At 36.4% G+C, this 72,089-nt stretch overlaps 2 protein-coding genes and 1 pseudogene across 2 annotated transcripts; 1 reads left to right on the top strand and 2 right to left on the bottom strand.

Annotated features, from left to right (window-relative positions):
• Window positions 1-33,984: 33,984 nt before the first annotated feature.
• Window positions 33,985-35,156, top strand: LOC114544232. The gene is made up of 4 exons (XM_028562922.1): window positions 33,985-34,006; window positions 34,209-34,345; window positions 34,553-34,727; window positions 34,885-35,156. The coding sequence occupies exons 3-4, from the start codon at window positions 34,559-34,561 to the stop codon at window positions 35,154-35,156; spliced, it is 441 nt and encodes a 146-aa protein (XP_028418723.1). The 5' UTR covers window positions 33,985-34,006; window positions 34,209-34,345; window positions 34,553-34,558.
• A 12,638-nt stretch (window positions 35,157-47,794) lies between these two features.
• LOC114544220 (eukaryotic elongation factor 2 kinase-like) lies at window positions 47,795-48,250 on the bottom strand. Its single transcript, XM_028562913.1, has one exon. The coding sequence runs from the start codon at window positions 48,248-48,250 to the stop codon at window positions 47,795-47,797; it is 456 nt and encodes a 151-aa protein (XP_028418714.1).
• A 4,420-nt stretch (window positions 48,251-52,670) lies between these two features.
• LOC114544211 lies at window positions 52,671-54,722 on the bottom strand (annotated as a pseudogene).
• Window positions 54,723-72,089: the final 17,367 nt, after the last annotated feature.

Here is a 72,089-nt window from a genome sequence, read left to right as displayed (position 1 = left end):
AGGTTCGGGCGTATTTGCACTGCTGGGAATTGTATTTCCCTTTACTTCCTCGAGGATAGTGTTGGCGTCTAATAATTGTTCATATTCAACTATTTCTCCGGAATCTTCTACAGGACTCGCTTTCTCTTCTGACTTTATAAGATCCGCAACGTTCTTTGAAAAATAATATTCACTTGAAAATAAGCAACTTTGCAGCTATTGACACTGACACAAAGCAATTTTGAATTTTCCAACATGAACATTAAAATAACGTACCTTTTTTCGTTGTCTTCTTACAGTGAAATCCCTTGTCCTACTACTAGTCATGGCTGGATTTTCTAACGCTTTATGTAATGTTGGTAACGCATCCTTTTTCAAGCGGACTATAAATTTTTCTTTGTACCCCAATCGTTCAAGAAACTGCGGCAAATTTCCCGGTTCATATGTGTCTTCTGCGAAATGCAGAGAACATATTCTAGTGCACGACGATGGTTTAAATGCCTTTCGTTTACAAAACTCTATCCATAATTTTCTTCTATGCTGTTGGTCTGCCGATTTTCCAGATGGAAAGGAGAAGAAATGCGTTGCTGGACTTGTAACTTTTTGGCTGTCGCTATTGCAACAATACATGTTTCGAAAGCGCGCTATCACTGTATCACAGATACGAAGTAACCTACTCAAAACGTTAAAAACTGATGCAACCTGAAAGTTTGGCAACTTTTATGCGAAAAACACCGGAATACAAAAAACGCTAGAACGTAGCATTTCACGCAAAGGATATAGCGTCATGACCACACTCGCAGCAATTTGCGCATTTACTGCTAAGACGTGCTAAGTGTAGATGTAGAATAATTAAACGATTTACGCATTTTGTGGGAACCTTTACCTATCAGCGGAAAATAACAACTTTTTTGTTCCGCATTTAACCACAAAATAATTCAACCCAACTAACTCAAGCTCTATCAACTAACATTGTCATCTGATCTTGGTCGATCGAGTTAAAAATGTTGACATTTTTATTGCTCGTTGTGCTATTGTTCCTGTTTATCTTGGTTAAATTTTGGACTTTAAATACCCTAGCTAAATAAATAAGCGTTTGGTGTATAGTAAAGTAAACAAACATTGTTTGTCAGTGTGATCGCCGAGTTCAGATTATAAATAAATATACAAATAGCCGACCACAATATTAATCGCCATAAATACCAGCCGTAATGAACACTTTCACAGTTTTACTGCCACGAAATCGATGCGTTTATTTTAAATATATAATCAAAATGAACAGAAGGAATGTGTTGCTTAGTTTTCTACCCTATTATAAGAAAAAGTGGGTTTATATGTTGTTTCTGGTCAAAATCGTCTAAGAATGCGCTTAGACGCAGACTATTATAATATCTGTTCCCCTGCACTTGACGTCACAAATTTATTTTCGCATAAATTAGCATACGAGTCTTTTTTCAAGATGGCGGACGACTATGAAAAGTTTTCCAAAATATCTAAGGAACTAAACGCGATGGTCAAGTAAAAATAGGAAATTAAGTATTCCATAGATATGTTTAATTGATAGCAAGAATAAAAAAATTTATTGCCAATGTCCTTTAAAAAACATATTGTTAGAACAGTTATATGAGTCTTATGCCTCATCATGTACCTTATCCAAGAATAGTAGTTCACAAAACTTGTTGCATTTGTGTTGTTCAAAAAAGGTATCTATTGCAGCTACTGAAAGATTCCCTGCACAGAAATAGATTCCATCACTTTCATCATACAACTTGTTGCTTGCTATTTCTGGGTCACAAAGTGTAAATCCCACTCCTAGAAGATCCACAATTATGAGCTGCCTTCCAGACTTCACAAAAGAATAATGGATGAAGGTTTCCGCTTTCATAGCAAGCTCACTGCCATCTTTTAGAATGATGTCGCTTGTGTTGTTTACATATTTACTGAAATTTCCTTCTATATAGGGCTCAACTGTAATAAACTATTCTTTCAGCTTTGCATAGTACAGTTTGGTGTACAAAAATGTATCACCAAATTCTAGAGGTGCACAATCACGCAACATAAATGAAAAGTGCCTTGCAAGGGCATGCATCTGTACCACTTTTCTTGTGTGTGCATCAAGGGAGTGAAAATACTGTATTAGCTCTGTAACCCGATCAGATCTATACTGTTTAACAACAAACTTTCCATTGATTCCTTTGAGACCTGTAGCCAAATATGCATCACGGCATGCACCACTTGCAAATTTGTCAATGCTAATTGACAAAACTACTTCAACTGGATCTTTCCAGGTTCTGCTCTCAACATCAAATGCTTCTAATTGTAATGTGATAATGTCCTTTTTTGGTGGGAGCAACTTTCCAATCTTAATGAGTTGACTTAGAGGGACTGACTGGGGGAATGTCGATGAAGGTGCCATACTGACTATGGTGTGACTAGGCACATTGACATTTGATACTGGTACAGACAAATGAGGCAGGTGGCCTGTTCTTCTAGTAGTCACAGAAGATGTACTGGACTGCATATGTTCCTTCGTTTTGGATCTTTTGCTTTTCTTCAGCTCGGGCTCGTTTTCCACAAACCTGATGTGAATTAGTTTCCAGTTTTTAATTTGGTTTACATTTGTGTATGATGGCCCTCGTTCTCCTGCAAGAATGTCGCATTGATATCCTTCATCAATCCCGAAATGGTGCTTGCATGCTTCTCTGATATTTTCCACTGTCTTCTCTTCATGTGAGAACGGTACCATTGTCAAGGGGCCAATTCTGGTATATTTCTGTGCCTTTCCTTCGACCGACTCTTATAGTTGCTGTACAGTCAAGTACTCAGTGCTATCTTTTCCTTCCTTTTTTCCCATCCTTTTTCGAGACATTTTGTTTTTAAATTCATCCCACTGCTCTCATTTTGGCATTTTCTTCATTAAAAATGACAATGATGCAGACACATGCTTGTGCCGCGGCACCACATAGTGTGATCGGTAACTGCGGTCTGTTTTGGTCAGCGGATGCAATAATCAAAGAACCCTTCCCCCCCGGTATGGCACGCCTGGGCCACATTTCTTTTTTATTTTATTTTTTCAAAAAAATAAAATGAAAAGAATCAAATCTAAATTGAATTGAAATCAAAATTAAATGATACTTCCATTGAAGTTGAAATTGAAATTGAACTGAAACTAAATAAAAATATTTCATAAGTGAATTTCGTTTTTAAACAAAAAACGTACATGGCACACCTGGGCCACCATAGAGCAGCCCAGCCCCCGAACGTAGATACAATGTTTCCCAAATTCGTACAAGACATACTGTGGAGAGGATGTTCGGGGTTTGGAAAAGGTTATTATCCCCCTGTCTCTCTCCATGTCCATTAGAACAAAACTGTCCACTACCCTTACCATCATTGTATCAACAGAAGTCCTGTACAATTTTATAAGAAGAGAACCATGAAAATCTTGATGAAAATCCTTTACCTGCTATGACTGACCAGACCCCATCTCTGGGAAACGCAACACGTTGTGCTCTCATAATGCAGCAATTTACATGAATTTTTCAATTAACTGCAACACATTGTATTTTTATATCATTATAAAATAAACATAATGAAGCAATTTACATTAATTTTTTTAGTAACTGCAACAAATTTTTATATTATTATAAAATAAATATGCAAGCTATGCGCTTGGTCCATTAACAATTGTTTTTATTTCTTTGGCATGTAATGCGCTGACTGATAGATAGAATAAACCATAGGAGGAGCTTAATTAAATTATGGTGCCACTGATGATGTGTTTCAGCTTTGGAATGTGACATATAGTGAGGTTACAATGGATTTGTTATTCATCCTTTAATACATTCACATGTAAAGATGAAGAGCCCAATGAATGTATGTACAGCATCTTTCAACAATATACTGCACATATGGACAGGAATGTGATGGAGTGTGCAAAATGTGCATTTGTCACATCATGAGTAAAGTTGTGTAGAGAAAAAAAAAACTTGCTGCATGATTCATGATTTGTTGAATGATGACATGTGAGCAGAGCTTTATTTCCTTTGTTTACACCTTCTAGCAAAAATTGGGCTCTAAGGTTTTAGTGTTTTCCCTTTATGATCCACAAACTAAATCAGTTAACTGGCAACTGATTTCTTAAAATAAACCAGTTTTTTGCAGTATTGTGGGCACTCTTTTAGTCTTCAGTAATTAAGCCATGAAACATTAACTGTGCACATGAACTGTGCACATTAACTATCGCTTAAACCAGATCAAACTAGTTTACATAAAAAAAATGCAAGAAAGAAAAGGAAAATAAGGCTCTGCTAACAGGGTGTATAAATAAATTTAGAAACACACCCTAATTTTCTCTGGCTTGCCTATAAAATTTTATTTTCTTAACAGGTATAAAGCAATTATGAATTTCTACCAAAGGCTCACACCTGTACTAACAACATGGTCTTATCCATAGGATCAATGCCACTGAGTTACCAAGTGAAGAAGAGCTTTTTAAGGTTTTTGCTTTTGCGAATGCTCACATTGGAAATGCGTAAGTGAACTTACACTACTACCCAAAGTCATTGTTGTTTCATATTATTTGATCGTACCTCATTAACGATTTATCAATACTGTGGCAATCATTAGAAGTTAGACTATGCGGATGGACATGGCAGTTGCATTTCCTGGGGTGGGGTGCATCTTCCCTGTAATTGAGAAAATGCTTTGGCATAAATTTTACCCTCACCCTACTGGGCAAAACAATGTTGATACATATGTTGATACTAAAGTTAAATTAGCCCTGTCTACACTACACTCGATTTCTTGGCATGGCACGGCACGGCAAAAAAGGGTACCCGTGCCCATTTCATTTGTGCTAGGCCTTTGTCATGTATTTTGTTTAATTAATTTCCCTCTTCCCCCATTGACAAATGCTGAGAGTGATATTTTCGGCAGATCAAATGGCTTGGTATCATCGAAACAACATTGTTTTGTGGGGATAAGGGGTAGATACTAGGTGTAATGACCTGGTCTCAATAATTTTTGCAAATGATTGTCTTTATGCAAATTTAAAGCTAACTGTGTGTCAGCTGATTATTGCCGAAAGAAAATATAATCATATCCTTTTCGTTGTAACTAGTGGAGTTAGCATTTATTTTTGTGAAATTTCAAGAAAAAAGTAAACTTTATTAAACTTCATTATGGGTAGAGGTTCATTACTGGAAAGTGCAACTCTGCACTCAACAAGTGTTCTATCACTCTCAATGAAGTTACACTTGCCCTTGGACCATTCACAAACGGCACTCACTCTCGAAATAGAGGTTGAGTTTGAGTGGGGTATGAGTGTAAGTCATACCTCCCTTGAACAACACTCACACCAAGTTGTGATAAACAACAATTGGAATCTTTAGAAATTACCATTAGAAATTACCAAATTGGAATAGAAATTACCATTTTAACTATGAAATTTATGGTGAAGAACAATTTAGAAGCAGATTTAGATATGGTTTTCAGAAGATGTTTGGCATTTATGAGGCAGATATATGTGCTCATAACGAATGAGGAAATCCAATTTCATCAGAAATTAAGCTTTTATTGACTTTATGTTACATTAAGCTTTTATTGACTTTACGTGACATTTCGCAACTGTCTGCAAGTCGTATCATTAAGCACGTATCTGAGGCCATTGCTTGGCTGAAAGTTCATTATGAAATTTCCTGTTGTTGAAATGCTAGGGCAAACCAAACTTGAATTCTGGAAAATATGCTTGTTTCCTAATGTTGTTGGGGCGATTGATTGCACCCATATAAAAATTCCATGCCCAGGGGGCGAAAACACTGAATTGTTCAGAAAATGGAAGGGGTTTTTTTCACTTAATGTCCAAGCAGTTTTTGGGCCAAATCTAGAAATACAGAACGTTGTTGAGCGGTGGACAGGCAGTGTGCAACTCTAGAATATTTTATAACAGTCACTTATGCACAGAGTTTGAGTGTGGTGACATCCAAGGCATGCTTCTTGGTGTTATGGCTATCCTTGTCAACCTGTGATAATGGCTATCCTTGTCAACCTAACTTCAGACACCCCTAGCAGACCCACAGACACCCCCCCCCCCAATGTAGATACAATGTTTCCCAAATTTGTACAAGAAATACTGTGGAGAGGATGTTCGTGGTTTGGAAAGGGTTATCCCCCTGTCTCTTTCTGTGTTCATTAGAACAAATCGCATGTGAGAATAGAGAGACGACCTTTTAAAATAATTGTCACACAAATGAAACAGGGTTGACTGAAAGCAAGCGTGATAATAGTTACAAAGCAGAAATACGTATGCTAATTTGTTCAAGACTTGAAAATGCCTTGTGTGCGAGCAATGGATTTGACAATATCTTAAAAGAAGCGCAAACAACAAGTTGATGAATATTTCCTGTAAAGATATACCATCCGTGTTAAGAAATAGAGCCTACACAGGATTGAGTGACCTAACTGGATGACCAAGGTTGTAAATGAAATCTCGACGCTATGCCCTATGGTGGCAAGAATACTGTCAAGTTTATTTGATTGTTCTTGTTTGGACGCAGGAAATAAATTGTCACTAATTTGTATTGTTTATAGGATTATGTTCACGAGATATCCTGACTTGAGCAGAGTTCAGCGAATCAACACCATTCTTCTGACAGAAATGCTACTAAAAATGTATGTTCCTTCTTTTGTCATAAAATTTAAATTTATAATTGCTTTTAATATCAGCATATATTTATCAACCTAGAGCACATATTCCACCAATTACTTCTGAATCTGCCCCTTTAAAAGATGTCAAAATTCTATGTTTTGGAGATGAGTAAGGTTTGCTGGTGCACGGGATCTTCGTTCAGGATTCCATACTCCTAAACAGCGATTGGATCATTTGTACCTGTATAGAATTGTTGGATGGCACACTACAAGAAGCTTCCTTAAGGTAAATTTTATAGTTTATGGACTGCATGCATGTAATGAGGAGCATGTGTGCCTGCCCCAAATTTTGTTTCTTCACCTTGTAGCTTTGACATTTAACCACACACAAAAGCTAGTGCCCCTGGAAGCATGTGCCCCCCCCTAAAGTTGATATGCTTCCTATTTCCATGCATATAATTTAATGTCCAATTTATTTTTTGTAGGTCAATTTATTATGTACAAGTTTCCTTGCAAAATCAAAGTTGTCCGCCATTATGCAATGGACTTCACGCCATGGACGGTCTTTTACGTTATGCGCATGTACCAGTGTGAACTACTAAGCTCTTGAACGGTCGAGACAAAAATTTGTATTTTCAAACATCAATGAATAACTGTCATTTCACAAAATTTTGATGAAATTTATATAAATTTATGTTTTCATAAATATGGAATATATGTATCTTTAATTAAATTAGAGAGGGAAACTCAAATGTGGTCAAGACTTTCACGGTTTAACAAATAACAAGACCAAATTTTCGACCAAATTAACCATGTATAATGAGTTGGAAGATTTTACACTTGATAATATTTACAATATATACAGCTTTAAAAAGTAATTCTTTTGTGGTGAACACAACTTTTATATTCTCTAATATAACACTCTCTATATTTATAAATCTGAATGTGTTATGTGATAAAGGACATTATATATTTCATTTTTAAACTCAGTTTTCATAACGAAAAAAGAAAATCACTATAAAACTTTGGAAGTTGTATGAGACGTCTGATGTTATATTTCATGGTATTTAATAATTAAAATAATTTACAATAACACTTACTGTAGATGAGTAACTTAACTTCCAGAAAAAGGTAACAGTCTTGTCGTATTTCTGCCATTTTTTTCACAAAAATATGAGCCGGTAAACTTTGATTCTTTAAAAATATATGGCTGTTGCAAGTTGCTATGACTACAGTGTTTCCTTGTGGAGAAAAATATTTCCATTCTTTCCTAAATTTCTACTTCTCACATACTATGTACCCTCCAAAACCCCCAACCCACATAAATTTTCTAAAAATCATTTACATAAATTTTCTAAAAATCATTTAACTAATTTAGTTTGACCGAGGTGAGGGGTTGCTGCATGCATGTATTTCTAGTAATATTTTTTAATTTATGTGGTGTAACTACAAGCAAATTTATTTATATTGTGATTCACCATGCAAAGCTACAAGAATATTACTGATAAATTAATTGCTTTTTGATACTATTGCAATGGCGCAACTTAAAGTATCCCAGTTTAAAGATTGTGATCCAAATTTATTGCATGCATCGTCATACTTGAAACACACATGATTGGTGTAAATCATATCAGCCAAGCAAGTGTCATGCATACTAATTGTACTTCTTTCAATCTATTCTCGGGAATTGGCATGGATCCTTCTCGGTAATATTGATTGCATCCCAAAACAAAATCGAACTGTTTATAAGCAAAGCCACACCACTTTAATGGAATGTAAATAAGGGTCAAAGGATAAGATAACAGTTGATTTAGCAAGGCTTCAGCTATATGAGTGAGGATAGCTGTGAGGGAGTCTTAATCTGATAATTTACCATATCCAGTTGGTAAAACAGCAAGAATATCTAACTTCAGAAATAACATTTCTAAACAAATCACCTGTTTTGGTTTTGAAATTATATTAGTTCACAAGCTATTTTGTGTTGCAAATTTCAAACATGAAAGAAAAGCCCACACTGCGAGTTTTTCAACATGGAGTTTTTTATCACCATATAGCCCTGACCTTGGATTTGTCAAATAATATGTAAAATTTTGTAAATGACACAAACCATGACGAAAACAGACTGCGGGTTTTCCCCGTCAAATGGCTTCATTGTGGGTAGGAGCTGCTCGTGTAGAAACTATGAAGAGGAGCGTGCATTAAATTTTTCTTTGGGATTTTTCATGAGGCGGATGCAAATGAATATCTTATTAAGTGGAAAGGATGGCCATTCCATAGTTGCTCATGGGAGCCATCAGAAAATTTAACCCCGGCGCTTCTAAGGTATTATAGAGACAATGTAACATATTTTACATTTTATTTGGCCTTGCCGTTCTAGACATGTGGCTGAGAATCAAAACTGTACGTATTTTTTGTTTAGGAGTTATGATCATCCATACAAACCTGCCGAACCTAGGCTAGAAAGAGCTTGCCGGGATTTTGTACACACAGTGCAGTCACGCCTAAAGTCAAAGTCCTATGCACAAATTTATGTCCATATGGAGTTAGATGTGTGGAGGTACATAACCCACAACAAGGGTAAAGAATGCGACCACAAAGGCTACAAATTATACGAGAAAAATGAATTTAGGCATTTCGTAGGCTTACCAAACGACTGGTTTTATACCCTTAATGCACATGGTGAAGGCATGGCGATAGAATTTCCCATTAAGGTCAAACAAGTTTTGTCATGGACACCATCAAAGTTTGTTGTCAGAAATGGGAAGTTAGAAAAAGGACAAAGAATTCCTATTGAAAAAATTGTAATCATGTTTGTAAAGAGAGCCTGTAATATTAATAATGTGCTTGGTTAACAATATTTACCATAAAAGTTATTGTTATAAAGCAATACGATACATGTCAAGCAGTTGTGTAACATTTTTTACTTTTGTTTTGATGCCAAGATCTTTCAGTCGTGAACGTAATTCTCCTGCGGTAAGAGTTGAGAGAATGTCCTGATTTTGGCTAATTTTGTTAGACAATTGAGGGCGCTTGCTACGACTTTCCTGTATCCCTTTCGCCCAGTAACCTTCTGATTTCTTCTTATATCTCCTTGGTGTTCTACGTACATCACTTAAATATCCTAGCCTTTTTTCAGCCAGCAACACATCTTTGCATGCATCCCATTTGTTTGACTTCTGTAAATCAACGCGCTGCAGTCATCATTTAGTTTTTCAACACCTGCAATAATACCCAAATGGTGACTTGTATGTCTATTGACTAAAAGTATGGCTATTACATATTATATGTATTGTAAATACAGTTATTACCTTGCCCAGAAAAGTTGCGTATTCCTTTATAGATTCTCATAAAGCGAGGCACATGATACACCATGGCATGCATATATGGTGTTATATTTGCTTTGCCATAGCCTGTTAAAGCTGATTCGCCTGGAGATCGGAACAAAGATATCCAAGCTGTAACCTACAATGGAATTACAAAGAAATTACACACATATAAAGTGGGAGTATTCCAGAAGACACCTACACTTTTGCAGAGGAAATTGGAAGTCTGTCCCTTAAACATCCAAATACATCTCACTATTACAGCATCATGAGTACAATATATCCCCCTCCCTCTGGATGGCAAAAACTTTTTATACAAAGGAGTGTGAATCTTTACTAGAATAACCAAGTATTAGCATACCCTAATGTTTCAGGACCTAATATACAATACATTACTATTGTGTTTTGTCACTGCTGTGTCTATTGTGCCAGATTTGTAGTATATCCCAATACTGTACCTTGCTGAAATATGCATCAACTTCAGCCTCTGAAAGAATTTCTTTCTGGATATATTCATTATAAATATGGTTGAAATCCTGTTTAAAAATCAATTGAAATAGCCCTTGTCCCCGAGCCGGTGCACCGTGCGAGGGTACTAATTCCGCTCGGATATTTATACCCACGATATGCAAATGCGAAATCAAAGTCGTCCGCCATTATGCAATGGACCCCACGCCATGGACGGTCTTCCACGTTTTACACGTGCGCCAGAGTGAACTACTAAGCTCTTGATTGGTCGAGACAAAAATTTGTATTTTCAAACGTCAATGAATAACTGTCATTTAGCAAAATTTTGATGAAATTTACAATTTTATATTTTTATATATATGAAATATATGTATTTTTACTAAATTAGAGGGAAACGCTAATTTAAACTCTAAAAAACAGAACTTTTCACGATTTAACAAATAACAAGATCAAATTTTCGACCAAATTCACCGTGTATAATGAACTCGGCAGACCGGCACAGCTTTAAAAAGTAATTCTTTTATGGCAAACACAACTTTAATATACTCAAATGTTTTTCACTATAAATCTGAATGTGTTATGTGATAAACGACATTATAATTTTATTTATAAACTTCGTTTTCATAATGACAAAAAGAAAACAAAATCAAAACATTCCCGTACAAAAACCAGTCGAAGCGTTGTATGAGACGTCTGATGTTATATTTCATGGCATTTAATAATTAAAATAATTTACCATAACACTGATAATAGATGAATAACTTAAGGTAAACTTTTATTCTATAAAAATATACGGCCGTTGCGAGTTGCTATGACTACAGTGTTTCCACGTGCAGAAAAATATTTCCATACATATTTTCTCAATTTCTATTTCTCACATACCATCAGATACCATGTACCCTCCAAAACCCCCAAACCACATAAAATTTCTAAAAATCATTAACTAATTTCGTTTAACCAAGGCGAGGGGTTGCTGCATGCATGTATTTCTAGTTATACAATTAATATACCCACTTATTGCATATTTCACAGTAACATAATTAATGTGTTATGCTTGCACAACTTATGTGTTATGCTTGCACAGAAGCCTTTTTTACATAACTTAGGCAATGTTCTGTAGACAAAGAAATGCTTTATTTAAATTTATTTAAATCAAATTGTTTCAGAATATCTGACATAATTTGCAAATTCAAATTATAGCGCTCAGTGGCGCCTTTGGTGGTGCGTAACTAGATAAACAAAAGAACAAACGTGTATATAGGGGGAGGTTTAAAGCGAATTTCCTCTAATCCTTAACTATCCAAAAACCTGGTTTCTAAGCTTTGTATTGACAGAATAGAATTATTTATTTAGCATACAATGCATGCACAGACAGTTAATAAATGATGACTTTAATATCAAAATGATTGGTTGACCATGCAAATTGATATCAGATCGGCCTGGTAGCAAAGGTTGTGTGGTTGTGTGCTGTATGTAAAATCTATATGTAATATATATTTTCATTTCATTAAGAGGTTGGCAAATTATACAAAAATTACAACAAAGATCGAAATTTTGATTATATTAATTTCTCTAATGCGACTCTATAGTGGCCTATCCTTTCCGTTCAAAATTCCCATTAAATACCCAATAAAAATTAAATAAAAAACAAAATGAAATGAAAGAAATATGAAATGAAATGAAAGAAATAGCAGGCGAATTAATATATAACTGAGTGGTATAAAGCTATGCAAATTGGTGAAGAGACCAGTAAAGGTAGGTTTGCAATACACAGAAGTTGTAAACTTCCAGTTAGAGCGTAATATCTCAACATCAGGAAAGGGAAGCTTGCCATTGCGTTTGTTGTCAGATGTGAAGGATATATTGAGATGTTGTCAGTTAAGATAATCAAGGAAGAGAGGTACCTGATCCAGAGTTTGGAAGAGAAGGAAGCAATCATCTAAATAGCGACGATAGAGTACTAGTAATTGTTTCATCAACAGGGGATGTTGGTGAACAAAGAGGCCACATTAAAACTAGCTATGACAACATTGTTGAAGGAGAACAAATCCTTTATAATAAAGGAGCTTGATATGATAGGAGTTGGAAGGGGTATGAAAAATTTTCCAACATTGTACGAATAATAATTAACACATGACAAAATCGGTCTGAGAGGAATTGTGGACTTATGAATCTTAGGAAGACCATTTTGTTAATTGATTGAATGAGAGGCCTTTAATTTCTTCAGCAGTGATTTCAATTTGCCTTCACATTGTAGCGTAACTTTAACGAGATCTTCATCAAGCAACTGAAATTTTGAGCTGTTCGATAGTATTTTATCCATTTTGTTGGTATAGTCTTGGTTGAGAATAACTATGTCATTGCCTTTGTCACGTTTCATAATGACAATGTTGTTGTTGTTCTTCAGGTCGTCAAGGGTGTTTATTTCATCTTCGGAAAACAGGAAGTTAGGATGTAATATATTTCTTCACTGCAGCATCTTAAACACAATGAAAAACTACCTAAATATGTTAAAGGGGAAGTCAAGTCCGTTCTGCGCATCATTTCTGCGCACTGTTTACAATTGCGTTTTTGTTTTGGTACAATGCAACTGTGTTACATGAAGTCTTTCGCCTATTCACTCCTGTTCAAGCAGATGGATTTGTAATAAAATTTTTCAGGTGTCATAGCTTTGTGTGCGGCCCGTTTATAATAAATATCTTCCTTCCTGATTAACGGCAAGTAAGTGGAAAGAAAAATGAAATGCCACCTGGTCAACATGCAAGGATATTTGAAAAAGACATGCCGCATTTCATTGCCGAAACTATATCGCAATGGATGAAAGTCTCAGCACAGCAGATGAAGATCTGAGTTTCCTAGAGGAAATTTCTACAGTTCCCAATGCGGATAAAAACATGACGATCTGTTCATGTAGAGGGATGTGTTTGCGACCGAAAGGAAGAAATGCTTGTCCGTGCAAGCAAATGGAGCAATATTGCTCATCTATTTGCCACCCAGAAGGGACGTCTTGTTTGAATAAACGCCATATTCAAGAAAGCGAGACAGATTCGAGTGAAGCAGATGAAAGCAAGTCAGAAGTAAGTCAGAATTTATGTTTCTACGTGTTGCTGAATGTAAATTTCTGAAAAATACTTGTAATTTTAGGAAGACAGCGAACACGACAGTGATGATTCTTCCGATAGCGCTGGGCCTAGTGCAAAGCGCGCAAAAGGAACCAGAAGAGGACGTGGAAGTGGTAGAGGTCGTGGAAGTGGTAGAGGACGTGGAAGTGGTAGAGGTCGTGGAAGTGGTAGAAATCGTGGAAGTGGTAGAGGACGTGGAAGTGGTAGAGGACGTGGAAGTGGTAGAGGACGTGGAACTAGGGGGATTCGAGGAACTGGAAGAGGACGTGGTCATGGGCAATTACAACCAGAAGAAGACGCTGCACAGCGTGTTGTGGACCATGACCAACAGCTGCAGGTACATTAGCATGATATCTAGCCTTTTAGTTACCTTTATTGTCAATTCATGATTATGAGGTAACCACCAAAAGTAGGATCATGTGTTGTGTCAGATATCATCAGATTGTCAGTGTCAGTGTTATGATTGGTTAAGGTTGGAATGTAACAATTGTATGTAAACAATATTGGCAGCCCACAACAAGTACTATTGTGATATTTGACTGATACACAGTTGTCAATTAAAGTTACAGATGTCATCACTGATACTAAATAAAAAAGGGTACTATATTGTTCTAGGTAAAGTTATGCTTGTAATAAAATTGTACAACTTTTTTGCTAGAATTTAGTTGCCAATATGGATGCAGATGCTTTGAGGAGGTTAGCATTGGAATTGCTACGGAGACAACCAGCTGCATTTGCTGACCTAGTGAATGGTGAGCTACCAATGAGTCAAGGTCCTGCTGAACCTGTTGACCCCTCACAAGGTGAGCCAGATCCCCTACCACCAGGTGACCCAGACCCCCCACCAAATGGAAGTCCTCCATGGTGTTTTTGTGGCAGATGTGCACCAATGCCAACACAAGATGAGAACAAATGTTGTTCAAGAAGAGCCATGTCATGTGTGACAGCAGACCCTCTATTTGCCCAGCTTGTGCTTGACGCAAATGTGTTGGATATTGCAATGAGGTTTAGAGAAGATATCTTGGTATTGGATCATCCCAGGAATAATGAGAACTTTCGGCATGCTGCATACAGACAGTATGTCTTGTGGCAGCATGGGCGCTTGGGCAGAGGCAACAGAGTGGTTGTACCAAGTTGTTGTGTTCTGGCAATAAGGGCAAGATACCCTTCAGCAAATGGATTTTACACAGGTTTTAGGCCTGCTAGACTGTAGTGCTATATTCACTGTTTGCTTTATACATAAATATATTATTTACAAATTTATAAATAAAATCAGGGGCCGGTTGTTCGAAAGGTGTTTAGCTTAAACGGTGGTTATCTTGTAAATGATTGAACCTACATCTTATGCATTAAAATAAATATGTACTTTCATTGACAATTAAACTATTTACATCGAAATACTTCGGCTCAGTTGTTCAATAAATGAATAATTTTGTTTTTCATTTTGAACTTATCCGCTGTTTAAGCTAAACGCCTTTCGAACAACCGGCCCCAGAATAAAATCTTACATATTTTCTTGTTATGAACTTGTCGCATGTATATGCAGGAAATATATAGTTCAATGAAATTTATTCCAAGTATATTACATCACATTATTAGCTTGAAAATCGTGATTGACGTCTCGCCAAAAGCTCTTCTTTTGATGGTTTGGGTTGTAGTGCAATGTTTGTTGCAATTCTTCTTGGATCGTCCAGAGCAAGTTTCAACCTCTGTGTAACATGTCCAGGTGTTGCTTTTCTTTTTTGAAAGATAGATACAAGCAATTCTGGAATATACTTGTATTCTTTTGGTTCAAGTACAGGTACTACAGAATAGACCTTGGTCCTTTTGCTGTAATGGAGTTTGTACCTTTTAAAGAAAGCAATAAAACTTATGTACTGTATAAATATTATGCTTGGGTACACCCAGAATTATGGAAAGAACAAGCCACTTTGAATGGATATTATCATTGCCAAAATGGTTTTTGATGTTGGGCAACATGTTGACAACATACCATTTATAACTCACCGAGATGTCCCATCTGCAGTTTTAGCGATTTTACGGTCTCTGTGCTTATTGAAATCAATTGCAGCTAATTGATTTCTTAGTTTGTATCCAACAATCCTAAAATAAAAACAATAACCATTTTTGGAAATGCTACAGTGAATGTGTGCAATGGCTATTAAATTAGGAATCCACATTTTCTACTTACGTGTACGATAGGCGTTTGGGACAGTACATCAGCAAGTGATTGTGAAAGGACTCCAAGAATCCAGTGTGTCTACACAAAATTGTGAATACTGTATAACAGATATGTTCAACTGTTCTGTCCTATTTCTTCCAGTAATTTACACTTACCTAAAGTTTGTGTAATAATGCAATTCATTTAGCAATCGCTTATTTAGGATTATTTTCCTTAGTGCCTTGTGTGCAGATGAGTCTTTCACTAGCCAAGGTTTTGACCTTTCTTGCTCTGTCAATGCACTGTGGTCACAATGTCCCTGTCCAATGCCATCATTTAGTACCCACTGATGTTCATCGATAACATGATGGAGCAAACCAATCCACAAGTCCTATAAATTATAATATAAAGTCTGCAATGCAAAATTGCCATATAGGGGAGCAATGTACATGTACAATTCATGACCACTGTATGTAGTACTAGCTGAAGTATGTACTGCATTTAAAATCACTTTATCTCACCTTGAAGTCCAATGTACTGCCACCACATTTTCTACTGCAGTACCAAAAATGGTTTCTGATGGAAGCAATCCAATTTGTTAGATCTTCGTGACCCTTTTCATTAGCAGCCTAAAAATGTATAATAGGTCCATAAAGAAATTAGTTTGTTACTATATGAGAAAAATACCATATAACTACAGGCCAATAAGTATTATATATGCCACAGGTAATATTTCTAGCCAACAATAGAAATACTACAAGTATACAAACAAAACGTTCGCCACTGTGTGGTGGTCTTTAGGCCATATAGTTCAAGATATGAATAAACATACTGTAATAACTTTCTTCGCAATATTTTTTGCTCCATGCCAAATGTCCCGTTGATGCAACACATCTTTATACTTTGGTGCATTTTCTGAAAAAAATTTACATATTTAGGTGCCAAAACTTTCTTTGCATCAATAGTACAATTATTACCATTACATGGAACAAAGCACTGAAGTTGATATATTATATAACTAACACCACCCAATTTATTATTTTGGCACTGGAAGTGGGATAGCTTTTATCTCTTTAAGACACACTACCCTCATTTCAGATGAAAACAACATATACAATGTGAACTAACAAACATGTGCTGTTACTTGTTAACTGTATAATATAGCCAAATCCACTCACTCATCAAAGCACCGATTTCCAAATGCCCATCTGTGACCACCTCTTTAATTATCATCTTTGATTCCATCAACCTATCCAGACCTCTCTCAAAACCAACTCTTTCCATTTTGGGGCTCTTTCTCTCTGCTACTTCCCTCACATCAACAATGTTGAGTTCCAAAATACATTTTGTCTCCATCTCAGCAAAAGTATAGGTGCAATATTGGGCAGAATGACCTGGTGAATCATTTCTTCCATCAGAACTGACAATGATTTCTTTATCCTCTCTTTCTTTCCATGCAGCATCCTTCATTTTATCCCAATAATCGTTTACTGCAGGTCCAATATATAGACTCTGGTATTGATTATAAAGGTTTTTGGAGAAGAAATGCAAATTCATCACTTTACACAGAAATCCTATTTTTGTGTATGAATTGCCAGATAATGGTATAGCTGATGCCAGCATAAGGTTTCCAGCACGGATGCCTTCACATTGAGGTTGTGCAGCCCATCTTCCACCAAAATGACCAGCACTGCATGACCAATGGACTGTGAGGCATGTTCCAACAAAACTGGTCTCAAAATCAACTTCTCTGTTACAATATTCTCTTTTACACATTGGCCCATGTAATGTGTGCAAAAGATCCAAAATTGCTGAAGTTGAAGATAAACAGAACTGTATTTTGGGTATGTCAATTGGTACAATTCTGACAACTTGACTTTGATATGAACCCATACTGCCATCATCCTTATTTCCTCCATCTCTTTGACCATTATCATCATTGTCATCGTCATCATCACCATGACCTTCAATTGAGGTATCATAGACCTCCTCGTCCAGTGTCATGTTTTCAAGATCATGAAAACTACCATCAAATCTTGAAAGAAAGAAAAAATATATACTAGGGTCTAGGTCTATATATATATATATATAGGTCTTGGCTGAACATAGTAGCAAAAAATGGTAACAATACACAGTCTTGTATTAGGTCTTAGGACATAATCTTTGTTCAGGGGTTCTTAATGACAATACACTGACAAGCCCTTGCTTGACATTCAGGGACAGGCATGAGCATCAATGCAATTTTAAATAGGTTTTTGCCCAAGCAACCAGCACAATGTCAATTTCTAATTTTGATAATAAAAGGCCTATGTGTGCTAAAAACTACTTACCCAGTTGCATCTGGGTGAATGTCAGGCTGTTCAAGATCCTCATCTTCTAATTCACTAGCAGTCAGGGTATCATCGATGATATAACTAGGTGGTTGTGGTCTAGATAATATTATGAAAACTATTAAAACTAGAGTGATGAAAATAGATTCACTTACATAAAAAAGTACACAGCACCACTTTTATATCTCTCTGAAGAATGTGTCATTAGGTTACTATGATCAAATTGTTCCGAACATTTAAACCAATTTTACATGCACATTGTAAAACCATCTAACCTTATAAACCTGATGGATATATCTGAGGAAGCAAAATAACTTTTGAGAGTAAAATATTTCAAGCGTTACAAATGAGAAAATTTAGGTGAAAATTATGTTGTTGGTGCTGGGAAAATGTTTCCATATAATGTTTACACTAACTCATGAGAAACAAGAATTTCTCATAGATTGCAAAAGCCATTTCTAAGGGTTACATGTGTTAGAAGCTGTCATAACATAGCTAAATATGATATACAACATATTAAAAAGCTGTGACATCCTTTCTGTTTCACAAGTGAGAAGTCCCATTGTGTGTGGTAATAAACAATGAATAAACTGTCACATAATTATATAAAAACTGTATCAGATGTCAGAAGATCAATACTGGTATATTTTTATATCAAGTCCCCTCGGAAATCTTATTCAATAACAACACAAATCTAAAATACAGTGTAAGGTATAAAACTCGGTGACTAGTCTCAATTCCCAAGCAATTTCCAATAAAACCAGATAATTCAAACTACCTAATTGTCAAAGATCCAGCGGATGTGTCATGTTCATGTGTGTCCAATGACAATCGTCTGCGCTTTACCGCATCAGGACGTTTATGTGACTGGGTTTCTTCCCGTGGCGTTGATGTTAAAACTGTAAAAACACAAATAAAATGCAATCATTACATGAAGCTAGTCCTGAATATTTCAGAACAAAAAACATCACAAAAATTTACCAGGGGATTCAAACGGATGGCCCATTGCCATTGGCATTGTGGCATCGATGTCTGTTTGTGTTTCCGCCTCACTATAAGATATATACAAGCGGATAAATTTTCTTACATCTCAATGTTACAAACAATAACCAAAAATCATAAAAACAACAATCTACATTCCCCACCTCGTTAACACATTTTGCTTCGTGTTAAAGTAATTGTCGAGAAGTAAAGTCGCCAATTCCTTGTCTGTTTTGATATTTAAATCACCTCTCAGTTGTCGCCAGCGTTTAAACTGATCATCATATAAATATATTTTTGTTGCATCCCTTTTAGAAAGATATTCCTTTCGCTTCGCTTTACTTTCATCCGTAGAAAGAACCCTAAAGCCTTCAATTTCGCCGCTAACAACGCTTCGCGATGAGCCCTCGCCTTCCTCCATGTTGTTTATAGAAGACTTCCAAATTTGAATAATTAATCATATTGGAATTGAACTAACTGCGCATACTCTATCAATTAAAATTCCAATGTGAGGACCTCTTACAATATGCGCGGAAGTGATGCGCAGAACGGACTTGACTTCCCCTTTAAGTAATAACATACCTTAATTTCGAGATGCCAACTTCAGTGCGATCAAGGAAGAATTGATTTTATTTTTGCTGTAAAATAGCTGTGAACCTCAAACCCCAGGGTGAAATCCATGGTACTCTCACGCCGGTTATACGCCATAGCATTAACAATCACACGCCCAGGTTGTCCGTGAATTATTTGTCTTCGCCACTGTTTGCGCGGATAGAAAACGGCTGAAAAAATGCACGGCATGAAAACACAAGTGCAGATTGCTATTAAATTTTGTCATCATTTTCTTACACTACTCTTTTAGTCCTTTTTGTAATTTTGATTGCAGTATTGCAAAATTATCTTTCTTCTACCTCTGTACAAGGTTGCTATTGAAACTTTACTCAACATTTAGTTGGGCGATATAAACATCATTGAATAGGCAGTGTTGGCCTGTGGTGAGATATCGCAAAATAAGTTAAAATTAAAGATTGTATCAATATTCCATTTTTTACTTTTTTTCTTTAAAACCAAATTGCCTACATGATTTCTGCCAGGATTGTAGGTCAACATTTACTACACTTTTGTTATCACATAACACAACAGTAATCTGAACAAGGCCTGTCCTTACAAAATGTAATAAGATCAATCAAGCTGTAACTAACATGCAACTCTGCCAGTAAAATACCAAATATCACTGAAACATATATGTACAATCTTTCTTTCTTCACATTGTTAATTCTAGAAATTAAGAAAATGTTGCTTCTATGCCTCTTAAACTGGTCGTCACCTGTGTGATAAAACTTTATGCTCTCCGCAATTAGGTTGTCGCACTGTTTTAAGGAGGGAAGACACCAACTGAGTTTTGTTATTCCAGCCAGTGTTTCATTTGTTTGTCCACCAGTTTGTTGTTGAAATCTCATAGTGCTATAGTAGCTTTCGACAATCGATTCTGGCCCCCCTTTAGCGAAAACCATATCAAGGATGATGCACTGGTTTTGCGATGGAGTAGATTTCTTTGTTTGAATCGAATGATGTGTATAAGTTTGGTTGATGTAAGCAAACTTTTCCTGTTGCTGAATACCATCTCGAATATCGCATCAAACAGTCTATTCCATTCAGCTGGTGTGAACTCCTCGAGTAATCCATTGCTAGGCTGTGATACCAGTCTGTTTTTGTCATCAACAAACCACCTTGGGCAAATGCCTTTATAAACCCCTGCCAAAACTGCTTCCCTAGACAACACATACACCTGTTTGCCGCAATCTGGGCGACGAATGTTATTATTAAAACATAAAAATGACCAACCTTCCTCCTTTCTCATTCAGGCTTGGGACCGGCAATCGCGGAGTTAAGGATCTGCTTCTCACCATTAAACAGCACCACAATGCAATGTCTTATAGTTATATTAATTGATGTTCTTTAAAATCTTGAAAAGGAAGGGAAAATGTTCGAATGTACTCTCCATGAAACAGCACCACAATGCAATGTATTTAGAAAATGTGCGTTTAGAAAAGTACGTAACCATATCAAATTCGTGATTAATAAGTCAAAATGGAGTTTTATTTCAAAATCTCTTTCTTCTAAACGTCTGAAAGGGAGGTGTGGAGAGTAATTCATCGTATACTTAATACTAGTCAAAAACGATTCAAACAGACCCTGACAAACCTAATCATTTTTTCTTAACAACTACTGAAAGAACCTTGGGAAATAAACGCGACACCGCATGTGACTTCATGAAACTGGTTCATTCCCTTCCAGAATATAACATCCCAGGACATGCCTTTCATTTAAGGCAACCTCCATGGAGGAGGTTTAACGTGAAATAAATCGACTGCGCACTGGCACTACAACTGGCGTAGATCAGATCCGGGTGAAGTTTGTAAAATTAGGGAGACGACATAGCAGGTCCTCTAAAGCATATCATTAATACATATCATTAGTGATGTTAAGCATTTTTTGCCCATTGTGCTTTTTATGAACGTTTTAAGTCGCCGTAGTGTCAAAATAGATCTGTCCCAGCTGCATGTCGTAACAGGAATCGTCCCAAATATGCGCATCGCCGTGAGAATATTTGAAAAGAAACTGCATCGATTTCAGGCAAAAGTTGCTCAAACAATGATGGAAGGGTTTCTTGGTTAGAAAACTTGCGCCACATGCGTAACTCACAATCAAGAAAATCGGCATCTGGTAGATCATCTTCGTATTTTTTCAAAAATCGCCAGAAATTCTCTTTCCAGTTCGGATCCTAAATGACTGAGGTTGGCATGCCGTACATCATATCCAGAGTATCCAAATTTCCTTCAGAGAACCGCGCCTGAACTTGACCAAGAAGTTGATCTAAAAAAGGAATAGTGACTGCTCGTTTAAAATAGTCAGATGTTGTATCTGCAGGGACATTAACACGATGCACTTGTTGATTCACGGTCCTCTTCTTAGTTGGAATGATTTTCACTTTTTTCGCCAAATAGACAGCCATCTGATAAAAGCTATGATGTGTTTGCTCGATTTCGGTGCGAAACTCATCTATAATAGTAAGCTATGAAAGGGACACTTTCTTGCGGGCTTTACCAGCATCAAGTAAGACAGATTGGTGTTGCAGGGTCAATGGTTTCGTACACTTCAGACATTGTTCAGTTCAACCAGGACAAGAGAGATAATAAATTTAAATTTCTCCACATCTTTTATCATGCCACCTGCTCTTTGACACATATCTGCATCATTGGATCTGTCTGTACTAATTGCGTCTAACGCTACGATAATAACGACATAACAGCCTCGAAAAATGCTCAACCCATAAATTTTTTATATCCATCTTGTCCAACAAACATTTAGTAGCTTCTGGCGTTTTGCAGTTGGTACAATTTCATTGATTTTCTCCTTCAAAATTAAAGTGCGTTTCGGAGAGTTGTTAAAAAAATTGGAAACACAACGAATGTCATCCATCATGTTCGGAATAATAGGTATTTGGCAACCCCAGGCGGTACAAAGATTTAAGACATTGCCAGTTACAGTGAATGTAGCGAGCTTTCTTATGAACCATCTGGATTCGAATTGCAACCCCAGAATATTTCACTCAGCAAAAAGCTGCGTATTTTCAAGTATTCCACTCTCTATATGGGTCGGAATAAAATACATATTCCGACACTGTATAGCGAGTCGGAATATGGTCAGAATATCCATAATATTCCATAGTATTACATGATAATTTTTACGAGTACAAATTATTGTTAATGGACGATACTCAACACACTATAGACCTGGAAGTTTATAGATTGTCGAAACAAAGAAAGACTATATCACAGACTTTCATTATTTGCTTGCCAAACCCGCAGGCTACTGCACCCAGTATCGTTTATTAACAATGTCCAAACTACTATGTTTGACCTATTCATAAATATAACAATGAAACTATAGTTAAGTCCACAGGCAGTTACCCGTGTTAGCCGTATCTGCCTATCATTCTCATTTGGATTGCGAGCTCTCAGGACCGAGTAAAAGAGTTAACTAAATTTATTTTTAAAATTCAGTGTTTCACGCTTATTATTTCTTAACACTAAACGAAAAACAATGCCAAGAATTAGCAAACCACGATCAAGGGCTCGTCAGCAAGATCGACCATCCAGTACTCAACCGTCTGTCGAAATACCGCAGAATTTGGGCGAGCTATCAATTTTAGACTTGAAGAATCTTTGCCGCGAACTCAACTTTTCCTGCGCTGGTGGCCGTCGGGTGCTTACAACGCGCCTACAGAACGAACGCGAACGCTTAAATACGAATACACCGCAAACCAATGTTGAAAACGTTCAAACCGTTTCAGCCACCAACTCGCCATCTGTTCCCGACGCGAGAGAGAGCTTCAGCGACGACCAACTGGCACAGATCAGACGGATTGTTTCGCAGTCGATCTCATCATTCTTCGAAAACCTACCTCCCACAACCGCTTCAACGCGCGTAGAGGAACAGACGACTAACCCGCCTCCGCCAACGCCACTCGCAAGACTAGAACAGCTTGGTCAATTCCCGTTTTTAAGTTCCAGAGAACTCCAGCAGCAGCCGGCCCCATTTCATGAGCCCGCAGCCTCAAACGTGCAAGCGGACGGGGGTTTCACGCCAGAGATTCCAAGCAAATACGTTTGTGACATCGAAAGTGGTGAGTTTTTTGAGCTTGCTAGATTACTACCAAAAAATTTAAATAAGTCAAATGTTGGTTCCGATTATTCCGACAACGTGGGTTTAACAATTTCCTCCACGGGAATCTCATTAACACCACGCAAACCGCAAGTGCTCACTGACATTAAAGAGTGGACAACCGCTTTCAACACGTATATGTTAATTATTGTTAAAAAGTTCCCAAACCGTGCATCAGAACTTTTACAGTACATGGAAACCATCCGTCATGCGGCAAAAACGCATGGCGGTTTAGGCTGGTGTGTATATGACCATAAATTCCGATATAAAGCTGCCGTGTGTCGAACATTGTTGTGGGCCAACATTGATATGCAGTTATGGTTGCGTATTTTCACCGCTAGCTCCACTCAATTGCGGGAAGATTATTCCCTTTTTTCAAACGGACCCTCAATCAAAGCTGGGGCAGTGAGGGACGGACTTTGCCACAGCTACAACAGGGGAAGACCTTGCCCATTCCGACCCAATTGCCCTTACACTCACCGATGTAACCGATTTGGCTGTGGGGGGAAACATCCTGGGTACCAATGCACACAATCCCGCGAAAAAAACGATCATAACGAAGATCACTCTTCAAAATCCGCCCGTAGTTCCAAAAAGACCAACAGAAAATAGAACTGTTAGTTTAATACCTATTACATATAATAGCAGTAACTTAATACCTTTAGATAATACTATAGTTACGCCCATTCGCGTTGACGCGCTCGAAGATGCTCTGCGTGGGCATTCTGACCCATCATTCATTTTGAAACTCTGTTTGGACTTGCGTTTCGGTGCTCGCATTGGCTACGATGGTCCACTCATGTCCAAATTTTCGAAAAATCTCAAGTCTGCCATTGACAATCCAACTATTGTTTCAACTAACCTAGCTAAGGAAGTTGCTCTTGGCCACACAGCTGGTCCTTTCACCAATTCCCCGTTTGCTAATTTACAGGTTTCGCCGATTGGTATCGTACCCAAAAAGCATTCTGATAAATTTCGAACCATTTTGGAAAGCAACTTTATGCATGTGGACTCCTCAGGGGGAAATAGGGCTGGCTCTTGTCAATTTCACTTACAAGTCTAATGCTCTTTGAATGATGACAAACAAAGCGACATCAAGGCATCTTTGATAAAAAGATTCGTTTTTGCTAGGAGTTATTTAGAATATGCATATCATAATTTACCTGAATTCGTGTACATGTGTGTATAGAGGACCCGAATAATTAAACAATAACTTGTTTTAGGCTGACTTATTCACTATAAGTTGCATGGTGATAGCCCGACTTTCCGCATCAGAAAAATTAGAGATTCATAATTATTTATTTAATATAGTGCTACAATTGTGACCTATTTAGCGTACAGTCGGGCATATACAATCTACAAAAAATTACCTACTTAACTTAAGCTTTTCCAATGAATTCTCAATCTCATGCATATTTGGCCTATTTAGTTCTGAAATGTTCTTACACGAGTGATAAAGTGCAGAAAGTTCCCTATTTTCGAGACTGTGGCTGACGACTTTCATTAAATATCCAAATGAATAAACATCAGTGCGTACTGTTTGTTTCCCTCCACCTGATTTAAGTTCTGGTGCCAAGTATGGGTACTTCCTCTCATACTTTTCTCGCTCCTTCTCGCCAAATTCTGGGTAGCTCTTGCCATTGTTAGCTGCAGTTGCTTTGCCAAAGTCAATGAGAACTGCAGTAAAGCATTTGCCGTGCTTCTCTATGACCACGTTATTCGTCTTAATATCGTTGTGAATTATATTCTTCTCGTGAATATAACAAATGGTTATAGAGAGGTTGTGCAATATGGCCAACCAGTGTGGACGAAGGTCGGAACTTACAATGTTTTCAGACAAGGCAGTGCACATTGTAGTAGATAGTAAGGCGTCTTCAGTTTCGACACTGTGGTAGGTTGTAATGATGAGAAAAGGACTTTTCTGGAAACAGACGCCGAGAAGCAAAGGGAGATTAGGATGACGTAGGCTATGTAGTATCTCAGCTTCTCTGGTGATTTTCGCGTTTAAACTTTCGCTCTTTATTTCTTTGACTGCCACATTGAGAGATCCATACTTTGCCAAAAAACAGTTTCCAAATGTTCCTTCCCCGACTTTTCCATCTACATGTAGATGCTTTCTGTCAAGTTCTATTAATTTTGGTTGGCATTTCGTCTTAGTTTCCTCTTGGCTTTTTTTCCATCGGTAGTGGAAGTACACTGCATGCTTGTGCAGACGACTGTTTTCCTCTTCTAGCTTTTTAATGTTTTCTAAATGTGTACGATTTTCATCGCTTGTATGCCTAACCTCGTTTGCTAAACCAGTGCCAATGGTATCATTCAAAATGTTGTTTGTTTGTTTGCTTCCTTCATCCTTCGCTAATTTACGCAATTTTCTTTTTATTACTCGTCTACGATGAGTATTTTCCCTCCTATTGCCGAGAGAGCGCATATGATGAGCATTATTTGATTTGTTCTCCCTTTCCATTGGATAAATGTTACAGCCTGCATGAACGATTAAGCTCTATCTTCACAACCATGCATATCACAATTTAATTGCATGCATATGGCACAATTATCACAATATAATTGCAAAATCATGGCCAATTTCCGCTTAGGTGTAATGTTTGGCTAATTGGATTCAGTCCTTTCAATTTTAGGGCCTGTTTATATGGAACGTGTAATCCCGACTAGGCGAAACAAACACACTCTGTTTATACACTATACCCGATTTGCATAGTCATGACATCAAATTAGCCATGTGAAATCATGTAAAACTCTCCTTAAACCTTTTTTGCGTTTACGTTTGGTTGATATAAACATATAACACCTCATACACATCATAAATTTTGACAGATAAAGATGCAACAGAGTGTTGATACATTAAAACACCATGTTTATAGCCTTTGATTATGTACAAATCTTGTACAAATTGATTTATAATTCATACTTACGCCGGTTGGAGCTTTTAATTCATACTTACGCCGGTTGGAGCTTTACCAAAGGCGGGCACATTACATCTAATGCGGGCACATTACATCTTAATCTTGCACTACACGCAATTTATTGACACGGCGGGCACATTACATCTTAATCTTGCACTACACGCAATTTATTGACACGGCATGGCTAAAACGGCCCAATTTTATTGTTGTTCAGACTACCAAAACAAAGACCGGGCATATAAATATAAATAAATTAAGAGTAGTGTAAACTTGGGCTTAGGTCGTGTATAATTTGTTCCAAACATTCATACACATATCATGCGTCAACAAGAATTTTATTGGCAGAATACTGGTTTTTTGTCAGCATACATATAATGGATAATTTCATGCATAAATTATACTCTATAGTAGCTACAATCATGAAATATCATCCAGTTTGGTGTCATTCAAGCCCGATTCACACTACACTCAATTTATTGGCACGGCAGGACTAAAATGGCTATCCGTGTCGAATTAATATTATTAGTGTTCAGACTACCAAAACAAAGGCCGGACACTAATAAAATGGGTACCCATTTTAAATCGTAGTGTAAACCGAGCTTTAAAACAAGAAATGTTTTTATGCCTGCAATATGCAGATTTGTGTACATTTTGCTTGAATACTATTTTCACGAAACATTTCATCTTTCATGTGTACAAATGAAAACAGACATAGCAGTATGAAAGCAATAAAAAATTCGCATCAAATATAACAAAATAAACTGAAAACATATAGCTACGTTTCGATTTAAGTCGACCCTTTTAGATCAAAACATCTTAGAGTTTTTTTTGTCTATATTAAGCAGTTGTTTCACTACATTTTATGTTAATTGTTTTCAAGGTGTTATTGAAAAATTATTATAATCACCGATAATCAGGTTTGCGAGTTCTTTAATACAATGTTTCCACCAAGCAATGCCGGGTAATGCTATTTTTGCCACTATTCTAGTATTATTATTCTATGAGTTCTGTTCCTTACTATTCTGCAGCCCACTTCTGTTGTAAAGGATTAACAATTAAAACATTCTTGAGTTGGTTTCCGAGGAGTGGAACTTTACCTTGAACAGGACAGAATCTTCCAAAAATTCGTCCAACAGGTAAAAATGATGCTGGACCCGAATCTTCAAACATATCTCTACACCATACTTCCAATGGCGACTTGAAATAGTTTTTTTTTTCGTGGTCTTTAAACCATGAAACACTTGCCAGAAGATACGTTTCTTGTTTTTTCTCACCATTGGCGCAATTAAATTCAAGAGTGTGCTTTAGGAAGAACCTTACAATAGCTGGCCGGAAATGTGGGTCACTACAAAGAGCTATATTGTTATCATGAAACCAAGATGCCGTGACGTGGTTAGCCCTTGGTGATTTACAGCATGATGAGTCGTAAATTTCACCATATATTTTCATTCTTTCCACTTGCAGATAACTGGAAGACACATAAATCTCGTCAGTTTCTTCGTTTACAGGTAAAATAGACTTGTACATATTCTTTAATCCTCGCAATCCTCTTCGTCTAAGACTTTGGTTTTAAATGGCGGAATAGGTTCCTGAGTTGCCTGATCTTCTTTCCACGAGACGTCGCGTGGATGAACCTGGCTTATGTGGCATCTCGTTTGGAAACCTGCGCTAAAAACCTGTTTTAATGTCCCTGAAAGCTTTTCATTTTCACTGCAAACCAAGTTTACAAAGTGCTTCAAGAACATCGGATATTCTTGGATGGTTGATACTGACGAAAGATAGTCTTCTTCTAAAAACTTTTTCATCATTTGGACAGGAACCGCCTTGTTGTTATGCTGGTATCCACCAAGAATTCCGTTGTACCTTTCGAAAGAAAAGCACCAAAAAGCATAAACTAGACTGTAATCCTCAATACATTGCACAAGGTGTCCATGTAGATGCATGTTTGGGGTCACAAACTCCTCGGAATAGAGGTTTTCGGCCTTGTTACAAAATGCAAGTAAATTCTGATCCGCTTGTTTTAATTCACTTTGATTTATCGTTCTTGCGCACATCAGCCGACAAGCAGAAACAAAAAGCATCCAACACTCATAATGGGCTTTCGGCAGAAGAGTAGACAAGATGTAAGGTGAATACACCAATGTCCAATTCTTCCTAAATCTGAAGGAACAACGATTTCATCAATGTGGACTTGGATCTTTTTCAGATCATCCTGCTTTAACAGTCCTAAATCTACCCATTTATGGAATAGACATTTTGCTGTGCCTAATAGCAAGTTATGCATATGATCTATCACGACAAATCGTACACCATCATAGTACGGTAGTCTTAATAGTTCAGTGTATCAACTACCAAGAGAGCTTTCAAGTTTCTTTCGTTGACTGGATGACGTACATTTCAAAGTTTTTTTCGCATTTTTGCGATGAGATCTCAAGTCCCGATTTGGCCAGGAATTTCTTTCAAAGCCCGAATAATTTGGTTTTGCACCGAAGTGTTTTACGGGGAACTCTTTTAGGCACCTCGAGCAACCACAGGTTGCGTTATGTGCCATAAACCCCGCAACTTTTCTTGCTGCCGGAACATCGCAGGCAATACATAGAAGAGCGACACGTACAAAAAAGCATCTCCAGCCTTGGTGAAACATATGTCCTTTCCAAAGGGTCAAAAGTTCATCAACGGCTGGCTTGAGAATGGAATTTAAATCATGTTTGGGTTCACCTTCAATGAGACAGAGTAACACTACATTTTCTCTCTTGTATCTTTCTTGTCGCGGCAAATCTGCGAAAACACAGTAAATAGCTCCTACAGATCCTGGTGCATGCTTGAATGGGTTAAACCAGTCAACATTCATGATTAATGCGAGGTTGTTCCGATCTTTTAGAAAACGTTGTTCTTCAAAGGTCTGAAAGTCCTTCCAAACTTTGCCGTCATGAATGTCACACATTTCTTCTAATTCAACATCATTTTCAGTCTGCCTCCATTGATTACATATTTCGAAAAAGTTCTTTCGAAATATAAACTTTTTTAGCGAGCTGAACAGGCTTCGGTACACATAGACTTTTCAAGGATACCAAAAAACATTTCCAGTCTTTCCTCTCACTTTCTTCATTAATTTTTCTCCGCATGCATCACATTTCCGTATCTGTGGGTGATTTGGCCACTGTACATTTGAACAGGAGTTGCTAACTACACGACCATCGGGCAACGTTTTTGTACAATGTTCTTTGGAGTACAATGTGTAACTTTTTGGACAGGCAGTGTAGACAGTGAAGTCATCAGTGCTAGCCCCAACTAAAGCGCGAACAGTTGCCAAACTTACTGGAAATGATTCCGCAATATTCTTTATAATTTCTGAACCACTTACATCAGCGAGAATACCAATCAGGCTTTTTAAGAATTTCAGAAGCACAACGATTGCTGACCCAGAAATGCCAAACGAAGCTTGCCATAACAATAGAAAAAGAGACATGGCCCCAATTATTGACGTTGTAGGCAGGGCACATGATTTTTCTTCGGGCGCGTTGTCTTCCCTGTTTTCAGTTGTATCTGGTACATCTTTAGCCTCCCAGATCTCTTCATCCGTGCTGCTACTCTCAGATTTGCTATCATCATTGCTGCTAGTGTCGTCTGCTATGTCATTTTGTTGTGTCCCTGCTAAATTCTCTTGGAATTGGAATTCCACTTCTTTCTCAATATCTTGCAGGGCATTATCTTCACATAATGTTGAAGATTCCCCTTCTCCAAAAAGTACTTGAAATTTCGAACTATCTGGAAAATTTACAGAACCTTCGCCTATAAAATAGAGGAAGGAAATTTAGGGGTGATTTCACTGATGACATGAAACTTTCCAAACAAACATGCATTATTTCATAATTTTCATTTTGCTCCACTTTATCAAGAGTGCATATCATTGTTCACAACTGACTTCAGAGTAAAACAAACAACCTATGTATAGGTCCAAGGTTTCTAAAACTGATTTTACTGATAGCGCTAAGGTTTGTCAATGCGAATGTTTTTTATGCAATATGCAAGTTGAACATCATAAATTATTATAAAGGTATTATACTGGGTTAATTGTGTATGCTAACTGGCAAGTGGTTTTCTTCAATCCATCATAAAAAACAATGCTGAAATATATACTACATATATACGTACCTTCATATACGTCATTGATGTTAGAACTATCCACTCTCCACTTCCCTCTTTGATTATCAATAAAGCGCATTCGATGTTGTCGATATGTAATGTACCTAACATTTTGATTACAATGTGGACAATGCTGCCTTGCACGTACCTTTCCCATGAAGTGTTTATTTCAAACAGTATATTATCGCAATAACTCGTTTTTACACACGGTTTATCGGTAATGCAGTAATTCTATCGCTTTTTTGCATCCATAGCTTTGTCAAGTTTGGCTTAAAAGACTTGCGTGATATGTGAAATCTATACTCCGATTTGTTCATTGCGTTTTGACTAGGGCCAAATGTATAAAAAGTCCATTTTTGTATAGGTATAAATAGGGTTAGGGTTGTTGTGATATTGGTATGTTTTGAATGAGATGAATATATCATGCATCACGTGAAATTTGAATTTGTATCGAATACGTCGTGTTTCATGATTAAAAGGGAGCATTAGCTACATATATATAAACTGTGCTGTATCATTATACTACATACAATCATAGATTATGTAAATTTAAGAGCGGCTTGTCTGTCTGGTACCGAATGGAATGAATTTCATACCAATAATCACAAAGAAAACATGCCAAAGCTCACTAATTTTGGCTTGAAACTTGAACGAAAATAAAATGAAACATTTCGGCATTGACAAACAAGCGCATGATATCATATGGGATTAAAAAATTGTGTTACTATCATAATCCATTTTATTATTAATCGTGCAATAATCAATTTAGAGCACTGTCAGAATATGGCACGCCGATTGTAGCAATATTCAAACCACCAATATATGCTAAATTCAATGAAAAATCTAACCAATTCAATAAAAAATCTTATTCAATTCAATAGAAAACTTATTTTAATGCAATAAAAAACTTATTCAGTTCAATAAAAAATATTCAATTCAATAAAAAATATTCAATTCAATGAAAAATTCAATTCAATGAAAAATTCAATTCAATCAAGCGCGGTCGCTAAGCAAACTTGTCGACGGTTTCCATGACAATGGCTGCCATATTTTTGCATGTAATTTTCCCGCGGTTCCTGCAAATTATCTGTGTTTTGAAAATGGACAACGTTAACAATCGTTTGCGTTATCTTTCTCGCCATTTGACGGAAGCCAGTAATATAATATCCACTTTAATTGAACAATCTGATGCACCTACAACGTCTGCACCATCTCCTGCAACTACAACAACAAGTATGTCCAGTACAACGTCTGTCGGCTCTGTATTAAGTCGGGCCCGAGCAATGATTTCCCAATCAATATCTAATGGTGCTTGTTCACGACTTGGAAGAAGAGAACGTTTGAGAGCTACATCTCATCAGCAAAATCCACCGAAAAAGCAGAAGAAGGACGAGCAAAAAGTGTTTGAGTTTGTAATTGTCGATATAAGAGAAGGTGAGGCAAATTCGTGGTCATTCTCGGAAGACATCGTTTTACTGCGAGGAATTATTGAAATCAGTAACAGCTCAGGCGAAAAAGAAGTGCGAGAGAAAATTGGAACAGCAGCTCGAATGAAATACAGCGTTCTCAACAACGAAGATTTCGAATTCTTGCGAGCTACAAGACGAGTGTTGACCAAACCGGTCAACAGTGGAGCGTACGACTTCAAACAGGTGAAGTTGTTGGCTGGACAAGGTTCTATTTATTTAAAGCTAAAAGACCACATTTACTGTTTATTACAAGAAGAAGAAACAAATGTTGACGACGACGGTATGTTTTCATTGTTTTGAGCACGTATGTAGCTCAGTAGTAGCTATAAATAAATGGCAGGAGGGCGATGCTATTAAAACCAACAGGCTCACAAGTCATGAATTTTACATAAGAATTGCTCTGGTCACAAATCCTGCATGGCCATAGAGCAGCATGGAGGATTCCACCCCTCGGCCCCCTCCCATGCAACTTCTGTGTGGATTATGCCTTGGATTATGTAACAAGGAAATAGGAATTAATTAGGGGAGGCCCCAGTGGCAGGTTCAGGGTAAGTCAGAATAAATTACATGGCCTAGTAATTTATATTTACCCTGGTTTACCCTGGATTTCCCCTGGACAACCCCCCTTTCAATACTGCTGGTCTATCATGTATAGTAAGTCAACTTCAAAAGAAAGAGTCAATTGTTTGTATTTCATGTTTATAGGTGTTAGTTTCATGACTTGTATTTTCATGACATGACTTTCATGCAACCTTCTTTATTCTGCGATTGGTTCTGATTCGTGGAATACATGAATGTCAACCTGAACCAACATCTGAAGCTTCGTCAAGAATTGTTGAGAATTGTTCCGTTGTTGCTGGGCCTGAAAATGCCAAAGTTGATGACCTTGCTACAATGACAGTTAACTATTGTACATCACATAATATTGAAGATCCTATAGAGGTACTGAGGTATTTTCAAAAAATCATGGTTGAAGGCAGAGCCTTGGGCATTCAAGATGTTAATTTGGTTGAAGAAGGAGAAACCAACCTCATAATGGTTGACCGCTATAACATATTAGAAACATCATTTGAAGAGATAAAATCCTTGGAAAATTTACGCAAAACACTTGAAGTGCAGTTTTATGGGGAAGTAAGTTTGTTAAGCTTTCACTGTTTTTTTTTTCCTTTTCGTATCATCTAGATACTTTTCTATTAACTGCCCATATATACATGTAAATTATGTATTGTTATGTTTATGGTTTGGGGATAAGGGTTAGGTTTTTATTTGGGTCTTCCATAAATTTAAAGACAAATACCATAACCATACCTAGCGCAAATCAACATTGAACCGAAAAAGATTGTAGAAAAATGGCCAAACTTAATAACCCAGTCACAGACCTTAGAAGCATCAAATGTAGACTTGAACATTGACCTGACAGATATATATATATATATATATATATATATATATATATATATATAATATATATATATATATATATATATATATTAGATTAAAATACTTTAAAGCATTGCATCACCTGCAGTGCATACAGGTCACATGCCCATACTCTATCTCATTAAACATTCACCAGTGCATGTAATGTAATTGGTAGACAGCACAAGACCTTGGAGGACCTCGAAAGGAGTTTTTTTCGATTGTGGTTCAAGAAATATATAACAAATACTTCAAAAATGGCTTAAAAGAATATATTTCTGAAGACTATTGTACAGCAGGAATTATATTAGGTAATTATACATATAAATATAGGGAGTTATAATGCAATTAAAAACCAGATATCAAATTTGCCCACACCCCCAATGAAAATGATTTCAGACTGTAATACAGAAAAAGACTCAAAGCAACAATTTGAAAGCTCAAAAAATTTCAATGCAACATTTAGCTTACATTGCCTCTAAAATATAAAGTATCAATGTAATTTGTCTTTAGGACTCAGCATATTACAAAATGGAAAAATACCTTACTTTCTAAGTGATAGTTCCCTGAAAATTGTTTTTCATTCTGTTCCTCTGAATGGTTGTCTTCATCAACTGCGTCTGGGTTTTGAAAAACTTGGCATATATCAGGTACTTAATCCAAAAAATGTTCATAATTGAAATTGCTATTTATCAAACCAAGTGAATATGGGTTAATAAACAATTAATAAGGCATGGTCAACCAAAATAGATTGCACGTTATTGTTTACATCAGGTGAAATTTACAACTTGGTTCAGGACAGCCTGTGCATGTTAATGCCAATTATTTATATTTAATTGAATAAATATGTTTATTAGGTTGGAATGCAGTTACCAAATTTCCTAAATATCTTCAATCACAGACAAACCAACCTGACCTTAAGATCATTTGTCAACCTATTTAAGCCCATTTTCAGCGAGGAAGGCTCCAACAAAAGAAAATTTGAAAATGATGTTTATGCAGTGTTTGTGAAATATCTTAGAAAGGTTGCAAGTAAGAATTAAGTTACTGGGACCGAATATAATTTGCGTTTAATTTATTCAATGCCATTTGAATAGAATTTAGCTGTAATTTTATGCATGCACTCCTAACTTTTTATCGACTTTAATATAATATTTAACCACTTCTAATTTTAAATAATTTCTTGCAGATGGTGAACGTAGTGGTATTTCACTGAATACTATATTGCGATTTGCTACATGTGATGATGAAATACCTCTTTTAGGCTATGAATACTTAGCAAAACCATCAATCACGTTTTATGAAGTTCCTGAAAACAAGTCATTCTTTCCTACTGCAAATACATGCTGTAGTAAATTACAGTTACCAAGACCTACAATTGAAGTAGGTCTCCCAGATGATGATACGCTATTTAATTTCTATGACATGGCTTTCGTTAATGAATATTTTGGACATAAGTAATACATATACCTTAAGTCCTTAACTAAAGCAGTAAAACTAATTGCTTAATTTGTGTTCTGTTGATAAGGTATAATAATTATCTGCCAGTCAGATAAAATTTTCTGTGTTATTGTTATTTTTGTTAGTAGAAACGGTATATAATTATATAATTATGTATCAACTCTAGATTTTGAATCATGAAACATTTTTAAAAGATTCTTTGTTTTATCAGATGTAGACTAAATAAGAGTATTGTTACTATTGTATATAATAAAAAAAGTTATGATTTGTTTCTACAGCTATAGTTGTAGAATTGTGTGGTTTATAAGTATAATTACTAGCAATGTTTATCTCTAATGTGTTTCATCTGCATTCAGCAACCCTTGAATTAGGGTAAGTGCTTCTAGGTACACATCAATTCCCATATTATTGGAGTCTCTTAAGGGATTTACTACTTGCAGAACTCTCATGAATCCTATGTCAGGTGTTTCATAAATGGGAGAAACAACAACATTGTTATCACTGTCTTCAAATGGTGAAGGCGCAAAAGGATCATATCCATAATATTGCAAGTCATCTGGCGTTTCATCTAAGACATCATGTTTTAACGGATTTTCTTCATTCATCATTCCATTAAGCCACATTTGATTGGGTGACCAATTATTAGCTGTTCTAACACCATGCTCATTAAAAGCTCTCTTGTATTCATGGAGTGCTTGGTTGATTCTGGGTAAGAATACATAGTGCATTATAAACACATGTGTGGGGTTATCTAGAAATAAATACCCGGCATCTTCCATTGCGTAAAACACGTAGTAGAAATAATGTAAAACACAACGAAATACATCGCGCCATAATCGTTCGATACGTTGATTGTGAGTCGAGGGTCCTGCAATAAAGCTTCCTCTCCCTTCCCCTCTTGCCTCAACCATAGCATCACAGACAAGGACATTCTCAACGCCTCTGTCTACGCGTATGCGTGATGGCCATAATCCACCATCTTCCTCAATTGCATTCAAAAAATGAGAAAGGACTGTTTCTGACAAGTTGTTAGTGCTACAGTGTAAGAAGATTACTCTCCTAGAGAAACCGTCGATACAACCATGGACAACAAAGCCCCAGCGTATGAGCGAATGATGCCCGTCTAAATGCCAAAGAGAGTTTGGCCATGGGACATAATACTGCCTTCGGTGAACAATTGCTCCCCACCGTCGCATCACATTTTCTGGGCTTAGACGAGGGATGCATTCCCGTACGCGCTGTCTCTGAACACGGATTCCAAGGGAACGTAAGTATCCTATAATGTATACTTGCCCTGAATTATTCCCATGCCGATTAATGTAACTAGAAACCAGCGCATCCAGTTCATTATCAGATATTAGAGTAAACTCCACTAAGTTTGTGAGGCCCATATCTCTTACTCTTCTGTGAACAGTCCATCTGGATACACCCAATATCTGAGCAATTTTTGTCCACGAAAAACCATAACCTCTCAGGTCTTCTAGCATCTCTGCTGAGATGTTAAATGATGGTCTTCCTGGTTCACCCGTTTGCCTCACTTCGCAATTTAATATTGAAATCACAGTCGGCCTTTCTAGTAACTCAAATTGACGGAGCTGAATGATGGTTAATAATTCTGAGAAAATTCCAGCCAAAGTTGCCCAAGTATGTCTATCGGCGTCATCATCTTCAGCAACAGCTCTAAGGAAACTCACAACTTGGTCAAGCACGGTTATTTGGCATAGCATAGAATTTGAATCAACCTCACCGTCAATATTTCCCAACATTTGCTCTATTCTTTCCAAAATAGAAAGCAAGAGATTCAGTAGCTCCACTTCTAACTCTGCAGTTATTTCTGCATCTAATCCGTTGTCACTAATGATATTTGTTTCTTCTGCAGAATTCATACGTATTGCGATTTATGAAACAACTATTTTACACTCAAGGAAAGAACTCCACTAGTATCTGATGATCTGATTTAAAAAATAATGGCAGCCGTTGTCATGGAAACCGTCGACAAGTTTGCTTAGCGACCGCGCTTGATTGAATTGAATTTTTCATTGAATTGAATTTTTCATTGAATTGAATATTTTTTATTGAACTGAATAAGTTTTTTATTGCATTAAAATAAGTTTTCTATTGCATTGAATGAATTGAATAAGTTTTTTTATTGAATTGGTTAGATTTTTCATTGAATTTAATATATATTGGTGGTTTGAATATTGCTACAATCGGCGTGCCATATCAGAACAATAATTGAGCAAAAAGAAGACCAAGACGGTTTGGAAACATTTGACGTGGAAGAAAGGTATTATGTGTTCACTTTCTGTAATTTTAACGCTGTGGTCACCGTATATGCATACAAGGAATAAAAAGGAAACTGTGAACCTAAACAAAAAATGGGAAAAATTGTGTTTGGTTATAGCTTCCGGCTGGGCTAAATTTGCCAAATAAATTATTTTTCTATGCTATGTTTAGCACGGTGATTATATATGAACTACAGGGATACAACCTTGGTGAAACCAAAATCTTTCATATATAGCATTGTCATAGACTAAGTCCCATTTTTCAATGCAGTTTTTTGTCTTTCATATAACAAATACCCCAAATACCGACTGTATCGAAAGCCATGCATGCATTTTAATTATCGCGCACGTTGAGTGGCTATATTAATTTGAAAATATGCTTTGTATGCACTTTATCATCAATACATACTTATACGTATATTACAAGGAACAAGTGTATATTATATTATAAATATAGAAAATGGTTTTAGAAAGGCAACAGGTTATGCTTGAATACAGTCAGTTGCGTATAAGTGCACGCATAAAGTGATTACTAATGTTTCAAACCCTTTTCCTAATTGATGTAGATTTCCTTTTATTTTTGATTTCAGAGCAGACTCCCCAACGAATCAGATGAAGATTAAGAGTCTCGCAAGAGAGGTTTATGTCGCAGAAAAAAATTTGGGAAAAAAGACTTCTTTTGAGACGGCAAAAGGTTTGTGTATGTAGCTTTTTATACCATGCATGCAAGAATTGGGAACCAGGAAAGACAGCAGATTAGCTAGATATTTCATTAATACGTGTGCTTCTCCTCTACCCAGCTTTTTACAAGGTGACCATTACATGATGTATATATTAAGTATTTCAATTTGATAAGCGCAAACGTATATATCTGCACTTCTCTATAGGATAACTAAATTGTAATAGAAAATCTGGCTCGTGTCCTGATGTTTCGTCTGAATGCACACAGATTGATCATTGCATAATGTATATTATTAATTAAGAAACACTTTCTGCTAAATTCAGTTGCATATACATAGTTTCAGAAATCACAGTTTTGTTAAACAGCAATGTCCGATCAATTGTGATTGTACAAATTTATGCTAACTCTTTATCTCTTTATCTTAATATCGTAAACACTACAGTATTTCACTTCAAATTTGTAAATATCTTCTATATACCATAAAAAACTTTTCTTCTGCCTGATAATCTTCATTTAATAATTACTGTAAATACCAAAGTAATCTAAAAAGAACACAACTAGTGGCCTAGTTACAAAAGCCTGCAAAGGTTTCTAGTAGGTCTCTAGCCCAAATATCTATATTGTAATAATGTATTAATATTAATATTTGTAATGTACATGGGAAAATAAAATTTAAAAAAAAAATATATATATATTAAATATTTTAATTTGATAAGCGCAGAAGTATATATCTGCACTTCTCTATAGGATAACTAAATTGTAATGGAAAATCTGGCTCAAGTCCTGATGTTTCGTCGGAATGCACACAGATTGATCATTGCATGATGTATATATTAAATATTTTAATTTGATAAGCGCAGAAGTATATATCTGCACTTCTCTATTATAGGATAATTAAATTGTAATATGCTCGTGTCCTGATGTTTTGTCTGAATGCACACAGATTGATCATTGCATGATGTATACATTAGATATTTTAATTTGATAAGCGCAGAAGTATATATCTGCACTTCTCCATAGGATAACTAAATTTCAATGGAAAATCTGGCTTGTGTCCTGATGTTTTGTCTGAATGCACACAGATTGATCCTTGCATGATGTATATATTAAATATTTTAATTTGATAAGCGCAGAAGTATATATCTGCACTTCTCTATAGGATAACTAAATTGCAATGGAAAATCTGGCTCGTGTCCTGATGTTTCGTCTGAATGCACACAGATTGATCATTGCATGATGTATATATTAAATATTTTAATTTGATAAGCGCAAAAGTATATATCTGCACTTCTCTATTATAGGATAACTAAATTGTAATGTGAAAATCTGGCTCGTGTCCTAATGTTTCGTCTGAATGCACACAGATTGATCATTGCATGATGTATATATTAAATATTTTAATTTGATAAGCGCAGAAGTATATATCTGCACTTCTGTATAGGATAACTAAATTGTAATATGAAAATCTGGCTCGTGTCCTGCATGATGTTTCGTCTGAATGCACACAGTTTGACCATTGCATGATGTATATATTTATAGTCTTTCACATGATCATGATCATGCCTGCAGGCTACTTATTTTCGTGTAGAAGCGGTCAAGATCCACTTTCAATCCAGAAAGAAATTGGCGCGCAATCCCATCACACCAAGGAAAAAGAGAAGAATGTGCATGCGAAGCAGAAGGGAAAGGGTATGTCAAAATCGTTTTCCAGAAGAAGCAACGACACGTTTAATATAATTTATTCCGTTGATAATGACTTTTTTGTTTTGTGTGACTTATTTAGTTGTTGGAAAGGCGATTAAAAGTTGTAACAGAGGAAGAACTGGAAGAATTTGGTGCAATTCTGAAAGTAGGGTACATGTCAGAGGATGAAGATGACACTGATGGGGAAGGTTGGCGCCACTTGGAATTGCCTTGGAGAACGAACAATGTGACGCAGTTCCTTAGGACTTTGGACAGTCGAATTAAGGATACCAAGAAAGAATTTATGAAAGAACGGACAAAGAGAACCAGTTCTGGGTTATCTTTTAAGAGAGCGCCTAAAGATGTTCCTACATGGGCTGTGAAGCAATCTCTGCGGACAGAATTTAATAAGTCAGCCAGTGCATGCATGAATTGAGGTTGCAATAGAATTATATTTCAGGATTTTTTGTATACTATTTTTGGTTTACTAGTAAGTAATTTTTGAGTTAAGTGCATGTTCATCATTATAGCCTAAGATATGATTTCCACTACAACTACAGTATAGGTATCAGTAATCGATTGATTTCGTGATTGCATAGTTAGTGTGATAGAACTATCGTATTTGATTGCATGGTTTCCTTTATTTATTGTGGTATGGTAGTGGATTGCAAGTCTAAACCTCGCTTTAAATGTGGTTTCAAAGCTATTAAAATTAACTCTAGTTTAAAAGTTATGGTTTATAAGATAAGTTATAGTTGTAGTTTAAGAAAATATATTTGTTATATAGGTGCTGTTTACTTTAATTGTGATTGATTCATTTGTAGTCACATGACTTTCAAAAAATGCAATGTTTCCCGCCTGGGAAACAAGTGAAAATTTTTTGCGTGCATATTGTCATAGCAACGTTTTTTGAAAAGAAATTGTCGTTATGCAAAACTCACTATTTCCCTCTGGAGCATACATTAAGTGTATATTGTGTATAGGTGCTGTATATTATAAATGTGATTGGTTCATTCGCAATCACATGACTTTATATAAATGCAATGTTTCCCGCCATGCAGGGAAACAAGTGAAAAATTGATGCCCGTATAATGTCATAACAAAGTTTTCTGAAATGAAATTGTCGTGTAACATGAATGTTTTTTTCCTATGGCAAAACACCTAATGTACGCTACACCTGGGAAATAGTATGAGTTTTATTTTCCCTCGAGTCTTAATTCTTTAAACATTCAGACTCTTCGGAAAACAAAACTCACTATTTCCCTCGGGAGCATACATGAAGTGTATAATATACAGAGGGCGGTAAAAAAAGAAGCCAAAATGTAGCACACATGTATCTTTTCACCATAAATCTATAAATGAAGGTAGCAGAAATAAAAATTATGTGTTTGAGCATAATATATTTCTTCATTATTATATTTATTATATTTATATCTTTCTATACTCATTATGTTTCATCTGGGTAGGGAATATCTGTTCTGCCAAGCATTTTTATATTACTTGGACTTTAAATTTGTGTAATCAATTTCTTTAAACTTGGTTAATTCGGAATAATTTTTCTGCCCGCCTGTGCGCATGATCATGAATCGTTTCCCACCAGCTTATATATAGTTGACTCATAAACTGCGGATGATGGACAATACAGTAACAATCAAAATGGAGATAAACACCTTTGAAAGTAGGATACCTATTTCACCCATTATTACCCCATTTGGAAATTTCGTTATGAAAATTTGAATTCGCAAAGAGAAATATTACTTCCAAACATAATTACGTAATTAGGGACAGACTTTTACTAATCAACGATATTTGAAATCGGCCGGACTCGGCGAGCTTTAATCGCTAAATTTATCTACTAAATCTTATATACCTTTTTGCGTAGAACGCACAATACATCGGAGGTTGCAGAATTCTTCATGTTATATGCTACTTTACTAACCCTTTGTAAAATTTCGAGTTTGGTACTTGGTAACATTTTTTGCAAGCGCGCCTCTATCCATTTGTCAATGAAAATGCATGACAATATCTTCTGAATATCAGAGAAATCTTGTACACTTTATGCACCCAAAGATAATCTTGCTCTATACGATTATCAGGTCTATTGGTCATTTATATAATGAAATGAAAGTCTAATAAAATGAATGTACAAAAATTTTGTACTAATTCAAGTGAATCACATTGTAACTAACATGACGTGCAAGGCTGTATTTAGCAAAATATACGCATAACTCAACAACTGCTATTCCAACGATATTCTGCCATGGAATATCAGGTGTATTTTATTCCGACGTATTCTGCATGCAATACTACCAGTATTCCGGAAATATTCTGAAGGAATACCACAGAATATCAATAATATTCCCGATCATATTGCGTGGTATAGAGGGCGGAATATGCGGCTTTTCGCCCAGTGTTTCCCAGCGATATTTCCAGCTCCATCATACCCTTGACCACGACAGTCTTCCATACGTAGTATGATGTTCTTGACAAAATTGAAAATTTCCTCCATTGAGACAAACTCTTTTGACACGGAACAAAACCAAAAAATTCCTCCCATTGTATTGAAAACGTGTCCCTGAGGAGTTTACAAGAAGAAAGGTGTACGTGGATTCAGGTTTCCAGCCATTGGTAAGGATCTCGTACTTCTCAGCATCGGTAAGGGACAAACTCTTGTTTACATAATTATATATATCTCGACAATGACTTTTTTGAGTATTAATTTTTGTTACATCTACATTTATGATTGGTGGGTTCATGGCAGATGTTTTCACAACTTTACTTTTACTACAAGAGTTTGTGGAGGGAGAAATTTTCTTTAAAGAAGCGTATTGTTGTTGGGCTGTCTTAGCTGTCTTCTTTGGAAGCTATGCATCCAAACTTAGTTGTTTCCTTTTTGTGTTAACAGCTTTGCCTTCTCGTTTTGATTGAAGGGATGGAAAGGTTGGCTTAGATGATGAGGGGAGTACACTATATTTCTTGTGCAATCAAAACACATCCAAGGTATCGAAGAATATCTAACTTCACAGATACACGACCTATGATTGGCTAGATACCCTTGGCTAGATGCCTTTTTTAGTTACTATTTTTAGTAAAATTTGAACCGAGGACAGTATCAGTACACACTGGACGCAAAAAAAAAATTCTGATCAATTTCCATTTTGAATTTAATCCCTCGGTTTGTACTTTAGGAAAGTTCTTGGCTTTTTTCGGTAAAGCTCCATTTAACGACATAGAAACGTGTTACGTTTATAGGTTAAGACCTGTAATTACTCGAATTTTCATTATTTTTTGTAAACAGAAATAGCATGCGATAAAATGGAATATTTTTTTAATGTTTTATTGAAATTATTTTACGGTAATCTGACTGCATCTAGAGCCTACGCTCAATACCTTCTGGATCCGCCCCTGGACTCCTTGATATGCTGCTTCTGTGAGATAATTTTCATCACCTTAAAGAGAAAACAGCTAAATCATATATATTGCATGCCAAACAATAAACAGGTTGAAATTACAAAACAATTTTATGTAATATACTCATGAAAAATAATACCTTCTTACACTGTTGTACACCTAATCGTCCTATTCTCTGGCAGGGACTTGAACGCCCGGTCAAAGACTTCTAATACTGACAAATTACTGAGTTCGATGGAACAAATGCCACTGTAATGCGCGAAGGCTATGTGCCTTGGCCCGCGTTGTCACAGGTCACTCATGATGATATTGAATTATTTTAAACCAATCGCATTACAGCATTCTCATTTATAATCGAATGATCGAAAATGCCTATTTCAAATTCAGCAAATAAACAATCAACAGAAAAGTATCTCAGTGCCAATAGTGATGAGCTGTTTTTATTATATTAGGTTTATTAACTATTTAACACTTGCTGCATGCTGGCTGTATTAATATTTTATTAATTTTTTTATATTTTGCTAACATAGGCTTTGCCCAAATTTCACGCCGACTCACTGAAGCGCTCATGCGCCAATACTTTACCAAAGAGCGAAGTCACGCCAATACGCTGACGGCAAAACAATTCAAAATTTATCTGGGATTTTTTACATGGATTCCCTGGCTCAAACCATGTTGCATAACTGCGAAAAATGCTTGTTGACAAGCCTGCAATGTTTCTAATTAAAAATCTGCGGTAATACCCCGAAAATTAACATTTTTGCCTTAATGTCTATGGTGGTCTATCATTGCCATTCAAAAGTCCTTTATAAACCAAATAAAAAATGAAATAAAAAACCAATTAAAATGAAAGAAATATAAATAAAATATAAACAAGTCCATTTTAAAATTGAATACATATTTTAGGAAGCCTATTGTTGCCAAATGCAAGATTATTTAAGCATTATGTAAGCCAGAATTTACGAAGGAAAGAAATTCTTGATTTTGTCGAATCAAAATATCCCCAGTATGCTTGGAGTGAGCGAAGTCTTTTACACCGGCTTCAGTATTTTGAGATTAAGTATATAGATTATAACATTGATGTCGAGCCGTTGAAACAGCTGTTTGCAAAGGGATTGATGGCCCTGGGCGTCTTCTCTTCAGAGTAAGAATATTTTGGTGGAGTGGTTATTTGGTGACATCAGTACTTATTTCAAGTTTGCGGACTTTTGGAAAAGAATCTTAAATTGTCAATCAAACTTCAACCTTTTTAATTTAAATCCACCTACATTACAAGAGTACTTTGCATAACATGTTAAAGAGTAAAATAGTATTGTAAAAAATCAATTACAACTTATAGTTATCATCCCTGCAATTCTTTAAATTATCCACAGTACAAACAGTTTGCTGTTAATTATTAACTGTAACACAAGTTTAACTTTAGCTGTAAACGTTAGTAAATTCAAGTGTAATATTACAAACAACAGGTTATAACTAAAAAGTTAGCACATTGTTAATGTTACTTTGAACCATTTCTCTCCATTAATTCCATCAGTATTTGATTCTGCTGTTGTTGTTGTGTCATGTGCATTGTTGTTGTGTCTGAGCTGCTGTTTCCAACTCTTTTTTCTAATATTTGTCTCCTCCAGTCTTAAAGAATATTCCTTTTCTGCTTTAACTTGCAGGTAGCTAATTGCATCACTTGTACTTCTTCACACCTTTTTCTTTTTCTTTTTCCTATATGGAATCTTGTCATTTTCTTCCTGATCATCACCTAGATCATCAATTTCACTTTTGCTCTTACGCTTTTTTGTTGTCATTTGTTTCATTGCATCTTCATAGATACTTTCTGCAGTATGTTTGCTCTTCTTAGCTTTGACTTTATTTTCATCATCTAACTCAATTTGTTCTTTGCCCAACGTTTCCTTTTCCAGTATTTCTTCCAGTAGGTTATCTAATTCGGTTTCTTCTACATCAATACCGGATGGCTTTTCTTCATCATTTAACTTTTTTGCACGTTTTGCTGTTAAAAGACTACACCAAACACAAATACACCAAGAAGTTACCCTAAACTTTGGATGATGAAGCATGTTTAGATTTTTTGCAATTTTGTCCCCTGTTTTGACACAATTTGGACAAAAATGTGAAATAGGAGTTGTTTATCATATATAAATTAAATGTAGAGCAAAAATTATCTGTGTAAAGCAGATACAACCAACCTAAAAATCGGACATAATACTCATGTTTTCACCTGAACATCAAAACAGCAACCTTAAAGGGAAATGGCAAAATATCTTTTTTTGACTTTAAAATAAAGCCCGTCCTATAACATATTAAAAATCAGTAAAAGTTAGTCTTCAGACAATTGCATCTTCAGAAAATCGCGATTGTTTATACTTGTGTAATGCGTCCTCGTCTGCCATCTTGGATTAAATTTCGAACAAATTAGAGTTATTCTAAAGTTTCTGTGTGACATCACAACCTGGGCTGTTGTTTTCGCCTAATATAGACGTTTCAATATGGCTAGTAAAGAAAGCGTCAAAACTACTGAAATAAAAGACAGCAAAGAGCAGATTATTGAACAGTACATGTTTGAGCTGAATAAAGGGGATGAAGGCACGGATAGTAACGTTTCCGAGTGAAGATTCTGGGTCAGAAGAGGATGAATTTGACGAAGAATTCAAAGCAGCCAATGCTTGGCGTCATACTACCCTCCACTGGTGTAAAGTGTGGTAAATGTACGATAATGGAGAAGACTATTGAAAGCTTCTGCTGTCACCAGAAAGCATTGAAGTACGATGAATACAAAGATAAACTTACGGCAACAGCACAAAATGAACAATTAAGTTGTATAACAAGCCTGTCTTCCTTTGTGCAAAATATGCTATTGAAGGACGTCCTTGATATTGATGTGTTGCTATATTTAGATGAGAATTGGCCGCTTGGTGACGATCAGTTGGAACAAACACATAAACTATATCGTCTTGTTTCTTACAGAAAATGCTCGAGACGGGTTGTTACTATTTTAGGAAAAAGGTGCGCAGAGTTTTCCCATTGTGTGTGTATACTTGCATCTGAAAAGAATTTGCTTCCCCGACTGGTTTATACACTTATTTCAAGTTCGCAAAGTAAATACTGACCGCGGCTATGCAAGTTAGATTATTCTATGTTACAACAGTTGCATGGATACATTTATATACAATATCTACATGTTTGAACATACGTCTATTTCACATTGGCAACCTGGCGAACATTAACTTCTGTGCTCTATAAATATAATGACATATGTTAGCAAGTTTTTGTTAGCAAGTAGCATATTATTGCCAGCATTCCCATCAAATTACCTTGATTATTTGGGTGTCCAGAATTACATTTCTGTTTACATCCAGTGTACTTCCAGCACCAAGTAGCCCACAGTGTCCTGGACTATCCACTCTCATGTCTGATGCTACTTCAACTGGTTTGCCATTTATTTCACTTAATCGTTTATATTGTTCCCTTTTCCACACATTTAATACAGCTGGGATAACATATGCACTTGGTATACTTGTTACCAAATAATATGAATAACCAAGCAGTGAACGTCGAATGTTGTTTTTCGATTATTAAACTCATGCAGTGATTGCAGTCGACTCTATAAACCTTTGAAGTTATATTTGTTATATTAAAACTCCGAATTATGTTTTTAAGACTCTTTTGGAAGTTAAAACAATGATGTAAAGCCTGAAATAGTCGGTCACGTCTTCGCAAAACCCAGCAAAACGACATACTGTACCAAGGTCATAATATGTATTCGTACACCAAACACAAAATAAACCTCAAAATTAACAAAATAGACTCCTACCATTTCAAGGATTATAATCGAGTTGATCTTCCAGTTCTGATAATATTTTAAACTCTTCCCAGTGTTTTATTTGTTATTTGATTCCACATTTCATATTTGTTTTCGAAACATTTTTTTAAAAAAATAGTTTGCAAAATGACAGTTAAATTGCTGACGTTTTTCACTGAAACACAAACGTTTCGTCTTAGCCAATCAGGAAGTTGCTGATTACCAGTCTACACTCATTCGCATTTCGCGCATGCGGACAAGTACCATGACCATTGAACGTCCTTGGTCCAAATTTAGGCGACTCTGGATTCCGCTATGTTTTCCTGGGTCCCGGGTGTAATTCCTAATCTCCAGGCGGAATTAGTACCCTCGCGTGACCCTCTGAAATGCTATTAGATGTTTCTTTGCACCAAATGGAAAAGGAGTCTAATTGGTTGGATTGAGCAGACAAATGATGTTCACGTGCGGTGCCATATTCGATCTACTAATGCATTGAAGTGCCAATTTGATGCATGTCTGACATGCCGCCCGCAAACATATGTTTTTTGCAAAAAGCAAAGACACACCTTAATATGAACGTTACCTCATTAACTTTATTTTAAAATTGACATACTAAAATGGCTGAAAGGTTTCTTCCTTAATTTGTTGTATTAAAGTTTTTTGTTGGGGTTTACCTTTTAATTTTACCCTTCTTGGCCAACAATGCAATGCTTTATAGTAAATGTTCATGCAACTCTTTCATTGTTTTGAACTTGCATAAGTTACCTTATTCTTGTTCAACAATGTCAAGTAATTTGCAATACTTGTTACAAGAGTGAAATATTAAGAAGGTATCTTTTGCTTGAAGAGATAAGTTTCCGGAACAGAACAGGATACTCTCATTATCAACATCCTTCTGATTTGTACTTGCAATTTCAGGGTCACAAAGATTGTAACCAACACCTTGAATGTCTGTAACTGTCCTTTGCTTTCCTGACTTAACATATGTATAGTGGCAGAAACATTGTGCTTTCAAAGATGCCTCTTCATCATTCGCATCTAATGGTATTATGTCATTATTGTTTACAAACTTATGGAATGGACCATCAAGATATGATTCCAATGTGACACAATCATCATTGTGTTTGGCAAAGTACACTTTGATGTAATTAAAACTATCACCAAAAGCCTCTGGCTTTTCTTGGACAAGTGCCTTTGCAAAGTTTTGTGCAAGCGCATTCATTTGGGCTGACTTACAGGTGTGAATTTCTGTTGATTCAAATAACTCTATGATGGAGTTTACTTTTTCTTCTTTGTACCATTTCAACACATACTTTCCAGGGGAAATTCCACAAATTGCTTCAGCAATAAGTGCATCCCTGAATCCTCCACATGCAAATTTCTCTGTATATGATACCTTGTCATGACGAGCTCTGTTTTCTGTGTTCTAGATCTCGTACAAAAACAACTCAGACACAGAGTTGGAATAATTTTGGCAATGTGCATAATTGTCTAACGCACATGCCGATTTATTAATTTTTACTTAACAACAAATTAGTTATTAATCAACAAACAATAAATTCAATTACTAAACAATTTGCACAGAAAAGGTGGTGCTAATTTAAACGCCCTACCGAATATACTAATATACCTTTACATTAAGCTCACGTGAAAACAGGGAGGATGGCGGGCTCAAATTCGATCTGTAATATGACCTTGTCGAAGCGAGGAGCAGAATGAGTTGGCAGCACATTCTGCTCTTTATCTATACTGACCCTCATCTCCGCTTTCCCAGGCGTTACCTATATGTCATCAGAATTCCAGGGAAATTACCCGCGCGTAAAACTAAAGTATTTAATCTACTTTAAGTCTCAAGTGCAGGAAGCAATAAATTCTTTATTGATATGCCAATAATTCCTTTATCGCTTCCCTTCATTGGCTTCATATCTAAAAGATACCTTGTCATGAGGAGCTCTGTTTTCTGTGTTCTAGATCTCGTACAAAAACAACTCAGACACAGAGTTGGAGTAATTTTGGCAACGTGCGTAATTGTGTTGCAATGTGTCTAATGCACATGCCGATTTATTAATTTTTACTTAACAACAAATTAATTATTAATCAACAAACAATAAATTCAATTACTAAACAATTTGCACAGAAAATGTGGGGCTAATTTAAATGCCACAAGGCTCCTTGAGTAAAGGAGACAAACTCCACCTCGTCATGACAAGGTATCCACAGACAGACTTGTAAAATCAGCAAAACAAATAATATATAAAACATGCATATAAGAAACCCACATATAAGAATCGTGGGAAGGAAAAGGTACAGATCTCCAACCAGTCGTGCCCGTGCATTGACCGGCCGAGTATCTGCAACCGGAGTCGCCAATATGAAAATAGTGACATGAGGTAGAGGAGCGCTACCTTTACCCTGCATCAGCATTGCGCCAGATTACCAATGAGTCTCATCGTAGTTATCTTGGTTGCAACTAATGTGGGATATAACGAAATAAGTAGGAACTAAGAAGTGTGCAGCCAAGGTCAACCCCCGCCAGGCACGGCAATGACTCATGTCGACATATGATGCGACATAGGTCGCGAAGATAAGTTCAGACTACGAATGTACTTGCGGAATGCGTCGGATTTCCACCTACCCATTACTCTGATTTGGGCGTCAGAAAAACCACATTCCGCAGCGAAAGTAGCTGCACCAATTCAAAAACTGTGCCTCTTATACTTAGTAGGGTCAAGACCACATGCACGAAAAATTAAAGCCAAATGCTCAGTAAATAGTCTGCATGTTACTGCGCGCCCATCGAGAGTGCGAAAAAGTGGGCCATCGGATAAACCGCGACGCGCAAAATATTCTAGTAATGTCTGCACAGGGCAAATATCGGAACGGCGATGAAGTGTAAGAGAAACACAAGGTTGATTGTAGGAATGTTTAAAGTTCGCAAAATTGATTTTCAAACCGGAAATATTACCCAAATTATCAACAAGTTGAACCACTTCAGATAATTGAAGCACGCCTGGAGACCGTGGGCAACTCGTTATTTCATCAACCCGCAAAAAGGCAAAAAAGGCTGTCGTACACATTGCCCTAAATAAAAGTGCGCGATATTCACTAAATGCAACGAGAGAAGTCTGACACCGGAGCCAAGCTTACCATATCCTTTCAACATTTCGAGAACCGAAAATACCTTTGTAGGGTCATGTATGACAATAACCTAATGCAGAAACATATGTATTCGTGGTCGAGGCTGCATAATGGCGCTGAAACATGAATGCGATAAATAAACCCAAGTCTGAAGGCGATATGGGCAGTTTGACTGAAGCAGATTGAAAAACTGTAGATGAAAACTGATTGTAGAGTTTCCATGCCCTGCGATAGGTACTTATTATTATTATTATTAGAAATACAATACTTTGCAAATATTACCTAGAATATTTGAAATACGTATGTGTACATTATATAGAAATATATAACTAAAACTAACTATTAATATTAATGTTAAAATGGGTGATCATACCGAATTTTACCACATGCAGGTATAAAACTATTTTTAAGACGCGTAGTCCTACTCTTAAAAAGTTCAAAACTGCATGGTTGACGCAAAGAATAGTTCATTTGTCTCTGCTTCGGAATTAATTCTTTTAACTTACTAGTGGACTGCAAAACAGATTTATAAAATCGTTTACAGATCTCAGTTCTTCTTTCACTTAGTAATTCAAGATTTAATTCTGCAAACCTTCCTTATATGGTGTTCCTGGTAGGAGGATCTTCACGGCACGCTTTTGAATCTGTTCAATTTCTTCGTTGTTTGCTGCGGTGATATATTGAGTAAAGCAGACGCCACCGACCCCTGCATCGTGGCGTCTGCCGTACCCAACACACCCGAGGCAACCACTGGCAATTCACGCGTCTCCGTCGACAACTCGGGCGGTGTAGATGGGATGGTGTGTGACAGGAGGTTGGCCATGACCGCCTGCGTTGTTTCCGAAATTATTCGGGCTAGAGTAGCTTCTGAGAGGGTAAAATGGTTGGTAGACCCCGCAGTGGTGTTGTCTGTTGGTGCAGTAGTTGGCGCGGACAATGGCTGTGGCAAGGTATTCACCGATGTATTTGGAGCCATGAGTGGACCGAAGCATGACGACCGTCGTGGTCGGCCAGGTCGGGTTGGTTGCGCTCGCCTCTGCACTCGTTTACTCGTTCTGGTAGTGGTAGCAGGCATAATTCCGTATAGCAAGAACAAAGAAATAAACAAAGAGCAGAGCAAGAGCGAAACGAATGTCTGCGGTGATACGTAAAATTCTATGTACCAGAGACAAGCCATGCACAATACAATTGACAAATATTAAAAAAGACAGGAAGAATGAAAAAGGCAGCGAAATAATAATGGCATACAACGAGGGTAGCCGCATTTGTTTATCCCATGATGCTGCAAATACTGAAAATCATCGGGCAATCTGAAAACAACATGCCGCACCATCCCACAATATATTGACTTCAACTGTGGGCATTCGGAAAGGTTAAACGCCCTACCCACTTAGACATGCATTTTTTCCTACACAGAACGAACGAGCGATATATGCATAAAACTACATCAGCACGACAAACATCACAAACCACACAACGCATGTACGACAAGTAAAATCATGAACTCATCCTGCACAGCAAAAAACCCAATGTTGAAATCTCAACGCAATTTTGCAGATCAACTTGCTCAGCAAGTGCAGAAAGATGGATTGGATAACTCTGGGCAACCATTGCAATATGGAAAGGTATAATTGGAAAAGAGCTTGAAAATAACAACCATGTCACTGTTGAGCCGTATATACCTGGAGTTTTCGTCAAGTATATCAACAATACTGGTGCTGTCTGTTTTGGTGATCATACAAATCAATGGGTTCAAAAGGCTGAAAGCCTTGTTTATTTTAGTTATGAGAAATCGTCCAACAAGTTAATGGTGTTGGATATTCAGGGAACAGGTCACATGCTGTATGACCCAGAAATAGCCTCTGCAGAACAGTTCGACAATGATGAACTCTTGTTTTGCACTGGTAATCTCTCGCATAATGTGATTGATTTTTTTGTTGATAACCATAAATGCAATAATTACTGCAAAAGCTTAGACTTGAAAGTACTGAAGTAATTCCTTTGTGTTATATTGCTCTTGAACATTGACAATTGTGTTGTTTTTTGTTACTTTAAATTTTAGTAAAAAACAAATAGGTACTTGTAATTTAATATGAAACAAAACATTTTACATCACTGTTTGTACTATAAATGTCATTTACATTGTATATTAGGTAGAAACATGATGTAATAACCTATTTGTTATATGTATATGCCAAATAGCAAATATACTTTTGTTCAGGGGTGGGGGCTGAGTAACCTTTAAGCCTGTTACTGTGCTGTTAGCAAATTTTCAAAAGGGAAAGGTTGCTTCATGCAAATAATTTTTTTTTTGTGGCAGTACTTAATAAAAAATCATTTTAATAGACCCTGGAAGAGGAAAAAATTCTCATGTTTCATGTTCAAGCTAAAATTCATGCCCCTTGTTAAAATTTAGGGACTACAGTACACCACTGCTTTTGTTCATATAGATAATACATGTATTTTATTTTTACTTTTGGAAAACTGCAGAGGACAAAAAAAAATTATTCAGTTACATTTTCCAAAAATTTATCTTTAAGATATAGAAATGCATTTTTACTATCACCCGGCTTAACTTTATCTGCATAAGGAATAATTTCTTCACACTTCTGAATTCAACATCCAAAAAATCCTCTTCCACTTGCAGGACACCGGAATGAATTGCAACATTTTTCAGCTGCTCTTCTGCTATCGGTAAACCTGTAAATATAAATAAGTAGAGTCATACTAAATAAACTCTAAGGTGAAAACATGGAGAGCAGATGAGCTATAAAACATGGAAAATAAGTTAAGGAAAATAAGCAATTGAACCATATACAAAAAGGGGTACATTGTGTATTGTTTTACATATGGTAGGTAAAACGTAAAAGGACACTGAAGAAAATTGCAGGGGAGGAGTATTTGCCCTCATTGCCACCTCCCATTCTTACTGTATGCCCCTAAATTTGTATAATTTGAAATACAATAAAATACATACTGCAATCTTCTAGACCATATTTTTCAGGGAAATTATATATGTGATCCGGAATCCCATCGGGTAAAACCGTATCTCTTTGCAATGGTATTCGATGGCTATTCCAAACGACTGTTCTGAACACATCCAGTTGTTTCTGTATTACTGGGATAAGGATGAAAGCCAATAGCATTCTAAATAACAGTAACAAATCATTGCAAAGACCACCACTATGGATATTTTCATTGAGACCAATAATGGAATTAAAGATTACCTATCTCTTTCCACATGTGGATTGTAGTGTCCTTGGTCCTGCAACCAGTTCAACTGTTCTTTAAAATACTTCTCCATTCTCTCATCGAGTTCCTTCCACCATCTTTCAATCTTTATTAAAAAATATGCAAGCTAATTGTAAATCATATTTTACACAGGGCACCCAAAATCTAAGTACAATTCATCGGAACATGTACACTAAATTGCTATTGCATAAAAAGCCTCCCCAAGGTTTTCTGCATATGTGCAAGCAGACTAGTAAGTTGATAAGATTAAGACCATCCTCAGGATAAGTATCAATAAGAGGGTTAAATTATTAAAATTAGTTAAATCACTTTTAAGTCAGTATTGTACAAAACAGCCATTTACTGCACCTGATTTGAAGTTGATGGGCCATAAATTACTGAACCAGATGGATCATCCATGTCGCCATGACTACTTTGAAGATATGTATGAATTGTGGCCATTATACCAGTTTCAGTACTCTTATCCAACCTCAGCATTGAAGAAATTGATCTGGTTTCATAAAGGTATTCTAGATACCAACAACCAATTATCCTTGGGTCACTGTTACTAACCCAAACACGGAGCCATAATAGCTTCCTGCTTGCAGTATCCATGCAACCATAGATGGCCAGCGGGTAGGTGCTGTTTTGGTAGCCCATCAACTTGTCGTGACCATCCAATGAGTGCACCTGTTGATGGATTCATTGGTATCAATGTCATTTACTTAGTATTTAATAATTAATAGTAATTTAATTTATAAATTGTTTTTAACATTTAATAATTGTATTTATACTCCAAATAGGCAGTCCAATGGCATATTTGTCCATATGGTCATACGCAATTAATAACAAGAATCAATATTCAGCGTGTATGACAGTTGACAGATTTTGGTGAGAATGTACATACCCAATTAGGTCCTTTACTCGCAAAAGCCTTCTTTTCCCCAACTGGTCCTCGTGCTTCCAGACCATGTGGGTCGAGCTTATACATGACAGCATGAACTAAATTGCGCGGGACATTTAGGTCATGATTTTGTTGCACTTTGTGGTACATAGCTCTGTACCTCAAAAGCTCTCCAGGCCCGTCAAGTTCTTTTTGGACAGCGTTTCTCACTTCGTCCACCGAGACATCTCTGTTTTGATAATAAATTTAAATGGCGAAGTCGTCTATCAAGCGTTCTAATGCTCCATGCATACTGGGGAAAGTCTCGCTTTAGGAAATCTAAAATGGCTTCCCGTTGCCGCCCCCGACTGACGTATCTCGTCATTTCTTGTCTAAAAGAGTCGTCTTCTTTCCAAGTGTCCGTCTGATAGTATGCAGTCATCTTTGGGAAGTATTATCAGTGATAAATTTATATCATTCTGTATTCGTGGTGATGACTGAAGTGATGATGCAGTAGCACGATGTTTAGTATACCACAATGCATTGCGTATAATGGCAGTTCTCTTTCATGAGTAATATATTTTTTCCAATGGCAGTTCTCGGCCATGAGTAATATTTTTTTTTCAATGGCAGCTCTCGGCCATTAATAAATTGTTTTTCAATGGCAGTTTTTGGCCATTGAATTTCTTTTTTAATTCTTTTTTTAAAAAAAGTTTTGATGTGTTTGATTCGTTAATGGCAGTTCTCGGCCACCATAGTTGAAACAGAAAGTGGACAACTGTTTAAAATTCATGTGCGACGTAAAAAAGGTACATTAGCATGCTACACAACTAGAATGCTGGGTTATAACTGATGAAATATCGTGTCAGCAGCCTTTGCATTCAAAAAGGCAATTAATGGTGAAATGGTTCCTTTGACTCAAGAGGTATTCTTCTACTTCCTGTTGTTTGCACACAAAGAATTACTTCGACCCATCCTCAATCTGTATATCCCCGCATTTCTATTTGTTATACTCCAATGGTTAGGTTCTCGTAGTTCATTTATGCTATCATTTTTCAAGAAATTACTGTGCACGAAACTCCTCATCCAACAAAACGTTTGGCTGATGGCAAAGAGACGCTAACCCTTCCAATCGTGATCTTTTCCGATGAAAACAAGTGGCAACAGATCAAAGAAATGGACTCTTTTTTTTCTTGCCGGCTTGCCTAGAAAAGATGTTTCTAAGATATTCTTGTATGTTTTTACCCTTCGAAAAACTTCAATTTGCTTTTGAAACTTCGGTTAGGCAACAAAGGAAAATGCTACAGAAATAGGCGACGTAAGAACAGACGAAGGAACATGGGCTACAGTCTCCGCGATAACCAATGCAAGGTATGTCGTAATAGCAGATGCAGAGCACTGGAAGCATGACATTAGTGAGGTTTACATTTGACTTTCAATGCATGGCCACACCACTACCTCTGAGGGAACCAATCCTGAGCGAAAGGTACCACACTACTACCTCTGAGGGAATCAATCACAAGCGAAAGGTAGCAGTGATGGTACTATAGAAATCAAATGTTAATCTCCTTATTAGTAATCATGCGAAAGACCATGCATTCATCAATTTTCAGATTAATATGGATAAATATCATATACATGCACTTATCGGATCTATTTCGTTTTCACTCCATGCAGCTCAGAAAGGTGCAAGAAGTTGATTCGGAGAGCATCAGAGACAACTGAACATGGTGGTCAATTTGATGAACTCAAAACATTCAATGCAATTGAGTAAGATACGTGATGCAGTATAGTTAATTTACATAGTTGAAATGTGTTTACTTTGCAGCGGTATGCCGACCTTTTTGGCTTGCACAGGACACATTTAAGTCTACATATGATCATTGGAAAGAATTAACTATATGAATCTGGATGTGTGTACCTGTTAAACAATTTTCAATATTTTCTTCTTTCTAGACAAACACCGGTTGAGATACTTCACACAGTGTTACTTGGAGCTGTAAAATACCTCTTGGCCAAAACAATGAAAAGTCTTCCGCCTGCAGACAAGAAAAAAGTTAAAGCCAAATAGGTGTGTTCATACTTATGGATATAGTCACAGAAGACGAATTAGAAGTGTGGAGAAATCTCAGTGAGGTATGACATAATTTACATTATTATATAAAAAAATCTAGAGAAATTTATATGGTGTACCTATATAAAACTACTTGCAGTAGCATTAAGCAGTTTTGAGTTTGTCATGCATGGCTGTGATTATAACTCTCTATTTGCAAGCTATTTTTAATAGCATATGCATCACAAGTTGACACTCAAGATTATGGAAGGATTATGGCTATAACATCTAGTCTATTAAACAGTATGGAGGAGGTTCACCCAGATATCATGAGGAAACTAAAACTACATGCCTTGGTTCACTTGTTTGAGGATATGTCAAACTTTGGTCCTGCTTTTGGCTTTGCTACTGAAAGGTGTTTGTTATTATAAACACTAAAAAAATAGAAACAATTTCATCATAATATTTTGCATCCTTTTTGTATAATTATATAGCTTCCCTAGCTCTTTCTAAACCATCCCATTTCAGGATCGAAGATCAATGTATATATAAGGGCCTTATGGGAAAGAAAGCGCACATTTCATATGTCAAACACAAAGTATCTCTACACTTCAAATGCAATTTGACACAATTTCTTTTTTATAAATATATAGATTTGAGCCATTAAATTCTGTAATAAGGCAGATGAACCTTTCAACCAACAGACAGGCATGGGGCATGTAGCAGGGACATTGGCAAACTCTATTCTAAACAGCAAATCCTGAAATATGTGATCAATGGTGGTAGTTGGGGACAAAATCACAGGTATATTTATCATATCTTAAAGCACCAATGTACTTTCATTACTTACAATAAATATCACACCACATTTTATCTTTTAGGAAATGTGCATCCCCTCAACTACAATGCCTTGCTAAAAATGCCAAGTTAGTACAGTTCATGTACCAAGACACTAACCCAGAACAACATGAGAAGGAAATATATCAGCCCGGTACTCTAAGACTGGTAAGTATGGCATTAAACAAAGGGCAAATAAAATATTATATGGTACTGCAAATTTAAATGATCATTGCATGTACAGAATGGCATGTAGGATTTAGCCATGTATTTATACCTTTACAGGGGCAGTATAAAAAAGGCCACCCATAAAAGTTTGAAGTTGGCTCCTGTTTAGATATCTCTGCCATCGAGAATGACATGCATGGAATTGGTCAATCCAGCAAGTGCAACTACTTCAAGGGTTGCATCTCAAGCCAACTGGAATTAGTGCGGATTGGACAAGCTTTAGCATACAAAGATGAAGAGAGACAGGTAAGATTTTTATATATGCGCACATACATACAGTCATGCCTGCATATTAATTGGGGATCTAAAGTTGACACCGACCTGTCATTAGCATTTGTCTTGAAGATGAAAATGAGCAAGTAAAAAATGGACAATTTGATTCACCACTGCTGAAGAAAAAAGACAAGGTGGAAATAGTCAAATCTTCATGCATACAACACAGAGTGAATGTCATCCATAACTGCATTGATGGGCATTGCAAATTTGAAGATGCCCATCACACCTTTGTTGTGGAACATGAAGGAGTTGTACGAGATGCAATTATTTACATCCCTGACTACAGCAACAACACATACCTCCTCAACAGGTTTTACCTCGGGAATGGCTTTGAAACAGTCTTAAAGACTTTTTAATTAATGGAAAATGTCTAGATAAACTTTGGTAATCTTAGATTTAGTGGAAATTAAGGTATACCGTACACCAGTTTGGAAAGTTTTCAAGTTTACAAGTTTACAATCTCATTACATTTATACAAGCACATGCACCTGCAGGTGCATGCACAGCATGCAAAGTGCAGGCAACTGAAGTCGAATATTAGGTTGAACTGTAAAAAAGTGAATGCAACTGTTTGCATTCTTAATAAACTAAGTAAAAAATGCATAAGGGAGTTCGTATCTGAACAAAACAAACTTTCTAAACTGTGCAGCTCACAATGGCATTCGACAGGTAAATAACCTACTGTAAATTGTGTGTATTAGTCTATATGGTTGTGCATGCAGGCTTTGTTAGAGTTATATATTGACCTTGTTATTCATCCACTTTTCTCTTTAGAAATATTCCAACACGAGGCACAAACGTTTACATTTAGACTGACCATATTTGTAAAATGTAAATATGAGTTTATACAACGGTTTGCATCTGCTTTCTGTCATCTTGAACTTGATTTTCATGGGGGTTTTTTCCAGGCAAAGTTTACGATTTTGCCAGATTAAAACTTAATTTCTATCAACCATGAATTTTATAATTTGTATTTTTATTGTTGATAACAAGTCTGTTGCAAATTGTCCACAACCTTGATGCAAGTGCTGTGTTTTTAGCTGTGTACACGAAAAAGTCTCTGTCTCCACAGAACAATTTAAAGCATATTTTTAGCTATCCTGGCAGAAAAGGAATTTTCACATGTTTGTGATATGGTGTCAGGGATAGATAAATCTTTTAAACAAGTATCCCCATACCCACGTACCAACTTCCAGCCACGTCGTTGAAGATTTCCTACATATCAGTCATGTATCATCTGTTACAAATGCGGCACGCCGGGTCACAAAGCCCCAAAATGCTGGAAACGTCCATATAACCCCCCAACGTCCCGTCCAGATCGTTCCCAACCAAATCCACAAAAGCACGGATAATTTAACTTGTATTATATCCATGTAATATGGCTAAAATTAATGTTCTTCCATTAAAATGATATTTCCTTCCTTGTAATGTTGACTTATTTGCTCTATTGTATACAAGGTTTACGTTAATTCCTTAAAATATATATAATCAATTTGGGTTGTATTTATGGGCCCGCCTTATGGAACCTTGTACAAAGTTTGTACGGGGGTGTAAAAGGACACTCCGTTGATCTTATGGCTAGGCCATTGAATGTCCAACCTCAAAGTGTCCTATGGCAGAATATGCCAATGTGAATATTTTTTCTCAAACTCCAATGTTAGCCTGAGCAGAACTTTTTGCTAACCTGTATGTTAATGGATTGCAACTTACCTATACCGTTGTTATTCTGGATGTGTCACCATGGCAGTTCTGGTGGCCACTATTGTCATCCACATCATCCTCATGTTACATTTTAGCAACCATGGGTAGCTTCTGGAGCACTTCTCACCCCAACAAAGCATGGCTTTACTGACAGCTGGCCAATACCATGGGATCTCTGGGTATTTCGCGTTAATAACTAGACTCTTAATGAGGACAGTATGACCAGAGTCAAACGAATCTATGTGATTGTTAACGTCGAAATTTATCTTATTATTATTTAACATCGAAATAGTATATTACCCACTTGCTTCCTCACTCCTTACTTAGTGATGTATGCTCCGTCTATTATATGATCTCCCATCAATCCCCAGACTATCCTTACAGGCAGTATTATGCCCTTCTTGTTCTTATCCTAACGACCAAGCTTTTTGTTTTTGTCAAATGTGTGGTTATCAGCGACAATCTACTCCCACCCTTCATTTACCTTGCATTGAATAAGACATCGATGCCATCGACTCGTGTCTACAAGAGTTGCATAATTCTATTCAGGGTTCCTTTCCTTCCTACCTCCAAATCTATTCACTTGACGACTCCATTAGACGTTTTACGATTTCTTGTGTAGAAAGACTGTCATGGCAAGACAGTAACTCATGCAAACACCTGCCCTAATCCCTCACTCCTGAAAAAAATACAATGTGATTGCTCAAAACGATTAACGTTCAAAACTATCGATTCTTATATCGGCAAACTTCGTTCAATATTTAAAAAAGCCGGTTGCTCTGGCCCGTGGAATAATATTCTTGGTTTTGGAAATCCAGCTGATTCTTTGCCAGTCCAAAAATATTTGAGAGCTATCTCGGAGGAGCAGTTACGAGCTCACATTACTTCAAAGCAAGCCGTTCCTCTCTTCTTGCCAAAACTTCTTTTTCTCGCCAGATTTCAGAACAGAGAAATGTCAAAGCCAACGCTTACTCCTTCCAGCCTTTTTGTACTCGCTAGAGATCAAGCATTTTTCAAAACATTATTTAGTTCTGATAGAAGTTCGGATCTTGGCCTTGTAAAAACTAGTGAAATCTTACGATTTCCCCAAGATGATAGATTTTTGTTCCATCATACGTGGGGAAAAACATTGAGAGATGGTGCTTCAAATGTTTTCGGTATAAGAAGACACTATAATCCTGAGGTATGTCCCGTCCGAGCTATAGAAACCTATGTTGCAATCTGTACTGAGTTGTGCGTCACACTTACTACAGGATACCTTTTTCAACTAACCAATCCTCAAGGATGTATTGTAAGAAGCCTTTCACAAGCTCTACCGCTAACGCTAGATTAAAATGTCACCTGAAATAAGGAAACATCGACCAGGGTGAAACCTTACATAGTTTTCGTCGTGGTTCAGCGATCACTTTGGCACTATCCGGCTCGCAGTTAGCAGATATCATGTCTCATGTAGGATGGACAAATAAAGAGACAGTGCAAATTATATGAGATTAGCTGAAGTCCTGCACACTGGAAGGAGCCACCATGTGCCACCTCTATTGCTACAGATTTATGTTAAGATCTTAACCGCTTAAAAAACTTTCTCGGCTTTTCCTGGCTGAGATTGGGTTCAGCTTTTGGGTATAGATTTTCTTGAGAATGGGTATTTTTGTAGGCATGGCTGGAAGGCATTGCAGAAGTTCATTGTATATGACATAGTAACTAGAGACTCCCAGTGACCAATCTCAACAGAAGAAGCAGCGAGTGAGACTGCTGAGAATAAGGTACTATTCTCAGCGGTCTCACGCATGCCTATATAATGAGATTGAGACAGCTAGTAAGCTCAGTCTGTTGAAGTAACATTTGAAGTTAAGTATAAGGCAAGAACAGAGCTATTATTATCTCACTCACTTCTTTAACTTCAGCTCCGTCTTGTTTTTTGTCTTTGTTCTTTTTTCCATTTCCCACTCCACCCTCCCCAGTTCATATCTAGGTATACGGACATCAACGAGACGAGACTGCCAGTGCCCAATCTCAACAGAAGGAGCAAGTGAGAATAAGGTACTAAGGACAGTAGCAATGAACTGGGAGCTAAAAACTTCGTTAGACTGAGAAGTAGTCTTAAGTTAAAACTTTAATAAGTCGGACACAGTGATGTTATAGTTAAAACAGTTCATTAGATCTGTATAGTTTTAATTCAAGTTGGGGAGAGATGTTGTGTTCACAGTCGGAGGACTGAGGGAGAGAGGGGGTAGCAAAGCAAGATGGCGGATATACGATTGGTGTATGTTGTTATAATATTGTTGTAATACAATCAAAATAAAAGGAACATAAAACAATGCACACAAACGAATGAAATATACAATCAGATTTTTTATTTTTATGTAACATATTATATGAATATTTAAGGAAGTGTTTCTACAGTGAATTGTGACTCATTTTGTTTACCGGTATCTTAATTGTTGGATCATTGTGTTGCTACACAGTCAATAGAACTTCAACATGGTACTTACTGATTAATGTCCTCATAACAACTGCCAAAAAGAGATGAGGCAAGCTTCTGCCTTAATATCTTGACATTGAATAGCTGATCAAGTGCTTCTCCTTTGGTCATACAATGTGCAAAGTAAAGTGTCAGATTAGAAATGTGTTTAAACACAACATAATTAAAAACATAACATAACACCTTGCCTAAGCCAGCCAGCCACAAAATCTTTATTGTTCACTTTGGCTAGGGTTTTGTACCTGCTGTTATATTTATTTGGTGGAATTAGATTTAGTGTTGAAGGCCCATATTCCAACATATCCGACTGCTCTTCTCAAATTGGTTGCTTTTGCATGCATAGATGATTCGCTCATATGGAGCATAGGGACCATGTTCATTAGTGTCATAGATTTGTGATTAATTATATTGATTTACACTTTGATTATCATTGGTAACCATCTGCGGTGCACATCTCAAAGAGGAATTTTCCATTTTTCATCTCGGATTGCATAAAGGGAATACCTAAAAATTACAGTTATCTAAGTTTGGGATTGATAATCAACAATGCTGTCAATTATTTAGTACTTACATGTGTGTTTTTGATGTGTTCAGTTCTGAATTATTATCAGAAAAATCATTATCATCAAGCACATTCACAGTAAGATCAATGAAGGGTTTTTGCTCTGTGACACAATCTTTTAAAATGAAAATTTTTATTTAAACTAGATTAAGCACCATATGACAAGTATATTTTTCCGAAAGGTGAAAACAAAAAAGTGAATATCAATCTTCAACTGACCTTCTTTAAAGCCTTATTTTTGAACAGCATTCTGATGAAGTGTCCACTGTTTTCTTTCTTTTTTGTCTGAGAGATGTGGTAATCAGTGCTTGTGATTTTTAACTCCTTCTTTTCAAGGCTTTCTCGCAAAAGAAGATCTTTCTCTTGATGGCAATTGCATTTTCCAACAGGTTCAGGTTCTAATTATCCAGTAAGTAGGAGATATTTTGAAGTGCTGATAGATAGTTTTTCTCGAAATGTCTGCTTTAGTTTATCTCATCGTAGCGACTGAGATGATGACGTGCATGTGGTGTTGGTGTGTTTTTCTGTTTCGAGTCTAATTGGTGGTGCTGTTTCAATGATGGTGTCTGTCTGCCAGTTGCTGCTTAAACACGGTTGTGGGGTGTGACGATCCGTATAGATTTCTGGGTTGATCAGCACACTATTGTTAACACAATGTTGCGGTAATCTGGCAGTAAATTATCCAAATGACAGCTGGAAAAGAAGTTGAAAATTGCAAAGAAAAGCTTGCACAGATAGTTGGTTCGCCTCCAGCTCTCACATGCACATCTTGGTATTGTGAGTTCGACAAGATATTTTACAAGATATTTGTCTTGCTGACAAGACAAGATATTTGTCTTGCTGGTAGCGCTTTTTACCACGAATTCACCCTTCTTGTGATTCACACAAGTGATATCATCTTTGCAAAATTCTTGTGCAGCAAACTTCGTCTTCAAGGCAGTGCTTTAAAATTTTTTTGATGGTTTTCCAAATACTCGGGAACCATTGTGTTGTATTTCCTGTATGATCCACTCAATCATAAGTTCGCACTTCGGTACGCTTGGTATGTCTCGAAAGAAATGATGTGACAACTAACACAATGATGCCATACAATGACTTGTCAATAGATCTGGGTAAATAGTAAATAAATAGTCATATTTAAATAAATAGTCATATTTAAATAGCCAATTCAACGACTCTAGCCCATTATTGGTGTTGACGATATTCAGCACTTCAGACTTTCGGAATGCATATGACACCATCGAAATGCGCAAGGTATCCATGTTTTTTCAATATAGTTTTTTACACTTTCTTTTGTTTTGTAGACATTGATTGATTTTGATTGAAACTGAGACAATGCCTCTTCGTGTTCCCTTTGTGTTGGTGCGCTACCGATTTTCTTCATGGCGTTTTGAAGGAACTTCTGTTCGTTTTCATCAAGACCATTTTGTCCTCTTCTGGCCCAATGTTGTATTGCGTGTTGACTATGAAAATCGCAGATGTATGCAATCACTCCTGCAAATTGCGCTTCTATTGCTCTAATCTCAGCCGTTGAGAAATCCACCATGAAGTACTTTGGATTGTATCACTGTGGGTTCTATTGCTGCGAAACCACCAAGGCTTCTGATATTAAAACTTCGTCTTCATGCTGACACATGAACTCCGCTACGACTTTGTATCCAACATTGGTGTTGACACATAAAAAGAATAACAGCATGGCATATTTTGTTGTTTTTCATGTCGCATCCAGTAGGAGATCACTTCCATACTTTAGCAATAATTTTCGTTGCCATTCTTCTTGATGTAAAAATAAGAAGTTGCTGCTGTTGTTTAAAGACACAATATTTCCAAAGAAATTCGGTTCACTGTCTTCTGGTCATAAGAGGCAGTTTGGTGTGGGTGAAGACATCTTCCAGTTAGGTATTTTCACGTCACTACAATAACACAACAATTTTTTACCAATTCGTAGATCCTAGCAATTATTCTCTTATCAACGATTTGATTTATGCATGCATCTTCGCTTGCAGGATGTCCACAGTGATCTTTACATATAGGGATCTTGATATAATACCGGAAAGATGTATTCAAAACATTGTCGCTTTTCAGTTTTTCTTTTAGTATCTCAACCATTTTTTGCGATTCTGATTTGACTAGAAGACGAGATGTTGTTGGAAAGTTCGAAGTCATTGAATACTTTTATTTGCCTTACTTGAATCATCGCCGGGCAGTTTAACTATGCGTCATCTGTATCATGATCCACTGATATTTCTTGCATAATTGTAATTGTAATACTAATGCTGAGATTTGGTAGAAGTGTAGAAATTTGTGTACACAACGAAGCAGGGGACGAATGGGTATTTCAAAGAGATAAGACCAGAGACGAGTTTTGCGAGTGGCTCTTTAGGAACGGACACACAAACTGTATTGTGATACCTCATAATTTCTAGGGTTATGATGGATACTCTATTCAAAAGTACCTGCACGAGCACATTATTGTTCAGGAATTGATTATGCGTGGGGTGAAGATACTCACGTTAGAGGTTCCCGTCCCCAACATGAAATTTATCGATTCATTAAATTTTTTGCCGATGCCGCTTGCTGCCTTTCCGAAAACCTTTGGCCTGAACAAACTGGCAAAAGGGTATTTCCGCATTTCTTCAATGAGTATGGTTTGAGTCCAGTATGAGTCCAAACGGCAAGAAACCATTTATGACATGGCACAAGAACCTGAAAAAGAATAATTATGTGATTGATTTTCAACGTGAGGTAGTGGCATGCTGTCGATCAGATGTCGACATTCTTCGTTGAAGTTGTCTCGAATTTTGTGAACTGTTCCGTAGTATAACAAACATTGATCCGTGTACCAAACATGTACCGAACCAATTTCCTCAAGAAAGGCACAATTGCCATCATTCCACAACACAGTTATCATCCTAAAGACAAACATTCTATTCTGGCCTTGAAATGGTTATCCTATTACTCCGAAAAGAATGAGGTGTACATCCAGCATGCTTATAATGCTGGCCAGAAATGTGTGGATAAATATTTGTTGGACAGTTACGACCCGGAAATGAGTATGGCTTAGGAGATCTATGGATGCTTTTGGCACTGTATGATGAAGGATGATAACCTTATTAAGACACGTTTTTTGATTTTTTTTATAAACTTTATTGTAATATATAATAAAATGAACTATATACATATTTAAACTGGACAAAAATTATTTTAACTGGACAAAAATGAACTATTCTGATCACCACACATTTTTGGATTTAATGACTTAAGTCAAAATGATTGTTGTTCTTCCTAATTTCTATAAAATAAGAGTACTTTGCGTGTAAAGTTAATTTTTAAAAAACCCCTGTAATCTTAATATTTAGTCCAAAGTCGTCTACTACTTTGGACTGTGATCTAGATCCCTTATGCTCGCATGTACAGATCTTAGAATTTCGAAAGAGATTCTGGTTCTCAACCAAGCTATGGCAACTTCATAACGTTCATGATCTCTTTCTGTTAATTTCTGCGCCAGCTGAGTAAGAAACTTGTGGCATTCAGACCCCATTCTGCCATTGGTTCTGAAAATGAGTGGAGTGAAGGAGCCCATTTCAACATCTAAAACTGTCTGTTGGTATTTTCTCTTCTTTTCGTTCTCTTCCTTAAACATGTTCTGGGTTGGCCGGCCTTGGTTACATTGGAAGTTTACATGCGTAACTCTTACGTCAAAAAATGCGAATGTGAAGAAGATGAGAAGATCAGATAAGATGAGTGAGTATGTTCGCGTATAGAGTGAAACCCAATTTTTCTTTCCTACTGATAGGTTGATAACACTTCTCTATATCCTTATTGCAATGCGATGATGCGGACGATTACTTGAGTTCGGACGAGATCAGGGTTTACAACGCAAGGTTCGTCAGCAACGAGATGATCGAAATCCATTATGAAAGCAATGAAAACTTTACTGCCCCAAGTTTAAAAACCAACCTCGTCATCGCCGTCTTAAGACTGCTTATGCGCGTCTTAAACTGTACGATCTGTTGGACATGTTACAAGAAAGAGCCTTGTATTACAACATGGATTCGGTGATATTTGTTAGCAAGCCCGATACACTTGAACCTCCAATGGGCCATATCTGGGTGAATTTACCGACAAATTGAAAGGAGAGCATATCACAACGTTCATATCGGATGGTCCTAAGAATTATTGCTATAGCACCAATACAAACAAGATTGAGACAAAGATACACAGAATTACGCTGGACTGTACGGCAAGGCAGAAAATAAATTTTGAAGTGATACAACGACTGGTTCATCTTCATGCGGTGTGCAGGATATGTGACAAGGTAACGGTTGACATTCCATTCAAAATTGTACGGAATCCAAGTGAGCGTACTATTAAGACCAAACGCATGAAAAATGATGGCCTTGTGTACAATAAACACCTGATTGTGGACAATTACAAGACATTACCTTATCGTTTTTAAAATTATTTATTTGTTACATGTTTGAAAGGTTAAATATACCAGAAAAATAAAATGTTTATCGTCCCTGCACAAGTACGTGTCCATTTAGCCATAACCGTGATTGTATCAAAATGTTTTCCTTGTCGATCTCACTTTCGTTAATAAGTCCTTTGAAATTGCAAGTCTCTGTTCATCTCCACCATCCGCAACCAAGGCGTTTCCTCTTGAAATGGTTCCGGTACCACAACAACAACGTTATTAAGAGTATTTTCCTTGTCGGTTTCGCTTTCGTTAATAAACCCAACGGAAATGTTTGAGCGCCAGATTTTCTTAATGATTTCACTATTTGTAAGTGTATGATTATGGTCATAGTGGGGGACTTACATTTCTTTTTCTTCTGCCATCAATACGTCTAGAATTTCTTGAACCTCACAAAAACACAGTGCTAAATGCTGAACAAGTTGGTTTCTTGAGAAGAACATTAAAGAGGACACAGGTATATGAATATAATCCCATGTGCCTAACATGTTGAAGGTCTAAAGTGCAAAAAGCAACTGACGAACGTTTACAAATTAATTGCTTATTATATACATGAATGTTTACTTTATCATCAAAAAAGTCTTCATTTGCCTAGTACATGAATGGCTACTCTAACAACATAATGTTTAAAAACGTCATATTTGATGTCAATGTATCTAAAATGGGGAGAAGATGCCGTGCACCATAACATTTAAACAAACTCTTTATTTGTAAATGTTTGTCTTACATCAAAAACAATCTTCTATTCGTTTTAGTCTTTTACCAACACGGATATGTGTTGTCGATTCATTTTTAAAAGTAACTCTGTTTAAAATGTAGTGTTATCAATGCACGTCAGGAACATACACATTTGACAGGTTGCGATCTTTTTTACAATGGATGAATTATTGACTGTTAAAAATCCAAGAAAAAAGCTTGGTCGTTTGGCAAATTAATCTTATATCCATTCTCTAAAGAGATGGTCACTTTTCCAGAGTGTATGCTAAATCTGATTTTACCTTCAACTTCTTCTGTAAAAGAGTTATTGATATCTTTTACATATTCTTAAAGTGTTTCATAATAATTCTTTAACTTTTTTCCCTTTTTTTCCACATAATTTACCGTGTATTGAATAGACTTTCCGTTCAATTGTATTGTTCCCCATTTAATGTAAGAAATATCATATAACCCCAGTTCCCATTCACCAATTAATAGAATGAAATAAGGAATTTTTACGGTGTACTCAGTTTGTTTGTTCTCAGGAAAAATGTCTTGTGATGAGTCACTTGGGAGTGTAATATAGAAATTCGTATTGTTCATGATTCAGACCACAAATGATAAAATAATATAAAGACACATTTTTCATTTGAGAAGCAGGGATCCACGAGTTGAACTTCACTGGACATCCCATCCATACAAAGTATTCCTCTTTTTTACCCTTACCCTGTTTTTTTTATCTCTTCAACCTCTATGTATATATGTATATATGTATATATGTATATATGTATATGTATGTATGTATGTATGTATGTATGTATGTATGTATGTATGTATATATGTATATATGTATATATGTATATATGTATATGTGTATATGTGTATATGTGTATATGTGTATATGTGCATATGTGCATATGTGCATATGTGCATATGTGCATATGTGCATATGTGCATATGTGCATATGTGCATATGTGCATATGTGCATATGTGCATATGCATATGTGCATATGTGCATATGTGCATATGTGCATATGTGCATATGTGCATATGTGCATATGTGCATATGTGCATATGTGCATATGTGCATATGTGCATATGTGCATATGTGCATATGTGCATATGTGCATATGTGCATATGTGCATATGTGCATATGTGCATATGTGCATATGTGCATATGTGCATATGTGCATATGTGCATATGTGCATGTGCATGTGCATATGTGCATATGTGCATATGTGCATATGTGCATATGTGCATATGTGCATATGTGCATATGTGCATATGTGCATATGTGCATATGTGCATATGTGCATATGTGCATATGTGCATTGTGCATATGTGCATATGTGCATATGTGCATATGTGCATATGTGCATATGTGCATATGTGCATATGTGCATATGTGCATATGTGCATATGTGCATATGTGCATATGTGCATATGTGCATATGTGCATATGTGCATATGTGCATATGTGCATATGTGCATATGTGCATATGTGCATATGTGCATATGTGCATATGTGCATATGTGCATATGTGCATATGTGCATATGTGCATATGTGCATATGTGCATATGTGCATATGTGCATATGTGCATATGTGCATATGTGCATATGTGCATATGTGCATATGTGCATATGTGATGTGCATATGTGCATATGTGCATATGTGCATATGTGCATATGTGCATATGTGCATATGTGCATATGTGCATATGTGCATATGTGCATATGTGCATATGTGCATATGTGCATATGTGCATATGTGCATATGTGCATATGTGCATATGTGCATATGTGCATATGTGCATATGTGCATATGTGCATATGTGCATATGTGCATATGTGCATATGTGCATATGTGCATATGTGCATATGTGTGCATATGTGCATATGTGCATATGTGCATATGTGCATATGTGCATCTGTGCATATGTGCATATGTGCATATGTGCATATTGCATATGTGCATATGTGCATATGTGCATATGTGCATATGTGCATATGTGCATATGTGCATATGTGCATATGTGCATATGTGCATATGTGCATATGTGCATATGTGCATATGTGCATATGTGCATATGTGCATATGTGCATATGTGCATATGTGCATATGTGCATATGTGCATATGTGCATATGTGCATATGTGCATATGTGCATATGTGCATATGTGCATATGTGCATATGTGCATATGTGCAATGTGCATATGTGCATATGTGCATATGTGCATATGTGCATATGTGCATATGTGCATATGTGCATATGTGCATATGTGCATATGTGTATATGTGCATATGTGCATATGTGCATATGTGCATATGTGCATATGTGCATATGCATATGTGCATATGTGCATATGTGCATATGTGCATATGTGCATATGTGCATATGTGCATATGTGCATATGTGCATATGTGCATATGTGCATATGTGCATATGTGCATATGTGCATATGTGCATATGTGCATATGTGCATATGTGCATATGTGCATATTGCATATGTGCATATGTGCATATGTGCATATGTGCATATGTGCATATGTGCATATGTGCATATGTGCATATGTGCATATGTGCATATGTGCATATGTGCATATGTGCATATGTGCATATGTGCATATGTGCATATGTGCATATGTGCATATGTGCATATGTGCATATGTGCATATGTGCATATGTGCATATGTGCATATGTGCATATGTGCATATGTGCATATGTGCATATGTGCATATGTGCATATGTGCATATGTGCATATGTGCATATGTGCATATGTGCATATGTGCATATGTGCATATGTGCATATGTGCATATGTGCATATGTGCAATATGTGTATATGTGTATATGTGTATATGTGTATATGTGTATATGTGTATATGTGTATATGTGTATATGTATATGTATATGTATATGTATATGTATATGTATATGTATATGTATATATATATATATATATATATATATATATATATATATATATATATTAATATATATATATATATATATATATATACATATACATATAGTGGATCCAGGAAAGGTTGTCCGAAAATATATACATATATAAAAATAGTTGTGACATGTGACCACATATTTCCATCACGTGCCGCACTTAATTACGCATGCAAACGCTGCGAACGCTTCGTTAAATTCATTGCTGGCAAAGCGTAAACAATGTGACAACAGGCTATTAGTAAAATATACCTTCATTTATTTTATCTGAGAGCCCGTTTATCACCGAATGTCAGCATTTTCTAATTGATCGGCAATTTCCCTAAGGTATAGCTCTGGATGTCTGAGAATTATTTCACATATTGCCAGTTCCTCATGCTGGAAAAGTGTTGTGCTACAAAGAGGCCTGCCAAACTTAATAAACAGGTTGAAAACGCTGTTGACTGTCCTTGGCGAAACAAACAAATTGACAGCAACTCCGGTTGAAGACCTGTTATAAAATAATTTCTGCCACACAATCCCCCATCTTATATCGTCTGAATACGGCTTAGGCATTTTACAACAAAAATATCCCAACTAAGCAATAACCTTGAAGCAATTTTGCAGCGTTTGCATACGTAATTAGGTGCGGCACGTGATGAAAATATGTGGTCACATGTCACAACTATTTGTATATATGTATATATTTTCGGACAACCTTTCCTAGATCCACTATATATATATATATATATATAGATATATATAATATTTATATCATACATAATAGAGAAGAATAGATAAATTGGATGGGACTAAATTTTGTTTAGAACAATTAATACGCAGTTCAAGAGTTCTTAGCAAGGCTTATCCCTCTTTTTCTCAATTATCATATTACACAACATATGCAATTCTAATTAAATTTTGAGTATATATATAATTAATACGTGGTTCAAGAGTTCCTAGCAAGGCTTATCCCTCCCCCCCGATTAAGTTTTCTCAATTATCATATTACACAACATATGCAATTCTAATTAGATTTTAAGAAAATATATATATATATATATATATATATATATATATATATATATAATCTTGTTTAATCACCCTTTGTAATTCCTCTCTGTAAAATGTACCTTCCAGTTCCTGTTGATCATAATCTTTCAGTTTATAAACGAGAGGAGAAGGTCGCAAGGTATTTGTTTGCTTATGGTAAAAATCTTCTTTGAAAAAGAAGGTAAGTACCCCTTTTCAAATTTATGTTTCATTTTACTAATTCTTACTTGATCCCCCACATTAAATTCATACTTTATTTTTTTTTCCTTTTACGATTCCCATATAGAGTATGCCATACCCCTTGTTCATTTTCTAAGGTAACATTAATTGGTTTCTTTTGAATGCTACGGTGTTTACTGTTGTTATACGTGGATACTAGATCAGGTTATGCGTCAATGTGTCTCATGGTTTTTTAGCTATAAAGTAATGCCACATCTTTGTCTTTAAGGTACAAATTAAATGGAATTCGGGTATTGAAAATAACCTCTTTTACCCTCATC

Source organism: Dendronephthya gigantea, unplaced genomic scaffold, assembly GCF_004324835.1.
Source record: "Dendronephthya gigantea isolate DGI-Jeju-01 unplaced genomic scaffold, DenGig_1.0 000004F, whole genome shotgun sequence".
Lineage (NCBI taxonomy): Eukaryota > Metazoa > Cnidaria > Anthozoa > Malacalcyonacea > Nephtheidae > Dendronephthya > Dendronephthya gigantea.
The sequence above is the reverse complement of the archived record's forward strand: the minus strand, read 5'-3'. Positions and strand labels throughout refer to the sequence as shown.

What these genes read in the sequence shown, in the direction of transcription:
- LOC114544232 (XM_028562922.1), top strand. Translation starts at nt 34,559, where the DNA reads ATGCAGTTACCAAATTTCCTAAATATCTTCAATCACAGACAAACCAAC. An exon ending in ATATCTTAGAAAGGTTGCAA is followed by an intron (nt 34,728 to 34,884) that starts GTAAGAATTAAG and finishes AATTTCTTGCAG; the next exon opens with ATGGTGAACGTAGTGGTATT.
- LOC114544220 (XM_028562913.1), bottom strand. Translation starts at nt 48,250, where the DNA reads ATGAATGCGCTTGCACAAAACTTTGCAAAGGCACTTGTCCAAGAAAAG.